Raw genomic sequence first — 72,089 nt, forward strand, 5'->3', positions numbered from 1 at the left:
AAAATTGGAGTAGTAACAATAAATTATTCATTCAACTCCAAACCCAAAATATTGACAGTTAACACGTTCACAGAATGAATTATTAAGTATAGACTCAGAAAAATTGATCTAGTATTATTAGAGTAAGTTATGAAAAATTTAATTTTTTAGAAATTTGAATTCCAGAGATTTAATATCTCTAGACAGCAGAGTGGCGCAGTTGTGTGCCTGCACTTTTTAAAAGATAATAGATAAGATAATTTGAATAAAATTTAGAATTTAGAAATAGGCCGACACATCTAGAAAATACCTGAGTCTATACCTAATCATGCAGGTGAACGGGCTAGAGTCAAGAAAACTTCAATTAATCTTGCCATGCCTGATTTAATAGGTTTATACTATAGAAAACACTACAATTTGAAATAATAGAAAAATACAAACAGCTTCAATAAACATTGGCAACTAAAATCGAACAACAGAAACAACAATTTCATGTTACTTTGTTGACCTTCTTCATCTGATTCGGGGGCGCATTACTATCCCAATTAGATAGCAATACGTCACAAAACAAACAATATCAGTCATCAAACAAGTTAATTTCAACATGGAATTACTCAAGAAAGAAAAGCCCGTTGAACCCAAGTTTCGTCGATAGTAACCCATATAACCCATTTCATAATATTTTGAATCCCCACTTTTGATTGACATTCTCGAATGAACCTTTGTTTCACTACACTGCACTTTCGTTGGTCTGTACGTTGCTTTATCGTCGGGGTTACAGTACCTTGTTTTTGGCGGTGAGCTTTTACCGGTTGAATTGGCTTGACGGCGACGTCCTCTTACGTCCCTAGACCTGTCGTCTGAACGGGTGTCTTGAAGCGGTGTTACATAAAGTTGCGGAACCAAAGGGGTGGTAGTACAAGAAGTTGTTTGGGAACACACATGAACCGCTTAGCGGTTATTTGAAGAAACAATTATTCGTACATGATGAAGAAACACAATTAAACCTTTCAGGACATGGCACTACTAGTAAATTTAAACATTAATAAAAAATAAAACTAGCTCCTACATTAACTACTGAAATAAACTTATAAACCTGCCCAAAAGGTGAAACATAGTGACTACATCTTTACTCTCGTAGTGCTCCTAGCAAAGTGTCCTCCGAAACGTAATCTGGTCTTTCGACTGAGGAATCCCCACTACTGTATTTAGAAACAGGTCTCCTATTGGGCGAATGTAATCAATTTGACCAATCGTCGCGTGGCTTCTACAGCCTTTGGCCCAAATAGTAACTGCAAAATCGGTAGTTTGTTATAATTTCAATTCTCCAATCACATTCCAAGACTGCTTCATTTTTCATTAATATCGAGGGTGCATGGAATGGGCATTTTCATTCAAAGATGAAAAACCTGTTCAAGCGTGAATGTGTACAGAACGTTTTCTCAGTCTTCTTGATTAGATTTTATTGATTCTATTTTCAATCAATGACTTTCAATACTGGCTGGACGTGACATCGAAGTTCACTCACAGAATTACTCCACAGAGCTGACAGGAAGTAATTATTCCTCTCATTCCTATCAAACCCAAGTCTATTCAATTCATAAAATGAATCGATTTCATGAATTGAAGCCAGTTTCATCCATAGAGTTCAATAATAATTCAATCCATTTTGATTTAAAAATTTTAAATTATAAAAACGAAATAATTTATAACCTCGCTGACGTGAATTATTTCATCACAGATATCCTCATGTAACCATAAAAAATATCAATATTATTGGAAGTATTAAATGAAAGAGAAATTCACTTATCAGGTTGGAAGATGATGTTACCAACACTGTTGAAATAGAATAATATAATCCAATCTTGGAGTGGAATAGTGTAAATATTCCAGTGTATTCCAATATGTCAGAGTAATCACTCCCTGTGACTCATAGGATCGTATTTCAGTCTTAAATCTCTACCATCGCATGTAATAATTCATGTGGAATTCATCCGGGGCACGCACAGGGGGGAGAGGCAAACTGACCCCTCATTGGGGTTTAAAAAAAAATTATTGGATGAGGGAAAAATTTTGGAAGTTTTAAGATAAACACTGCGTTATTTCGGTTACCCCATTGGTCTTGGGGTGGTGAGCAACCCTAAATTCATGTACAATTCATTTGCTCATGATGTGATGAAAAATAGAATTTTTAAAATTGAAAGAAAATTGATCGATCAAATATGAAATCGGTAATATTATTGATCAACTAGTTGCTTACTACCGGCTATGAATAGAACAGAGCGTCAGCGAGCATGACGGCTCTGCACTGCATATAGCCATGCAATCAGTGTAATTGGCTGATTCAAATTTCAATGTCCCTATCGGCCATCAACAAAGCGCGTGACTTGAAATTTCATTATCAAATGACAGCAGACAATTACGAATTGAGCTGGGTTGGATGGACTAGTTTCACAGACATCCATCTCGTGCGCCGCAATAATTCCAACACTGATTGCGGATGGCAAACCTGACACAGAACAGAGCACCACAGATTCCTGACATTGATCATGGATACAATAAGTCATCACTTAGATTTCATTTATTCAACTTGGTGCATTGGAGGAGTATTAAAAGTCAGTAGTATATTCTATGTGACCTATAGTTTCAGTTTCTAAATCTGTAAGAAAAGTTTTTCAACTCTTAGCTCTTAGTAATTGCATTTTCTATATTAACTATCTGTTAAGATGATCCATGATCACCAATTGCAGAATCATCGATAACTTGGGATCATTATATTATTCATAGAAATTTATTTTTATTGTAAGCGGTTCTACTGTGTCCACATCCATCACAGTTCACAAGACTCAAAAGCATGATATAGCCTACACTATACTGTACTCTCCAATCATCGCGAGTATAACTTTAGAAATACCCGAGATTGAATTATTTGATTATGAATAAATAATGTGATAAATCGTGTGATAAATCAACTGGTAGATATTATCCTATACTATTAAACAAGCAACTCCTGTTTATAAGTTTAGATGTTTAGATGATTATATGTTTGTATTCACCGGATCTCGAAAACGGCTCTAACGATTCTCACGAAATTCAGAACATAGTAGGTTTATAATATAAAGATTCGATTGCACTAGGTCTCATCCCTGGGAAAACTCGATAAAGGACATTTAAAGGATAATTATTATTAGAAAAACAGCTGATAATAATCATTTCGTCGTCTGTTGGTGATGGAAGTGAGTGAGCAAGTTCATGTGTGGTGGACTGACAAAATTATGACTCAGCTGTTGAACTATTGTAATCATTCAATCAGGTACTTAGTGCCGGTTGCAAAAAGGCCGGGTTATTTTCAATCCTGATTAATTCCAGTAGATCCATCTTTTTGAAATGGTCTTCTCTGATTTGGTTTACGTGAAATTAATCAGGATTAAAATCTAACTGGCTTTTGTGCAACCGGGCCTTTGTGAGGGAAATTTTTGCATTCCTCTGGGAATTAATCTCAATTTACTGGTGCAATGAGGCTTCTAATTTGTAATGTATCTCGTAACTGTAGTTTTTGAATCCACATTAATTACTACTGGAATCATAACTCACACGAAACATGCCTGGGTTGAAGCACTATATCCCAACCTCTATATCTAGAAATCGTATTAGATCGTGTATAGTGATACATGAATAGTGGATGAGGTCCGTATTCTGTGCACTTGACAATCTTCTTTTTCTTCTTCTTACAAACGAGGCCTCCTCCGACTCACATCTAGCTACTTGAATGAACCTGTAATGTAGTGCAATTTCCCATTATTGTCAACGTTTGCGTGGTCTGCCAACATCTCTTTTGCCTACTGGATGATAATTATACATTTTTATTGAATTCTCTTAGCTGACATTCTTTGGACATGCTCTCTGCATTAATTCCGATTCTCCGCAACTCTTTGATCCATGATGTAGATTGACCATTACAGAGAAATAGGAACAATAATATGCTTTTATAGTTCAAAAAATAGGAACAATATGCTTTAATAGTTGATATAATACTTTTATAGTTGAAAAGTGGGAAAGGCCAAGAAAAACGTTTGAAATTATAATGGAGATGATTATTTTATTTTTCAAAAATATACAACAAATACTTAATAATTATCATAAATAACTTTAATACACTCATGCTTCTGTGATAACATGACGTAATATTATAAGATCAACATAGTTCTTCACATTTTATGTGATATTATCCAAGATTCATTCCTCGATTCTTGGAAGTTATTGTTTATAGACGAAGTTTATGGGCCAATTCTGGATAACATGGTACAGTATTTACAATAATTATTCATACAAAATAATGGACATATCATTATAGGTGGTTTTGATAGTTGAGTGAAAGATATTCTTGACATTGATAAGAATATTCATTTTATTTGAATTGTTATTAAAAACCTATCCCTTTTAAAATTCAAACAACTTGTACTGGTTAGAAGAAAAATGTTTCGAGTTAGTTAATGAAGTATGGCCCACAATCTTGCCTTAGAAAAATATTTATCGAAGTTACGATTGAGGGTTATCAATATTATCATTACCGATAATTTTCAATTATTATCATCATCATCGATAGAGTAGATAATCTAATAGTGTATGATACATAATCAGTGATTCTTGTTCAGTACAATGCTAGACAAAGTTAGAAATATAGGAAATTGATGTATTATTCATTCAAGAGTCAACTTGTTATCACATGAACTCGACTAGTAATATAATGTTTCAAAACGACGAAATGAGATCTCAGAAAATTGCGGGTATTTTGTCTCGTTCATATTCATTCTGTCATTCATCTATTAAAACATCAGTGTGGTAAAAACAAAATATCGACAAAGTTTGAAACGTATCTTTATATTGACGTTGATCCATTCTACTCCTTTCAAGAAACCACTTTTAACTCTAATTTTAATGATAATTTCTTGCGTTTTCAGAAATTCGGATGGCATCATGAGACTCCTACAATAATAATTGAGGAGTATTGAGAGAATTGAAAATTAATATGAAGGTTCAATATTGAATTATTTATATCAAATCAAATATAGTACTGATTTTCATTTGTGAACTGAAACTGGATTTGAGCAAACTTCGTAACTTGAATATTCATATTGTAGATCAAATTGTAGGCAATATTTGAGGCAATGCTTATTCATTTTTGATCATTTATTTTAGATCATTTGAAAGGTTGAAACAGAGAATCATTCTTTCCAATAAAGAATACGAAGATTTCATGTTTTGGAAAATAAAATTTCGAGTATTGATTTGACTGAATTATCACGTAATCATCTCAATACTACTATCCCAACTTGAGTATAAAAAATCGTTTGGTGTGATATTAGTGAACTCCTCAGAAAGGTCTATACTATTTAAAATAGGAAAATCGAACTTGAACATCGAATTCTTTAGATATTTACTGTATTTGTAATATTGATGTTTGATATCGATGTTGATTGATTATTATTATATACAACTAGCGAATATTTCAATTCCCTGATCACCACTTCCAACCATGAGTCTTTAAAACTATATTATCCAAGCTATCACATTCGTAGACCATTGCAGGGTATTAGAGTGAGCGATCATGAACATTCTGTTGATGATGAAGATGGCTATGACGCAGTCTCAAAAGCCACATCGGAGAAAAAGTGCTTATTATTAGACACCATACGGCGAAACTCTGGCTTGCTATTGTCATGGACGAATCTGCAAAAAAATGGTAGACATTAGCAATTATATTAGTGAACTATAGAGGGAGCTTGATAGATATGCTGACTTCGAAACAATACACGGGGAGAATTTGAAACTTTCGAATAACATAATGTTAATTTATTTTTTAATTATGACACCATTGATTTTTACTGGAATCATCCAATCCATATCAATTGGATCGTTTAAATGCCATTTTCACACACATGTTGATGAATTTCGAAGTCAATCTGACTATTTTCAACTCGCATTCTTGCGGTTATAAAATGGTTAGGATAATCACCGACAGACATCATAGCGTGCTGCCCACACAAAATCGTCTGTTTATTCCATTGCAAGTACAACATTAATTTAATTTCCCATTTTTGTCGGACAATAGATTCTCTCTTCAATTTTAATCCAAATTCAATTCGCTATTGCCAAAATTAAACAAGGTTAATAAATCAAACACTTATCACAAGAGAATAAAATAAAATTAACTACCCAGAACTAAAAATTATCGTTTCAGGCACCACCAGCAAAGGAAAATTCTTTGACCTTCAGCTCTAAAGACAATCTGCATGAAATACTTTGTACAGTAACATGATTATTGATGGAGTAGGCTAATAATACAACTCATTTCATAATCCATTAACGATATGAATAGAGAAAAATTTTCAATTTCTTATAGTTTATTCTATTCACATGACTCAAGTACACATTGACTTCTCGATCATTCTGTATTTTTTGGTTTCTGATAATAAATAAATATGTTTTATTGTAGTAGCAAGAAGTGAGAACATCAAAATGCATTACAACGTCAAATGGTAACAACCACAGAATACAAGTTTTCTCTGGTAACAACAAAAGTAAACACATAACAGATAAATATTACTATTAGGTACTATAAGTCACAATTGTACATAGATAAATCATTATAACTAAATCTACAGAATTGTTCTCTGATCTCAATGTAATAATCATCTAATAAGGCTATCTATCACACTTCAAGATTGATTTGGAAAAATTCATTGATTGTATAGATACAATCCTTTGACAAAATTATCTTAAATTTATTTTTAAATTTTGTAATATCCTGGTTTCTGATAGGAAATTTTATCGTTATAGAGATAAGAGTTTTTTGAGTCCTGGTGTAATTGAACCTCATCAGACCTGAAGTACTCCTATTTCTTGTTCTATATGAGTGATGTGAACCCAACTCATCATATAAATAAATATTTTCTTTTATGTACAGTAGGCCCTGGAAAATGAATAGTGCAGGTAATGATAATGGAAACCTGAAGCTTCGTTTACACTAAAGTTGTCAATAATAAAATGTCAAGAAAAAAATGTCTTGTCTTGTTAAATGTTATAGTAGGCTTTTCATGATTTACAATTTGAAATATTTTATCGTTCATCATATTGCTAAAATTCGTTCTAAGTGGAAGCTGACTACACTACAAAGTACAAGAACTACAGTTGAATAAGACTAGAATCATCAGATTGTTCAACCCGATTCGCAATAACTGTTATGTTATCTCTCCGTAGAATGAAAGGTAAGGATGGTGCAGAACTGGGAATAATATTATCTAGTGTACCAAAGTTGATGTATATACGCTCTTGAACAAACACAATTTTCTGAATCCAGTTGGGCTCCGAATGAGGCTACAATTGCATTAGGGAATTGAGCATTCGAACTACGCGCCAGCTCGACTATCTGCATATTTTATCTGCGAATATTACAAGCGAATTTCGGAAGAGGCCAGAATAAGTCGTCTTTCCAAGTTCCATAGGAAACTCATCCACGATATGAGCCAACATCCGCATGCAAATCACAAACACACACATACATAAAATCGCATACATAGTCGAGTCGTCGACTATTCCGATTTACACACCACAGACTGATAATTTACATCACTAACATTTCTATTGTCAGTCGCAAATCTCTCCAAAAATTGGATGATACATCCTTTATTCCAACGCTAGTTTGCTTCTCTCACATCAAATGAGTCTTATGAGAATTTCGTATAAAGTAGCGCTATTGACCATGATTAGACACTATCACTGATTTAGATGCAGCCAATTTATTTTCAATTTCAATTCTTTATCGCCAAAATTCAACAATGTAACAAATCAAAGGTTAATGAATCAAATAACAAAAGAAAATAAAATGAAATGAACTACCCAGAACTAATAAACTAGAAATTGTTTCAGGCATCACCAGCAAAAGAAAAGTTTTTGACCGCTGGTGGGAGTCGCAAAAAAGTCCGATCCAAAATAAATACTGAAAATAACACGATACAAAATCAAGTTGATGATAAGAAAAACCTATTTCATATCACTACAAAACAACAACACAAAAGAGTAATAACACATTTTGAGAGAGAAAAAACAAATAAGATTTTCTAATAGGAAAAACTAAAACAAAACAGAGATCAAATGAAAAATATGATTACCATTCAGGTCTCAGAAATTTCAAAAAATAAAATAGAGATTGCTTTAAAAAAATATAAATATAGGCTATGTATTATCACCATTATAGTATTATAGCCTAATGATTCACAATGAAGCTAATGTGTAGAGTTGTTATTGATGGGTTAGTGATACTGAATAATTGAGAGAAATGTATGCTATGCAGCACTTCAAAAGACTAGGATACTCTTTCTTCATGTTGATCTGTGAATGCTTACAGTTTACAGTCTACTTATCAAGTTTAATTTGAAGAAACTGGAAAGTTTCAAAGTCTTATTTCATTGATTGTTTTTTTTTTCAATTCTTTGTATCGTTGGTTGGATTTTTGGGTTATAGTCTGTATCCACTTGTAACAAGCTCTGGAGTTGATTTTTTAGAAATTCTAGCCTGAAAGTAGTGATTAGCCCGACAGTATTCTCTTCTGATGCCTATCCGTTAACGAATGTTGGCAAGTTGGCAATGATGTTCTTGTACAGAGATGCTTTGAAGAGCTCGGGGGTGGATACTCCAACCCACGTTTTCAAATTCTTATTAGAGAATTATTTGAGTCAACGGTATTGGCAAACATGAAGGATTCTCACCGTTATTGCTGAAACGCTGCGAGGAGCTTTCGACAGAAGAGGAGCGCAGCGTCTGCCGCCGTCGCCTGACCGTATTGTCGATGTTGGTGGCGTCGAGTTCGCCCACCTGCACCACGCATCGCAGTGCGACTGTCGCGTCGCGCGTCTCGAAGTCGCTCTCCGACAGCTCCACGCGAAGACCCAGCACCTTGCTGTACAACTGCTCGCCCTCCTCCTGCAGAGGATATGGCAGCAGCTGGCTGCCGTAAGCCTGTTCAACAGACAAATAAATTCAACAATATTAATATAGGCTTTTTTCAAAGGAAAATCATGAGAAAGATTTATGGTCCAATTGAAGAAGGAGAGGAGTGGAGGATAAGAACCTATTCAGAGCTCGAGGCATTGATGAAAGGCTTGAATATTGTGAAATTAGCTCTTTAGTATCTTGTTCCGTTAAATAGACCCAGATTAAATATGTTTTTTGCTTTGGATAGAATATACACCGTACATCGTGCAAATTGCTTCTTACAAAATACGATTATAGATATATTTGCTGATAGTTTGCGCAATTCTAGTGAGAAATGTTATCAAGCTCTTAAATTATAAATGCTTAATCAATTATTATGCAGACCGTGAATATTCAATTTGTTTAATTATTTTTAAAATAGGCTTGCTACCTAATCTCTTTGTTTTCCTTCTTTTTTTTCTTCAGTCTATTTTCTATTGTGTCTTGTTCGTTTTCTATTCATGATGTTTGTTTCCAAACTTTATTATTGCTATTTTTCATTCATTCATTCATATTTTCTTTCTTATTGATTTAGTTTCTGTTTGTGTAGACAATTGATTTTCAATGAGGCTTCTTTTGGCATGAAGCTGTAAGCCCCTATATGTTGTAATTTTTTCTATTGATGTAAATAAATAAATGAATAGAAGGAATTCGTGAATGTGCAGCGGTTTAGACATTTCTGTAGAATAAATGAGAACAGAATATCTGAAATAAAATTCAAGGAGAGGCTACATTCAAGAAGGAAGAGAGGAAGACCGAAAATAAGGTGGGATAAAGTGAGAGACGATCTCCAAAATACACAGAGGGATACAGAGGGTGGAGACGATTAACAGAAGCCGACAGTTCACGTAGTCCTTTCCCATGCAGCTGTGTGACGCTGGTAGTCTCTCAAATAGTGTCGTTCATACACTCTCACCCCAACAAAACAGTAAAAATTGACAATAACCGACAGTAATCGGCTTGAGATAACAGTAAAAGTTGCGACATAAATTCCCTATATCATGGGATATCTACTTACGCTATTGTTTCTCTATGATGATACTAAATATGAGTGAAAGAAGAATTGGACATCTCCCCCATGACTTGCTGTTAATTGGTAATGCTTTCTTTAGTCGTCTTGATTAACATCTAATAATCAAGATGAAAGTGAAATAAGGAAATATTATTAATTACGAGTGATTGGGATCGAGAAATACCAATCTAAAAAATGTGGGATTATTCTTACAAACAAATGATCATTTCCAGAAATTCAGGAATTACTTACAGTTCACAGTACAATCAATATTATAGAAACCTCATCCTGAAGCACCAGAGTATATTTATCACCTGATGGTAGTAATCAAACATTACGCTGGTCGCTGGCTATGTTTCTTTTGAACCGCTACAAATGTGAACGAAATTGATCACGGAATTTTTTCTCAGGTGTTATACGCCATAGTGTTACGTATAATGTGAAGCTCAAAATGTGTTAGCGATGACTGTAACATCTTCTTGTGACCTTTTAGTTGAACTGATTTGTTCTTTTAGAGATTACAAGATGACAAAAGTAGCCGCATTGCATAATTATGATGTTGGCATACGTAATTACATGCATTGCTCAAAAATGTAAATTGATCATGTGAAGTGAAAGACAAGGAATAATTATAATTATATAATGTGAAGCGTTTGTACTTCTACACCATATTACCTCTACAGAAAATGATTATATCATTATCCCATAATTTACTTTCATTTTAATTTATCTTCACTAGATAAAGTACCTTCGTCGTCATCTCTATAATCAGTAACGACCACTGGTAGATCAGATTCAGTAATCTCATTTCTGATGTCCCCTGTTCAAGATGAGTCTCCCAACAAAGCAATATGACAGAAGGCATACATAGATGATGGAGTTGTTCAATAGCCAGAAAACCCCTAGTTTGTCTCTGATTGCAGGTGGTGGAAAAAGAAGGCTACTGCAGAGTGTCGTACAAATTCAGGGAGCTCCATGCGAGTAACCTTGGCTTGATTCATCAAATAAACCGCAAAATACCTCCATCATGATTTTCCCTTGTAAATAATGAATAAACGGAAGGTCAGGTCTGCGAAATTGCATTGACGGTGGTTATTCAGCCGCAGCCATTTATATTGGAACATGAGGCTGCAGAGTATAAAAAGTCGTTTCCACGGAAATGGAAAGAGATAAAAAAGAAGGCAGCGAAAAGTGCAACTTTGTGCCGGCGTAATTCAGTTTATAACCATAAAGCACACACAGAATGACAGAACGGCTTTCAACAAGACCCTCGAAACTGCTATCCAAACTTTTCCAATGTCGACCTTCTCCTACGTCTCAACTTTGAGTATCTTTCGTCTCACTCTATCCGACGACGTCATAGTGCCTTGCTACACCCCCTACCACCGACCAACAACATAACCTGGATGGCTTCACTTCTCCCGACCACTGTGCCAACATAAAGAGCTCTCCGCGGGCGGACGACAGGAAGCACCACAGAGAGCTTGCTACGATAAACCTTCGCACACCTGAGCTAATATTTTCGAATGGTGCAAACTCTTGCGCGTGCGTATGTGCCCTTGTATGTGAGTGTGTCCGTGTTCACAACTTCCCAAATAGAGATAATAAAGGGCCGACTATAAGAGCCGTCTTTGGAAAAGGCTTCGCTTCAATCGATCTGCCAAACTCCATCCATTAGATTACTCAACTCCATTAGAGTTCCAGTCATGATCAGCACTCTGGGGGTTTGTTTGATGGAGATGGAACCGATATATTGTCTTATTCCACAACACCCACTGGGCCTTACTTTTTCTGTGCCTGATTCATCTATCAGTCTATATTCTTCCATCAACTAATCTATTCATGAATCCATTATCCAGGGCCCGGCATAAAAACCTGACTATTTTTGGGGGATAATAACTAAAGTGTGTTTTGTACAATTGAATCATTATAATATATCAAATTAAAGATAAAATTTTGCAATTTATAGTGAATTACATAGATTACTCACAAAATTTTTTATTTGTAGATTATGTCATCCAAATGATTTCCTTCACTTTTCACACACTCACTTAACCTGATTCTAAAATTTGCCATTGCTCGCTCAATCATCACTTGTGGGATTGCTCCAATTTCTCGTTGAATGACTTTCTTTAATTCTGTGGATCATTGGCTGCTCAATCACAGCAATTTTGTTTATTCACAAATCCCAAAAAATGAAAAAGTTCCTCCTCACTTGAAAGAATAACATTCTAAATACCTTGGTGGAAATTTTCGAGAATGATCTCGCAGGCTTTGCAATGTGCCCAATAATTTGCATTAAGTTGTTGCACTAACATTTAGAGGGGTGTCTCGGCAAAGTCAGCAATCTCCACTAAAGTATTTTGCTAGGAAATCACAAAAAACTGTACTGTTTTGTTCAATCTTTAGGCTTCTAAAACTATTTTTTTCTTCAAAGTAGCAAATAATTACAAACAATTACTTCCATTCACTATTCATTTCTTGAGCTAAATTTATTGGATTTACGTAATTTTTCGCAATGGGAACATGCAAGAAAATGATATACAGTATATGCAACATATAGACTCATTCCCGCTTTACAAAATATTGTTAAAATCATATTTATATGGCTCATTCTATTTATTTACAATGCAAATGACACTAATGTAATAACATTGATAGATAAAATAATAAGGTAGTCTTTGTGCTTTTTTCTTCTAAATTTATAGGTGACAAAGTCCAAAATAAGGTTAGAATTTCACGTGTACAATTTTTATAAAATTTTAGTCCAAGATAAACATGAAAACAATAAATTTTGATTTTAGATGGCTTGAATTATAAATTGAATTAGCATTTCGTTATAAGAATGGGAAATGTCAGTTAGCCTAAAGTTACTATCAGTCGGATCAATTTCTCAAACATGAATAAATTGAAAAATTCAATTTCGAAAACCGCTTCCCTATTCTCTCTTTCAGGTCCACGAAATCTGACTAATGTTTTCACACATTTTTTGGGAAGTGAATTTTATTTCTTTATCTCATAACATTTCCATCCTTGTCTCTCACCAAGTATAAATATGCAAAAGGAACGGCATCATCATCCCCTTCAACAATGTCCAAAAACTTATGATCAGCACAAAAGGTTATTGAAGTGCTTCTTCTGCATTGAAATCTTGAATATTTTATACAACAATATCTTTTCCATCCCCATCATTGTCACTTTCCACAGAAATTTAGTCCTCATCTGATGACTCTTCTTGAGACATTTCTTTGATGAGTAGATTACAAATATTATTCGTTTTGCCAAAGCCAAACACGAGTAGGCGCGCGGGGTACACTTGTACCTCAGAGCAATTCAATCTATAATAACTCAGCTATCAATTCCTGTTTACATTTCTGGTCGTTTGTATCTTGTTACTGAAGATTTGGTTTGAAGGTACTGTAATGCCCACCTTCCCCTGGTGACAGGATGAGGAAGTTACTGAGTAAACAAGACTGTCTGGGGTACACCTGTACCCCGCGCGTCTACTGGAGGGTTAAATATACATGCTCAAGGTCCTAGATTGATCACAAAATCTGTAATAAACAAAAATATGTGGGAGATTGCTGAGTTTGACATGTATTTATGGAGTTTGCTGTCTTTGGAACAAATATGTTAGTTTCACATAAAAAATGAACTGACAGAAAAGCCTTTCTGAGTCTATAATTAACTCAAAATAATAAATTATTATATTCATGCATGATTTAAAATAGTTTATACAAAATGCAAAGACCACGTTCCAGTTCAATATATATTTATTTTTCCATTAAAATATGTACATTTCAAGTTCAAAATTAGCTGATAAGAAAAAGTCAATGAAAGAAATAGTAAAAAAAATCTGGTGTGGTACACTCACACAACTTTCCTTGCTTATATTTGAAACTACGATCAAACTTCTGTATCTGTATATAATTTTTTTCAGAGTACTTTTTCCTTCGTGTAAATTGTGAAATTCGATGATTTTCTAGTCGTCATTTTTTTAAAGTCGTCAAAACATCTGTTCTACAGATGAAATATCCCGACTATGTGTTCTTTTTATGGACTGCGCTACCTACATACCTCATGCACGAGAAGGAGGTTACTAAGTCCAATTCTCAAGGATAGGGTGGACCCCCCATTAGTTTCCCAGAGAGGAGACTCATGCCAGTTTATAGAGCTGATAAATCACTATACAGGGTATGAATTTGAAAAAAATTGGTCCAACTATTTTTGAGAAAATCGTGAAAAACATGGTTTTTTAGTAATTATCCGCCATTTTTCTCAAGAATATTACGGAGCTCCTGCAATTTTCCCAGAAATGTGACTCATGTCAGTTGATAGGGCTTATAAATAGCTATCCATGGTATAAATTTGAAAAAAATCGTTCGAGCCGTTTTCGAGAAAACCGTGAATAACATGGTTTTTTAGTGATTATCCGACATTTTTCTCAAGAATATTACGGAGGTCCTGCAATTTTCCCAGAAAATGAGACTCATGTCAGTCCCTATTTTTCTTCTCTCACAGTATTGCAATATTCATTTATAATTATTGGGTTGAAATTTTTTTTGTTGACGATCCACAATTAATTGAAAACAATATTCACCCAAAAATTTTTAACTTTCTCTTTGATCCATGGTATAAATTTGAAGAAAATCGTTAGAGCCGTTTTCGAGAAAATCGTGGTTTTTTAGTAATTATCCCCCATTTTGAATTCAGTTCTATTGAATTTCTTATTGTCGGATCCTTAATTAAGGACCTTAATTTAAAAATTTCAAGTCAATCGGTTGATTAGGAATGGAGTTATCGTGTTCACAGACATACACACATACACACACACACACACATACACACACACATACACATACACACACACACACAGACCAACATCCAAAAATCATGTTTTTGGACTCAGGAGACCTTGAAACGTATAGAAAACTTGAAATTAGGGTAACTTAATTTTTTTTGGAAAGCAATACTTTCCTAACCTATGGTAATAGGGCAAGGAAAGTAATAATAGGGGCATCATAATAGTTGATAGAAATTAAACTAAATACTCTGGAATATCTACAGCTTCTTCGCACTCAACATCAGAGTCTTGTTCTTCCCTAACAATATTATTATTACGACCAAAGAAATTTGAAAAATAAACTAGTTCTCTTACTTCTTCCCAATTTTCACCAAAATGTTTCATCAACAAGTTCTTCACATCCCTATTTTTCTTCTCTCACAGTATTGCAATATTCATTTATAATTATTGGGTTGAAATTTTTTTTGTTGACGATCCACAATTAATTGAAAACAATATTCACCCAAAAATTGTTAACTTTCTCTTTAAATAGTTTTTTACGACGTTTACTCTACAACTGCAATTACGGTACTTGGAGTCTTTAGAGATCACAGTAGAGCAGCTACATAACCTAAAAAAATGGTCATGTGACTGAATACTCAACTGCCATTGGTCGCTGTGGAGATTGCTGTTTCTGAAGCAAACGGTACAGTGGATATTGCTGACTTTGAAATGAATAAGAGTTTTTCAACTCGGTTTTCACAGGAAATTGCTGTCTTAGACAAGAACTGATTTTATCATTGAAAAGAGCGCCATTAATAGTACAATATAGCATCAAAAAATCATAAAGTGAAAAAATTGGAGATTGCTGACTTTGCCGCGACGCCCCTCTTAAATCTTATACGGATGGAATTTTAGGTCGGAATGAAGAATTCGTCGTACACTTCGATCAGTAATGGCTAGCGCAACAGCATGTTTCTATATTTTCTCTATATTATTCATTATACAATATCTTTGCCGGCCAAGATAGCCGAAACGACTAAGGCGTTGCACCCTTCTGCTAGTGCTACCTGGTGTCGGGTTCGAATCCCGCCGAATGCCATCAAATAGGCATGGAATCACCCTCGCACTTCCCATTACACACGCACAAGCAGAAAACTCATGATCTGACATCATCGGCAATTAATAAACTACTTCTGAACATAGAAGAAATCAGACCAAAGAATTATTCATAATTATTGACCAGTTGATAGTACAAGGTCCCAAATATACCGACGAATTGACGCGCTGAATTTCGGCGTCTTCACAAAATGCATAGCTTCCTATAAGGAACGTTCAGCCCATAAAAGGCAATGCATCCGGCAAACGATCCAAGAAAATTCAGCTATAGTTGAGTGAAAAATTCAGCATATAGTGCGAACTAATGACCCCCTTGATTAAAGAACTTGTTCATGAACTATTCCATTGATCTCTGAAATCCGCTAATGGTAATTATACAGGGTAAGTGATTATTATGGGAAGATCTAAATTTTACAAATATATTATGACAGTTGGTTCCATAATGGGGATCCTATTGAAAAAAGAACTACTTTATGTCGTTTCAAAACGTTTGTCCGTCATATTGAATCCTTCATGTGTGAATCTAACTTCATTTGGAATTCAGCTTTATCTTGAATCCAACTTAATTTTTTTCAAATGGGAACGTCGTCATGTGATACATGATTTCGATACCGAATTTCAAAAAAAAAATCAATGGCGAAGCCCGCACCTTATCTCAAACCGTTTCAATTATTTCAACATTTGAAGATAATAATAAATTATACAAAAATCAAATAAATGAGTACATACCTGAATTAAATAATCAAGTGTTAATGAAAAGGCTGTGTTAATCATTGTAGTTAATCACTGTGGATAATCATTTGTAGAAAAGGCCGTGGTTAATAACTGCGTGAGGTCTACTGTTCACAGAAGTACTAGTATTACAGCATTTCATTATGAAATTCCAAGCTCTATCGAAATAGTTTATCCATCATTTTCTACTATGAAATATATCTGAATTATTAATATTTAGAATGATACATCATTTGATCAAAATCGTTGAGATAAGTTACACTTTGCAGCAATTTTACGAATTCGCATTCCAATGAATCACGTATGAGATAATCGTTGATCGATATCGATATCTTTTATCCAAGCATAGCAGGTGCAATTAATAACTTACAATGGAAAATGGAATAATGCTATCGATGGATGAATGAAGTGCAATGAAGTACCAGGCATATCATATGAGCGCGGTCGTTTTAAGCTAATATGACATTCGAACACATCATTTCAGCTTGCTCGATTAATTATGTACATGTTAATCAGCCCCATACCGACGCGAGTTCAACAGTGCGCTTCGCAACTTTTCACCCATAAATATGCACAAATGCTACACTGAAAGCGTGTACTAAAACTTCCAATTTCAAAATGAATCCATTGTTGTTCAGTGTGATGAATACTGAATATTTGAAATGTGGTCTTAAACCACCCTTCCCTGACTCTGCCTAGCGAAATATAACATTTGTTTGATTATTTGAAAATAGCCATATAAGTTACCGTAACCATACTGGTTCAATTGAGGACTCTGTGGAAATTTTTTGGCACAGTACAGTACAATTGAATATGGAAATTGATACTATAGTGAGGTCCACGTTATAATGGCAGTGTTTGATTAGCAATGGTATTGCTATCCTTGTCTATCATTCAACAAAGCGGATAGCGCTATCTCATTCTCCTTTTGCTCTGTTGCCAGATCGTCTTTTAACAATGTAGAATAACTAATCAATTAACAAAATATTTCATCCCAATTATGAAACTCAATTACCGTATGAAATTATTGTAAATTATTATTTCCTGCTTGATAGAATATTATTGATTATTTTAAACGAGAATGAACAATAAATATTACATCAATAGACCTTTATCAGCTAACGTCTACAGAAGGCATTGACAGAACAGAGGATCGGCAACGTTGTTCTCCTATCTTTCTCCAATGTCATAATAACGTGGACCACCATGTATGTTCTCGTGGAATTGATCAGGATTAAAATGTAACCGGCTTTTGTGCAACTGGGCCTAATATTCTCATATTTCAAATTCAGGTATTGTAAGGTCCATGTTAGGGTGCGTACAGATTTACGCGCCGTGAACATGAGCAATTCACTTTTAATCAGCTGATGCCAAGCTTCTTATATTCATATCTTATACCGTTTCTGTAAAAATACAGATATAGTCGGCTGATTAAAAGTGAATTGCTCATGTTCGCGGCGCGTATATCTGTACGCACCTTTATGATGGCAGTGTTCGATTAGTAATGGTATTGCTATCCTCGTCTATCATTCAACAAAGCGGATAGCGCTATATCTTTCTAGCTCTGCTCTGTTGCCATATCGTCTTTTAACAATGTAGAATTGATAATTAATTAACAAAATATATTTCATTTCTATGAAAATTCATTATGAAGTGATTGAAAAAAATAATTTCTTGCTTAATATGTAGAATTGATAATTAATTAACAAAATATTTAATCTTAATTATAAAAATTCATTATGAAGCTATTGAAATGAATAATTTCTTGCTCAATAAAATGAATTGATTATTTTAAACGAGAATGAACAGTTAATATTACATCAATAAACCTTTATCAGCTACCGTCTATAGAAGGCATTGACAAGACAGAGGATCGGCAACGTTCTTCTCCTATCTTTCTCCACTGCAATTATAACGTGACCTCACTATAGCCAGGCAGAAACATTCAATGGTTTTGACTAAATGGATCCATATATTTTTTTGAGATTTCGTAAAATGACGTGGATGGGTAATATCCTTTGGAGAGTGGTTCCCAAAGTTTCAGTTTCACAGATATATGGGAATGATGAATAGGTGTTTAAGACGAAAATAATATCATATAAAGATATATCCTGACACAAACCTATTTGATTTTAAGTACAATAGCAGATTTATCTTATAGTAGATATATGTTCTCCTAGTAAATTCAATATGCGAATACAAAGTGTTGCTGTGAGAGCCTTTTCCGAACCAAAAGGCTCATACAAACAAAGAGCTAACTATTCAATTTTATACAGTTGATTATCGATTATTGGATATGACATCAATAAGTATCCCCAGCAAAGAACGTGTGTTCTTACATTATGAAATATAAAAGATGAGTTGTTACCGAGAATCTGGTAGTGGATAAAAAGAATTATTATTATTATTAATTTTTCATTTCAATCAGAACCAATCATAAAATTGTGTCTATAATATAGCTCCCACAATAATATCTACCTAAATTATTTTAGAATATTAGAAATTAGTCATTCAGTTCTCCCAGTACGTTCCAATATGAGCGTTTTATTTATTGACTGAACGAAGGCGTTGTTTTTCATTGACGAAGCTAGATTATAATGTTGAAACGCAGCATGCTCCTGAGGCAACACAATCATGCAAGACCGAGTGACTGGGAGGAACGAACATTCTGTTACATGATACCGGCTACAGCAACGCAGAAACGCATGTCCGGCTCGTTTATGTTCATGAAGGATAAGCACAAGTAACTCAATAAACATACGTGTTTTACCGAGAGAGTATAGCCTATGTAACATTCTATACTGTATGGTTTTACCAGATAAAGAGTACGATGTTTGAATGCAGTCTCTCCCTCTCCAAAAAAGGTGCATGATCAGCTCAATGTAATGGTAAGAACGCACATCCGGTATGATTGAATCTTGAGATTTGTCTCTTTGAAGAAATAGATTTTTCTCAAACCAATTCTTCCCAATGCTAGTTGAAGATTTAAATCTTTCTGCAATCATTGAATGCTCGAGTAACCATTCCATGATTTATCCATCATTGGACAATCTTCTAAACTCACTTGAAAAAGCCAGGGAACATTTCAGTTGTGTCTTTAAGCATTCATTATCGGCAAACTCAAAATATCGTCAATCAACATACTATATGAGTAGGATTAAAGTTCATAAGTCGTCAAAGTTCTCCCAGACAATTATTATTGTCTCCAAGGGAACATCAAAATTAATTCCCAGCAAAACATGGAAAGTCGTTTATCACTGTGTCAAGAGCTTGAATGTTTCAGTCTACATTAAGAATGTTCAACTCCTCCATCAACAGGTGCCTTAATGAGGTAAGTTCTTGTGCTGATGAGAAATTCCCTACGCAATGTCTTGTTAATTTCGTATGTATAATATGTGAAACCAGATGAAGCTCCCAGTGATCATCCAGGAATGAGGGTACCCATTGTGCCTGCACTTTTTTAAAGATGATAAAGAAGACAATTTTGAATAAAATTTAGAATTTAGAAATAGGCAGACACATCTAGAAAATACCTGAGTCTATACCTAATTCATGCAGGTGAACGGGCTAGAGTCAAGAAAACTTCAATTAATCTTGCCATGCCTGATTTAATAGGTTTATACTATATAAAATCACTACAATTTGAAATAATTGAAAAATACAAACAGTTTCAATAAACATTGGCAACTAAAATCGAACAACAGAAACAACAATTTCATGTTACTTTGTTGACATTCTTCATCTGATTCGGGGGCGCATTACTATCCCCGTTTAGATCGCAATACGTCACAAAACCAAACAATATCAGTCATCAAATAACAAATAATTAACTTCAACATAAAATTACTCCAGAAAGAAAAGCCCGTTGAACCCAAGTTTCGTCGATAGTAACCCATATAAACCATTTCATAATAATTTTGAATCCCCACTTTTGATTGACATTCTCGAATGAACCTTTGTTTCACTACACTGCACTTTCGTTGGTTTGTACGTTGCTTTATCGTCGGGGTTACAGTACCTTGTTTTTGGCGGTGAGCTTTTACCGGTTGAATTTGGCTTGACGGCGACGTCCTCTTACGTCCCTAGACCTGTCGTCTGAACGGGTGTCTTGAAGCGGTTTTACATAAAGTTGCGGAACCAAAGGGGTGGTAGTACAAGAAGTTGGTTTGGGGACACACATGAACCGCTGTAAATAAATGTATTACAGCATTAATTTCTAACTCTTCCTACAATTCATCAAAAGCTAAAACAGGAGTTTATTCAATTATTTAATTTAGATTTTATCTTGACGTTCTGATTTCATTCTCAAAATTTAACAGATTTAAAACAAATTTACTTGCCAGAGTGTCATTAATATACCTTTAATTAAATAAAATTAGTAGACACATAGAAAATAATTCAAATTGTATTAAAATTTGAACATTCATTAATATTAATTTCCTGGAAAAGAAAAACTTTCTTCTTCGTCTATTAAGATTTCTATCATAAAAAAAATTTACTAAATCATTCGAAAGCCTTAATGACATAAGAAAACAGAGTCTGAAAAATATAAATTATAAAATGTCATAAACTCAATATGAACATAATCTTAAAAATTTCATTCCAATTTAAATGCTATCTTCCTGACTTTCAGCAATACTCTACGATAATATATCTCCAGAAACAATAACTCAAATGTAACGTAACTGAAAACTTTCTATACTTCTGTAGAAAAAAAATTTATAATTATCTTCCATCACTAATAAAATCAAAAGGAATATTCTCAATCAATATTATTAACTTGAAAAATAACAGGCTTAATTAATTCAATACTCTTATGGAAGTTTCAATCAATTTATAACACTTAAATTATTCCCTAAATTATATTTTAACCTTATTTTACGTACCTTAGCGGTTATTTGAAGAAACAATTATTCGTACATGATGAAGAAACACAATTAAACCTTTCAGGACATGGCACTACTAGTAAAATTTAGACATTAATAAACAATAAAACTAGCTCCTACATTAACTACTGAAATAAACTTATAAACCTGCCCAAAAAGGGGGAAACATAGTGACTACATCTTTACTCTCGTAGTGCTCCTAGCAAAGTGTCCTCCGGAACGTAATCTGGTCTCTCGACTCGGGAATCCCCACTACTGTATTTAGAAACAGGTCTCCTATTGGGCGAATGGAATCAATTTGACCAATCGTCGCGTGGCTTCTACAGCCTTTGGACCAAATAGTAACTGCAAAATCGGTAGTTTGTTATAATTTCAATGCTTGCTGTTTTCCAACTTATCGCATTTTATGTCGCGACAAGAAGGCTAAGTTTTAGAGATAATTCCATAATCTACATTCCTCGACGACTCGGAGCCACAATTTTTAAATATCTATCATGGGAAACTCGAAGTCATGGCCGTTCATAATAGAGAGAGAAAATAATTTATTTCGCTAACTCACTTACAATAATGGCTCTAGTCTATTGCGTATTAAAGTTACTATTATAACGTGGGAAAAGGCCTGAATTAAAGAGAGTGCCCGGCACACCATTTGAATGGATCTATGAGAGATTTTCAATTATTGGTTAATTTATTAGTCTACTAATCAGTTCGTTAACAGATGAATCTTGTTTCTCGAAAGCAAATCAGCTCTAGTAGTAACTGCAGTCTTTTATTATTGAGTAGATATTGATTGAAACTCACCTTGATACCATTGACGAACCACGTGATTTGCGCTGGAGGATGAGAAGGCCCTGCTGAGCAGTTGGCCAGTACAATGTCACCGGGCAGATACAATGAGTTCAACCCGGTCACACTAGGGCTTCTCGTAGGATATGCTGCAACAATACAAATAATGACAATTCATCAAAACAAGTTCAAAAAAGGTGATCATCAACTATCAACTGTCAACATCAACTATTCAGAAATATGAAAAGTCTTCAATAGTGTGAAAATTATTATTCTTGATAAAAATACTATAAGAGCTAATTGCAGAATTATGAATATTGATTTGATTATTGTAACAGTATGCTATATTGAATCATGTTTGACTAGTTTCAAGTTATTATTCGATGTAGATCCACTAATTAATTCTCACTTCAAGAAGTGATTGTACGTCCGAATGCCTTTCAACGAATGATATCTATCAATTTTATCAGTTGAAATATCAACAGTACAAGTACAAATAATGAAAAATTATGATATAGATAAATTCTGAATTCAATTCAATGTTATCATTCTCATTGTAGGGTGCATATAATTAAAATAAATTCTTTCTAGTTTGGAAATGGATACTTGACTCCTCGACTGATTGAAGCTCAATGAACCAAATTGAAATCTTAATGAAGGTTATTCGAACTCACCATAGACTGTCAAACTCCCATTCATTGTATCAGTCTTGAAGTCAGGAGAATCAGTTGAGACTTCGCACTTATATATACCACTACTGTTGTAAGTCAAGTCTTTGAGAGCGACGCTGTTCTTTCCTGATCTATATTGCTGAAAAGAACACAAACATACCACAATGATTCTCTGTAATGAATACTTTTTTCGAGAATTGAAAAGACTTGAGATATTGTCCAAAAATCCACTTTATTTTAATAAAAATTCTTATTTAACAGGAGCATTATATTGTTTGTGCTCATAATACATTATCAGCTTAACTAGAAAAAAAATGAATCTATAATATTTGGCGCTGTGGAACTGTATCATAAATCAGAGCAGAGGAATTGATAGATAAGGATCCGATGGAGAGAGTTAAAAAAACTCTGACATCAAACCACTTACACGGCACTTTCACATTTTTTCATAGGAAAATACTATGAGAGCCTTGACTGACTGAATATGAATATTGATTCAAATTTGACAGAGCTCATTTCAACTTTCTACAACTTTTAATAGTGGAGAAGGTTCTCGTATACGGCCTATGAGAAACATCCTCAGTTCGTGGTCAGTGTAATATGCTGCTCGATTTTTCTTCCAAAATCAATATGGCGCTATCAGTTCGCAGATATTGTGAGTGTGCCCAGCATGTACAAAGTAGAAGCAGTAAATTATCTATTGTCTTTGAAATATGGTCGGATGCTGCCTCACAGCAAAAATTTAATATAATTCTCTCGGGTTCCACTCTCTACTGCTATTCCTGAAAGCTCAGCAATTTCATTACACTGCTATTATTTGTTTTCAAGCTCACGTTTTCCATCCTACACTCCTTCCAACCATTTTGAATGACTGGATGCTGTAGTCTCTATTGCATTTTTGAGAATTTTACAAAAATAATGATGTAGGAATTAACAACCCCAAAACCACACTCTCATCACTCTCAGCCTTAAAGAAAAAAATATATATTTCTTGAGAGTTGTAATCTGTTTCCAGTTAAAAAAAATTCTGCATGATTGTTGATTGGAAATCTCTGACTCCTGATATTATCATACATTTTTAGAATGAATCTATAGTTAACAAGAAGTCAATTCGTTTGCAGTGCATGTGCTTGGATTCATGTTTATGGAAAGTTATTCATAATTCATAATTGACGATTATCAGGAGGATTCATATTCACAGAAGAATCCAATAACAATCAGAGTAACGATTTTGTCATCATACGATTATTATATGCATCCAAACTGAGCAAAAAAATAATATTATTTCTCTCATCAAGAGTGAACACTACAAATTTACAATGAGAGAAGTCATAACTGGACCATCAGAACTCTAATCATATCCCTCTCTCAGGCAGAAGCATTACTAATAAAGAATGTTGGTACCCACAATATTATTCTCTCCAACCACAAAAATGTGCTGACTTCTTAAAAAATAATTATATCTACAATCAATCAACTCCATAATACAGGGATTCGGGGTCCTGCTACAATAACTTGAGAAAAATACTATTTGCTACATACTACAACAATAAATTTTCTGTAAATCTTTATTTTAAAAAATCAATCTATTTGGAGCAATGCGTCTGTATGAATATGTGTAGGTAAAAACCGAAGTTATATTGAATCACATCATTATCACTGATCTAAACTATTATAATCGGCATTGTCAATCAGCCAATGAACATTTTCGCACTGACACGACAGAACAAAATTTATTTATGGACAGTGTATTGGAGACAGCTGTAGTTTATAACTGCTCGAGGTCTACTGTTCATAACTACTTGTGTGAATTCTTTTCAATAACTAAGATGAAATAAAACGGGAAATTCACTTTCTCTAAACTTTTTTATTTCAAGTACCTTGTCACAAATTGTACAATACACAAAGACCATAACGCCTACATTTATCGAACAAACCGTTTGATTCTCTGATCAACCTGTCTTCGGGTTCAACCAATCGGAAGTTTGCACACGTTAGTGCAGCTAATCATCAGTCTATTAAAATGGGAAGTGGGCGGTGGAGAGATCTAACAGTCATTAAGCGCTCAATTTGACAAGGTATCAGGCCTTTATATAATTCCCGTTCCGATGTTAATTTCAGAGATGTCACTTGTGACCTGTGACAGGTTGTCAGATAGCAGCATAGTTGCAGTCTGTGGTCAACATCAAAGCTCACAGCTGCCACGAGTTCACGAGTTGCATCAACCATGTGACACCCTGCTGAGTCATCTTTCGCACCAAGTTTCCCCCTACCACCACCAACTTTCCCTTTTCCGTCACCCCTACCATGCAGTGCCCTCCACCACTCGACAAAACTCCACTGACTGGCCAGACTGACGATTTCGCAATGCTGATGCTGTGCGATGATGGAGTTGTTGCTTAAAGATCACACTGAATAGGACCAGATGCTTGATGAAAGCTTTGGGTTGCTACCGTCGAACATCAGTGCAAATTGCCCCAAGACAATTGGGTCTCTGAGCTTCCAGGATCGATACTAGGATGTGTCTCTTGTATTTAGAGGGGCTATCTCAACAGTCTATTCTCTCACAATACCAAGTAAAGTAGAATCAACGAAAGTTTTGTTAGATTAGTTCTGTTAGCTCGATTGAACCCAATTTGAATTTTGGGGCATTGAAATATTGTTAACGTAGTTTTCCTCCTCCTTTTATCTCCTTTTTAGAGGGACAATATATTGTAAGAGCATCACAATATCAGAACAAAACGGCTTTGTACATTATTGATCGTCTGTTGTCAACTCAAAACCATTCCACTATTCCAATCTGAAACATATTCAAGGTGAAGGTGAAGGTGATCGTTCTAGAATTTATTAAATCTATTTTTCACAATATAGGATGAATAGCTTGAATTGGCATCCAAGTAACTTTTGGAAATTTCCACAAATAAAGGTCATGATCCATTCCGAGCTGCGATATATTAACACACTTTTTTCTATAAATTATTTGACTGCATGTCGTGTGAAATACATAGAAGAAGTTTAACAATAGTTATTCAATATTGTTATTTCATTTATTCAACGACGATTTCTGTGAATTCATTCTACACCGAATACTTGCGGCACAGAATCAAACAGTTTTGAAAAACGATTATTAATATGTTGAAGCTATCAAACAATTTATCAGATTATCAAGATCAAGTAGAATTCTCAGTATATCAGTCTCTATTGCTTATTCATTATTCTCAAAAGCATTCAAATGATTACCAGCCTACATTATTTTTGTGGTAGCATATGGTTTTGGATTAAAATTATATTACACGATATTTTTGCAGAGGAAAATTTGTTGGGGATCTTCTTATGAAAATGAGGGAATAATCTTGAAGAAGCAACAACATCTCACTAACACGTGATTCATTATTCGGTTTGGTGCACAGCACTGTTTCAAAGCACCAGAACACTCCCGTTTGAGGGTAACTTTGTTGTTTAAGTGAATAAGCTCAGCAAAAAATGTACTACTCCCCCAAAAAACAATTGAATACATAAATCAAATTGTTATTGCCTCGGCTTTGCTTCTTGCACAACATAAAGAGGTAGAAAGAGAGAAAGATCCTTTTGGATTTCGAATCAGTCTAAGTCACAAAGCCGGTCGGAATGAGTCTCAAATTTCAGTGAGGCAAGTCGCAAGTGCTAATAATTCGTTTCCCCGAAGATTCTTATTCTCGGTGCAAAACACGATATTAGCATCCCTCCAAGCGCCAGAGTAAATAACCTGGTAAGCGAATCCCATTCTACTCCAGCTCCCCACCCTTTTTTATTATCCCCACATTTTGTCGCATCTCCTGCTTTTTCTTCCCGTTCATTTCTTTTCTCATTTCCACCGCTCCTCCCTCAGCCCACATTCTCACCTATTACATCGGCCACAGTGTCTGAATACTGATACACACAGTCACACCAACGCCAACACCACTCTTAAGACGTAAGAGATTGCACTCGGTTTCACATTATAAAAGCTATTTCTCTCTTCATGCCAGAGGCTAGATAAGAGATAGGGAAATAGCATTCACGTGCAGAATGAAATAATTTATACACCATCCAGCTGCAATGCTCTTCTCTTGTATGCTGAGGAATACACAAGCTAGTGAGCTCGTCCCCGTCCGCTCCCCAACGTGCTGTATAAAACAGAATAACCGACACAGAAATACTGTCCCGGGAACAAAGAGCAAGATATACAGACTACAAGACTACTCTTAGCCCTATTCCCCTCCCAATGCCTTGGGATTCATAAATGTTTCGTCCGGCCCACTTATTTGTTCCGTAACATTTCTAATGACTTCTGCTCGGCACGTCTCGTTCTGCTTCTGGATAGGCTTCTTCTGCATTATTGTGTGAAATAAGCTGTCAAGATTAAATCGTATCATTTTCAATTGTTAAGAGACAATTGTCACAAAGTTAGTGTGGCTAATATCGAAGCCACATACTAAATCTGGAGATCTAGATGTTTACAAAACAAAAATGATTATCCATTTGAAAATACTACACCCGAAGCAAATAAGTTATTATTAGCCTACAATCGCAAAGCCTTTCTCATAAAATATCTTATTTATCCATATCCATCCTACATATATAATTTTTAAATAATTGTCTTCAAAAATGACTATAGCTTATATTTATTAAGTGGAAATCAGAAATGTCGACTAGGGATATTGATCCTTCAAAAATATATTCATATGCTAATGTGATATCCAAACTTATATATCATGTAGTTCATGCATGTAGTAGGTTTTACAAAAAAATAAAAAACAATACACACATTTCCCAATATGTCACAACAGAATGAATTTGTATGATTATATTCAGCTTGACTTACATCCAGGCTGATTCCTGATTGAGGAAAAAGTAGAATTTCAGGCTGGCCAGGCTGCGTATCAGGAATGAATCGGAAAAACTCTGCTTCATCCTTATACCACTTGACGGAGTTGAGTTTTCCTTGACCCAGCGTGAAGTCGCACTTGAGCACCACAGTCGAGCCCACGTCCGCGTACCGAGGCACCATGAAGTCGGTCACTTTTAGTCCCTTTGCAACTGTTCAACACAAAAACAAACTGCCTCATTCCAGATATCAATGACCAATGACGGAATTAACTATAAGGAAGTGTCACGGCATATTTTCAAATAAGAATACAAACAGTATCTGTCAATAGAATTTTGACAGTAGATGCCAATCTATGCGTCTATTATCTCCTATTGCCAATGACAGACAGCGCTCCTTCCACAGCTGTAGATTGAACAGGCCGAGACATAAAATATTTTCACATTCAATAAGAGTATTCTCTAAATTATTAAAAGATCAAAGTAACTCGAAATAAAATATATAATAAATTCCATTCACCACCCATCCCTGATTTTTCAATTATGTGTGACGTCACAACTTGGAAGTGTGATGAAGAAAATTTTATCAGGAGAGAGGCTGGTGTGTGTCGATACGTGACAGTGTGATGATGTTCTGAGAGCTCAACGTGTCGTGCTTCATATGTGAAGGAGGAAGAGCGCATGCGGAGGTTGTATCGTAAATGCCGGTTCATGTGAGGTCTACAGCGATGAGTTGATCAATAATATTAATCTATATTGCCAAAATTTTCTAACTCTTCCATCAACACCTCATGTCATACATCAGGCCTATCATAAATGCTAATTAGTTGAGCTATTCGGAGCAATTTTGAAGTAGTATGAACCTTTTAAAATTTTCAAATATGGAATATAACCAGACCCATTTCAATCTACTTCTAAGAAAATAGGCTGGAGAGTGGTACTTGGCATTTCCAGACTGCGATCATTATTATAAACACCAACAGTAGACATTATTGGAAACTGAGTGATTATATTTCACATGTTTATGCTAATCGTTGGTTAATCAAGGCAGAATATATTACCTACATATAGCCTATAGATTCTGCTAAATAACATAAACCATCCTCATCATGTTGGAAGGATGGTTGCCCTCATAGGCTATCTTATTACACGGATTAAGACAAACCTTGAACCATCTGCTTCACCATCGGGAGGGTGTCTACTTGGAGCCAATTCTGTTCACAGACAGTCAGGAGCTGCATAAGCTTCTATTAATTTTGATTGTATGGTATGAGATGTTGTGGTATTTTTCCATAATTGAAAGAATAAGACTTTGATATTGCCAATAATCCTAAAAAAGGCAGTTTACCATAATAGCGTATTTATGTAATAAGAATTCTGCACATCATATCACTGGTGAATCTTATTCTCGTATTGGGCATTTATAATAAATTCATTTCAAAATTCAATGACAAATATTTCAATAGCTTCAAACAACGTTGGAGATGGAAATGCATTTCCGAGAAATTTCATATTCCATAGGAGTATTCTTAAATTGCTTTCAATTCATTCCTATTAACAACTGAAGCAATTATTTACAACTGAATAACTCCTCTCCCACGACTTTTTGTTCGAGAAGAATCAGAAACCTATAACTTTTTTCAGTATTTTTTTCTACTAAGGGTGGAAAATTCTACAAAACATTGCAGGCTTTTCTATGATTTTTTAATCAGAACGACTCTATCGAAAATATTGGATTTTGTTGACTGATGTATTCTATTCAACGGTCCACTTGTCTAGTTGTCGGCCACTTTATTAATGTAGCCAATTATGGTGGAGGTTTGCAGTACTCTCTGGGTAAGTGGTGAAACTTGTGTGGCTCTGAATATGAATTGCACTATGAAATTCTGACAGCAAACAGAAGCAACATCGTTCGGGCCCGCATTCACCGTTCGCCTCTTGAGAATTGAATGGCAATTTTATCTTTTCAATTTTGCAACACTCGAACAAAGAGTGAAATCATTTGGCATTACTGTTCCTTTCAAGCTGTTCCTGACCGAGTCCCCAGCGGAGCCCCCTACATACACCCCCTGCAGAATCCCCTTCCCCCGCACCACTTGCTCGGTAGATGCGGTGGCTAGCTGTGCTCTTTTTTAATTTCATCCTATCTACGTGTACAAGAACAGCTCTCCAACCACCAAACACCATTACAATGGCGTTTGAATTCTGCTGTGGTTTTTACATTCGAAAAACACTCAACCGTGGAGTAGTTCTGTTATAACTGGTTCTAGGGAAGCTCGTCCCATAAATTTCACATAGCCTACTGCTCTCAAAGGAGCATTGCATTTTTTGTAGACGCAAATGATGTGAAATTGTTCCACAAAGTCCTCTGAAATTGGATATTGATTAAGTTCGATTTGGAAAAAATACTTTGGAAGTAGATTGATTGGAAATAATAGATTCAAATTTATATTAATGAAGAACAATTGTTAACACATGTGGAGGAACAAATAGAGGAAGGAGGAAGAAGATATGACAATGACATGTAATCCTTAACAGGAGACCAAGCATAATTAATTATTATCAATCCAAAAAGCTAAATATATTTGAGCTACTTTTTTATTTACTGTCATTTTTTCATTTTCAATAGATTGATTAGGAGAGTCCGGGAGAAATAACTTCACATGGCTCTTTCTCAAAGACAGAGAGGCCCTATACTTTTTTCTTCACTAATCACTCCCACTACTCAACAGCATTCTCCTTACTTTTGTGTCAGCATACTTTATTGGTTGGTCGGATATATTAATATTATGTGAAAATAATAGGAAATGTTCATTTTCTTGAAACTAGTGGCTGCAAGTTAGAGAAGAAGTGAGAAATTATTGAGAATGAACTTATCGCAGATCATGATGGATTCGAAAATACTCAGCTTCAGATATATGTTGAAATTATGTTAAATTCATATCTTAGAGTACTGATAGAGCTTGAATGAGAGGCAAGTTTGAGCTCTTGTTCGTTGTTTAGACCACCTCTTGGGACTTATCAAGTTGGTTAATAGTGATGATGAGCTCATAGAGCTGCAATGAAGTCAGTTGATAATGTGAACTGATGCACCTTCCAGATTCTAGGTTGGTAATAACCGTTCATAGCGGCATCATTATTTATTGCAGGGTTGATTACGTAATCAAGGCCAAGCCATGGTCGATGGGTAGTTATAATGTTTAATGAGGGTTTACATTTTTCCTGTGGGTCTTGTTAGATATTTCGCCAGATATACGAAGGGTAGTTGAGGGGCTATAGCAGCAAAACATTCCCCTGAGAGATCAAAATTTAGGTGAGTTGGGAAGCAAAATAGTCTCCTGCGGGTGTAATAATATATGTAGAGGCGCTTGGTTACGAGGGAAGATTGCGGACTAAGCTATGTAGCTGTAGACACGAACTTGTGGGATGAGTGCAGTCAAAGACTGCTGAAGGGGAGCAGACAACAGAAAACTTGGAGAGTGAGTAATGTAGTTTCTGGATGAGAGAATCTCCGGTGGAAAATTATGGAAGAGTTCACCGCCCACTTGATAGAGTACATTATAGGATATCTATCATGATTAGAAAGTGGTCAACGTTATTAAAAAACTTTTCGAAATCATATTATATTCCAAGTAAATTAGCTTTTCCTACCAAATAAATGAGCATCAACTCATATTGTAATCACCTTCAGTGAGCCGTATTATTATTAGAATAATAAATTCTAATGCTAATCAATAGAGAGAAAATAAATTATAGAAGAAGAATCAGTATGTTTCCTGATTGCTCTACGCAGTTTCATTTCATCAAAGACAACAGGAATTTTTTAACTTTTCCAAACTGAATCCATGCATCCAGCACGTTCAATTATTTCTGTTCGAATTTTTTATATGAATTTACGAATTTAAAGTATAGTTCGATGAGTTTCGAGTTTTCATACTCCATATAAGTTATGACTATGAATGGATTAATCTGTTATATGAGATGAGTTCCAAAGCTTCGAGAAACTATTCTGAAGGTCAAAAACATTGTCACTCATTGAAGCCAGGCTTTAATGGATAGCACATTTGATTGGTTTAATGACTGCTATGCACTTGCCACGCTATATGCTGAATCATTATAGTTAAAAAAAGTTCTTTTTGTGAATCATTATATGGTGGTTTTGTAATGAAATGCAGTATCAATTCTTGTTATTCGTGAGAATCAAGATTCCTCCACATTTAATTCATGAAAAATGTATTCATTGATTTTTGTTATTTTGCTACCTGAAGTCATCATCACGTGATCTATAAACCTTTATCATGTGTCATGAAATATAATAATTTACCCAACATTGAAATACTTCAATATTAGTGATAGTAATAGTAGTTCGGTGTCCATGAACATGGATCAAATTAATTCTAGTATTAATCACAAACATTTTGGATTTGGCAAGGAAATGTTCTTCTGGTAATACGATGATACTCCAATTGTTTTTAGACTGCTTTGGATCTTGCAGAAGTTGCTGCTTTGGAAGTTGTTAGAAAGGACACGGAAAATTTATGATACTTGAAGGAGATAACCCCGCCGACAACGGGGATTGTATTGGATTAAATATTAATTTTTATCAAGTTCGTCGACTCAAAAGTTCCACCTGCAAAAATCATTAAAGTTTAATCCCGGAGCGTTCAGTTACAAAGGCAAAAATTAATTTAGAAAGTAAGCTGGAACGCCAACAACGTCCTTTTCTACAAGGACACTCGCTGACTTGCTTCGTGCACGGATTGAGTGAGAAGCAGTGTTGTGAAATAAGATAGCCAACAAATCTTGGTTGATTTCAGCTCAAGATCGCATACAAGATGACAAAATATAAAGTTATCAACGTTCTAGAGTTGTATATTCGACTTCACATTCAACTTCCAAGGAATATAAACACAATCTTAGTCTGCGTTCTTATTATTCCTCCTCCAATACTTTTATTCACTGTTCAAACACATATATTTTTCTCTCAATAATCATTATAGTAATATAAACTCTATGAGTAATTTTCAATATATGTAAAGTTATCAACGTTCTAGAGTTGTATATTCGACTTCACATTCAATTTCCAAGGAATATAAACACAATCTCAGTCTGCGTTCTTATTATTCCTCCTCCAATACTTTTATTCACTGTTCAAACACATATATTTTTCTCTCAATAATCATTATAGTAATATAAACTCTATGAGCGATTTCCAATATATGTGAACAATAACAGTATTACTAGTTGACCGAGCGAAATTAGGTCTAAGATTCAAGTCGACGGTTTTGCATTTCTCTATATATGTTGAATATCGGGGCACCGAGCTTCGCTCGTCATTCTTATTTATTGATAAACAGAACCACAGCCTACTGTAGATAGTATCTAAAGTAAGCCATGACCGAACACTATTCTCTAAAATGATCGTGTTTATATTTCACAGCTGGCTATACGTCATCTTCGGGGATGCAATATTTTGATTTTTCACATACTCACTTTTTTACCATCCACGGCTGTTTCAGCCAAGGATGAATTATCATTAATGTCGTTCAGTGAGTTTTCTCAAGGATGAGACCTAGAGATCTTAATATTATGAACCAATTGTACTATGTTCCAAATCTCGTGAAAATTGTTAGAGCCATTTTCGAGATCCGTTAAACATAAGTAACCAGATATAAAAATCTGGTGTGGCGCACTCACACAACTTTCCTTGCCGTTATGAAAATTAATCATCTGACGCTAGTGTACACGCGCATCTCAAGTCTACTATTCAAAGATTTGAGCCAGCTTGTGACAGGACAATAACGCTGGAGACACACGTGGTCTGCTAACTCTTCATAGTGAATGATCCAATAGAATCAACAGTTGCCAACAGTTTGCAATTGAATAATCACATTTTATTGAATTTCGAGCTTATTTTAAATTTTAGGTGAAAATTTTACTGTACATTAATTGAAGAGATTTCATGCTCAATCTTTTCCACCTGAAATGTTTTGTTCAAATTGTATTTGAAGACTGATAATTGGGAATCTGAAATATAACTTTGCATAGATGAGACGAAGCTCCTGAAATTTTTACAGATATGTGACTTGTGGCAGTTGGTAGAGTTTATCAATGACTTTTCTAGGTATAAATTTGATCAAAATCGTTGTAGCCGTTTACGAAAAAATCGCGAAAAACCCTGTTTTTGACAAAATTTTTGCCATTCTAGCCCCCATCTTGAATTGCATTTGATTGAAATCGTTCGTTCGTGTCGGATCCATATATTGTAAGGATCTTAAGTTCCAAATTTCAAGTCATTCCGTTAATTGTGAGGTGAGATATCGTGTACACAGACGCACATACACACACACCAATACCCAATAACCACTTTTTTGGACTCAGGGGACCTTGAAACGTATAGAAATTTGGGTACCTTGATTTTTTTCGGAAATCAATACTTTCCTTACCTATGGTAATAGGGCAAGGAAAGTAAAAATAGCCAGATATCAAAATAACCAGATATATGAATACAGAAATTTCTTGCTTTATATAATAGGATATGTTTATTTGTTGCGCATTTACAGCGAAACGCAGTAATAGATTTTCTTGATATTTGACACGTATGTTCCTTTTTGAATTTCGCGTCGGCGTATACATACGGTTTTTTTAAATTTTGCATTTTAAGGATAATACAAAAGGAAAATGAGTCTTCTTTGAACGCCAATATTACCGTAAAAATCAGACTTCAGAATTATTCATCATAAATCAGCTGTCAAGTGGACTATTAATAATAAATACTACCCGTTCAAAAACATTGAAAATCTTGAAAATGTATCTTTCCATCAAAGTTATTGTCTACTAACTTTGTCCTTCCATAAGCTGAGGCCATGATTCTAGTTTGGAGTTTGGAGTTATTGGTAGAAAACATTTTTTTCACATATTTTTTTTTTTATTTTTTTAATCTGATGATTAAAATTGCAACAAGTATTATTGAAAGAAATTGATTTCTAAAATCATGAAAAGTGAGAAATGAAGTATGTAGGAAATCAGCATTATGGTAGTTTATTTTATTAATTTCAACACACCGATTTTTCTCCAACACGACAACATAGAATGTTCTCTGATGGGTTGATTGGATTGAGGTATCGACGGCAGCCAGTCCTGATAACAGCGCTCACACTCACATTCCGGGACGACACGTCACGGTAAGATAGGACATAAAGCTTTATGTTTATTCAGGATTTTTTCTAGACGTTTTATATTGGTAAATTATTTAATATTGAGAAAACATAACAACAGGTCAATGTAACTTACTGAGCGCTAGGTCTAATGTTCACAGAACTACTACTTCTGTGAACAGTAGACCTCACGCAGTTTTCTAATCCACTAGTATATGATGTCACCTGTACTAGTTGATTCAGTTGATTCACAATTCAGAGTTGAATCATAATTTACTCTTAAAAACTGTTTTTTGTTTTCTCCAAGATCAAAAACTCACTTATGTTAATGAACTCAGTTCACGTTTGAATTTGTATCCCATATGATGATTTATCCAGTTTCGTGATAATCTTTCCATCTGATAAAAATATTTCTCAACTATTTTTTTTCATCAAGATTATTACATTTTTACTTTCCTTGCCTAGTAGGGAAAGTATTGCTTTCCGAAAAAAATTAAGGTACCCCAATTTCTAAATTTCTATACGTTTCAAGGTCCCCTGAGTCCAAAAAAGTGGTTTTTGGGTATTGGTCTGCATGTGTGTGTGTGTGGTGTGTGTGTGTGTGTGTGTGTGTGTGTGTGTGTGTGTGTGTGTGTGTGTGTGTATATGAGTGTATGTGCGTCTTTGTACACGATATCTCATCTCCCAATTAACGGAATTACTTGAAATTTGGAACTTAAGGTCTTTACAATATAATGATCCGACACGAACAATTTCGATCAAATGCCATTCAAGATGGCGGCTACAATGGAGAAAATGTTGACAAAAACAGGGTTTTTCGCGATTTTCTCGAAAACGACTCCAACGATTTTGATCAAATTCATACCTAAAAAAGTCATTGATAAGCTCCATCAACTGCCACAAGTCCCATATCTGTAAAAATTTCAGGAGCTCCGCCCCATCTATGCAAAGTTTGATTTTAGATTCCCAATTATCAGGCTTCAGATACAATTTAAACAAAAAATTTCGAGTGGAAAATATTGACCATTAAAATCATCATCATCATCATCTTACGTACAAGGATTAGGTTAATGCCTGTTCCGACTTACAAACAGCTTATTAGTATCTATATTTCAATTATTACAAAATTATGCTATAATATATACAAGTAGTGTATTTATTGCCATCTCTTCCGTGGCCTACCAATAGATCTTTTCCCTGCCGGTTTATAATTCAATATCTGTAGTGGAAGCCTTTCTGCCGGCATTAGAATCATTAAAATCTCTACAATTAATGTTCAGTAGCATTTTCACCTAAAATTGAAAATAAGCTCGAAATTCGAGAAAATTTGATTATCCAATTGCAAACTGTTGGCAACTGTTGATTCTATTAAATGATCCACTATGAAGAGATAGCAGACCTCGTATGTCTCCAGTCTTATTGTCCTGTCACCAGCTGGCTCAGATCTTTGTTTATAAGTAGACTTGAGACGCGCATCAGTGTCATTACATAAACACTAGCGACAGGTGATCAATTTTCATAACGGCAAGGAAAGTTGTGTGAGTGTGCCACACCAGATTTTTTATAGTTGAGAAGTTGATATTTTGGTAATTATTCATATTGAATGGAAAAGACTAAGAAATTGTCAAAAAACCATAGATTTATTTATACTTAGAAAGACTGGTTTCGGTTATTACACGATTGTCAAACTCTGATAAACTAAAGCTTAATACAAGAGCAGCAGAATTCTTACTAGTAGGCGAGGACTGCTATTGGTCATAGGCATGAACTCCTGCCATTGGCCCAGCAAGACAGTCTCCTCCCACTCAACGGTGTCACAAAATGGCGACTTAAGCAACAGACTCGCCATGATAACAAAATTTACTTTCAGTACAAAATAAGAACCAAGAAAACAAGTGTCAATAAGATAATAAAACAAAAATATGTAAATGGAAAAACAATTGACTAATGTATGCTTACAATTTTATGATGAAACTAAATTCGTAGTGTTGTATTGGTTGAAATGAATCTGGTCATTCAAACTATACTGAGAGTTTTCCTTAATAAATCTTGTTATTTCCAAAGCATCTAGAATATTCAAAGATCTGCCTTTGTTATTAACATGCAGAAACTCAACATTCTCCTCAACTGTGAACTTGTAATTATTTGTTATCAAATGTTCTGCAAAGTTAGATTCCCCATTCTGTTCATTTCAATCTCTGATGCGTTCTTTAATTCTACTTTTGAAACTTCTACCAGTTTGACCCACATAACAAGCATTACAATCACCACATTTAAGTTTGTACACCCCACTTTTATCCCAAATATCAGTTTCGTCTATACTCCAGCTAAATAAACTATTTCTAACTTATCCATAAATAATTCAGCTAGGAGTGGTGAGAGGGGTGGCCCCATTGCCAACCTCTCTCTTTGTTCAAAAAATCTATTGTTAAATCTGAAATAATTGCCAACCCCTCTCTTTGCTTAAAAAATATATTGTTAAATAGAGAGGGGTTGGAAATGGGGTCACCCCTCTCATCACTCCTAGCTAAATTATTTATGGATAAGTTAGAAAGTAGAATTATTGAAAATAGCTTTCAATGATAAAATTAACAAATAACAAAAACAAATAACAATAACAATAACAAATAACCAAATAACAAATAACAAATAACAAATAACAAATAACAAATAACAAAATAACACATAACAAATAACAATAACAAATAACAAATAACAAATAACAATAACAAATAACAAATAACAAAATAACACATAACAAATAACAATAACAAATAACAAATACAAATAACAAAATAACACATAACAAATAACAAATCACAAATAACAAATAACAAATAACAAATAACAAATAACATAACAAATAACAAATAACAAATAACAAATAAAAATAACAAATAACAAATAACAAATCACAAATAACAAATAACCAATAACAAATAACAAATAACAAATAACAATACAAATACAAATACAAATAACAAATAACAAATAACAAATAACAAATACAAATAACAAATAAAAATAACAATAACAAATAACAAATAACAAATAACAAATAACAAATAACAATAACAAATAACAAATAACAAATAACAAATAACAAATAACAATAACAATAACAAATAACAAATAACAAATAACAAATAACAAATAACAAATAACAATAACCAATAACAAATAACAAATAACAATAACAAATAACAATTAACAAATAACAAAGGCAGATCTTTGTAATATATTCTAGAGGCTTTGGAAATAACAAGAGTTATCAAGGAAAACTCTCAGTTTAGTTTAAATGACCAGATTCATTTCAACCAATACAACACTACGAATTTAGTTTTATCATAAAATTGTAAGCATACATTAGTCAATCGTTTTTCCATTTGCATATTTGTTTAATTATCTTTCACACATGTTTTCTTGGTTCCTATTTTATACTGACAGTAAATTTCGTTATCATAGTGAGTCATTTTGTGACACCGTTGAGTGGGAGGAGACTGTCTAGCTGGGCCAATGGCAGGCTTCCATGCCCTTGACCAAAAGCAGTACTTGCCCTCTAGTATGAATTCTGCTGCTCTTGTATTTAGTTATAGTTTATCAGAGACTGACTATGGTGTAATAACCAAAACCAAAAGTATCAATTAATATGTGGTTTTTGACAATTTCTTAGTCTTTTTCCTTTAATATTATAATTTTTTCAGCATTAACTAATAATGAATGAAAAAGACTAAGAAGTTGTCAAAAAACCACTGATTTATTGATAATATTATAAGAAAGACCGGTTTCGGTTATTACACCGTTGTCAATCTCTGATAAACAAATAACAAATAACATTTATAATAGTTGATCTGATCATCATTCATTTATTTTCAATCATCTATTAAATTTGTTTTTTGAATGCTGATAATATCCTGCTGATAATATCCATGAGTCACCAACTGTAAGTAGAATACACTAATAACTAAGTGAAGCTCACAGACTTTTCACACCGTCTTAGCGATTTTCGGCCATTTCTAGCTACCGGTATTTACCTGAGATCTGTGCTATCAGTAAACAGCTACTGAATCGAACTGTCATCTCTCAACACAAGGACTGAGTAGTGACGACGATTAGAAGATAACGAGAATAACGAGGAAGTTTGATAGTGTTATCTCTATTATAACTGACAAAAGACCGCTACTCTACAGCTGTTCAACTGTTGCTTGTTTACCTGTAACCATGGTAATCTACTGACTTGGATTTCGATCTCAAAATTGCGTTTTATCAGGCGGGCTTTTTGAATTGAAAAGATTGAATGAATCCTTACATATCCTGACTCAGGGGCTTCCTTCTCCGCTTTTGTCTTGATTGCCCTCTTGACGCTCCCTTATCCTTTTCCTTACATATATTTTATTCCCAATAACACTGACTTCATCTTTATAATGTCTTTGAATAGAGTGATGCGTACCAGAGCTAGTCGAAATAATCAGATTCAAGGAATGGATGAAGAGATTGATAGTTTGAGAGAGGGCCTCATTAACCAAGAAGTAATTGACATTGCGATTGATCTACATGCAACTCTAGTTGAAATTTGTAATAAATTCTCCAACGAAGCAGTTATAGATTTTATTCCCATAATCACATCACTTTTAAATAACTATGACGCCTCATTGAAGGTCAATTCCGATCTGCAAAATATACTGAACGACGTGAATTTTGAAAATGAGTCCTTAATGGGAAAGTTGAAAATGGAGAGAGAAACAAGAACTCTGATAGTCGAAGATTCATTGACTAATGAGAAGCAGGCTGAGAGTGAGATTTGTGCTTCGAAGTTGAAAATCAAGGATTTGGAGGAAGCACTTCACACATTACAATTGGAGTTAGCTTCAAAGGATGAAATAATAAAATTATTAGAAAAAGAGTCCGAAAGAATTCATCAATGTTCAATGACGAAGAAATAATTTTCAGCAAAATTCTATTGGAGTTGGAGATTTTATCACGCCTAGAAATACTGTTAAGATTAGAAAAAATCTTACTAGAGAGATTAATGCTATTGAGATTGAAAACAGATTTTCGGTGCTTTCTTCAACGAGTCATCACCTCTGATTCCACACAGAGTACAAGTAGAGGCTCAGGTTCACCGATTCTCTACTCAAACTGATCCCACTGAGACTCATTATTACAAGCGCCGTAAGATGGTTACCTCCAAAAGAAACGGAGAGTTACTATTTTGGCGGATAGCCATGGGAAACTGCTTAGTAATTATATGAACGACCTGAGGGAGGAGTTTGAAGTTTTAGTTTGTTCTAAACCAGGTGCAAAGCTGAAGCACGTTATCCAGGATGGTCTTGGCTTAGTCAAGGATTTCACAGAAAATGATTGTGTTATCATATTGGCGGGGACAAATGACCTACATCGTGATGAACCCTTCCAGTTGACTTTGGATCAAGGATGATATGTCTTACTGAGGTTGATTTGAGGACCAATGTCCTGGTTTGCGGTGTGCCCTACAGACATGATTATCCTGTTCTTAATGATAATATTTGCTATGCCAACTCCTACTTATCAAGAGCGGTGGAAGGATATACAGGGAGTCTCAGCATCCACTACAAGGATATCAACAAGTTCCTGGGTAGATCTCATTTTACAAGGCACGGTCTTCACCTTGGTCGGCGAGGGAAACGAATTCTGGGCAACCACCTGGCAGGATATGTGAGAGACTTTGTTGGAGATGGTCATGCATCCTTAAGTACTGAAGTGACAGTGAAGGAAGCTAATTCCTGCGTGATCAGTTCTCCTATCATACAACCCCATCCTGCTGTGCCCCTTCCATCATCCAAGAGGACGCCGGTTCACATTTCAATCGATGACCAACCTGTACAGAATGAACTTCCAGTTGATTCTATTACTGTGGACAATCCTCTTGTCGCTCTCAATTCTCCGATTACTGATAATTTAAACTATTAGCTTTTGACAAAGATAATTCCTCTGCTGAAAATTTACGACTCAGGGATGAATTTCAAAACTATTCTATTGACAGGGTGCCTGATACTGGTGTGTTGTGGATTGTCAAACATTTGAATCACCGTGTGAAAATGGCTTCAACAATGATTTTAGCAAAGACAAACTTAATTGCTTATTTTGGAATATTCAGGGTATGTGTAAAAAATTTGATTATCTAGCCTTAATTTGCAAAAAATACAATATCAAGGTACTTACAGTTGCTGAGCATTGGATAAAGGATACAGATTTGGAATTCACTTATCTGCCAGGCTTTAAAACTGCCTCGGTTTTTTGCCGAGTAAATCAGTCTAGGGGTGGTGCAGCTATTTTTGTTGCTGATCATTTGGAATTCAGGGAACTTGAACATATCAAAGTCATGTCAATTGAAATGTATGTGAAATTTCAGCAGTAGAAATTATTAGGGACAAAATTATAATCTTGTCTGTCTATAGACCATATAATAGAAATATTAATTATTTTAAAAACTTTTTATCTTGTCTTTATAATGTGTTGAGTTCAGTGTTTAAAAATGGATACAATCTAGTCATATGTGGTGATTTTAATGTGAATTTTATTGGTAACGATTATTTTAAAAAAGATTTATTGAATTTATTTGAATGTTTCGGATTAGATATGACTGTAAAGGGTATTACTAGACCTGGTCTGGATGGCATTTCTGATGGAACTTGTATAGATAATATTTTGACTGATGTCCACAATAGTGTATGGACTTCTGAGATAATTCATATGCTTTTATCTGATCATGACGCTGTATTTTTGGATTTAATTTTATCAACAAGTATGGTAGAAGTACCAATAGTATTGTTAATAGGACTAAGTTTAGGTTAATCAGTGATGATAACGTAAGAGTTTTTCATGGTCATTTGAATTCCATTAACTGGATTGACGTTTACTCTATAATAGATATTAAGGATAGATATAGAAAATTTTTTGAATTATTCATGGGGGCTGTAAATGGTGCGTTCAATTAAGAAATTTACGTTCCCACAAAGTCAAGCCAAATAACGAGTGGTATAATGACAATCTTAAAAAATTAAAAGTCAAACCAGAAATTCTCACCACATATAAAGAGGCTAGAAAATCATACAGGATAGAAACTAAAAAGACAAGAATTGAATATCATAATAAAATCATAAGTAGATCCACCAATAAGAATAAAACAGTGTGGAGAATTGTTAATGGTCTCACCGGCAGTGCTAATAATGCGGCCAGATCCCAGACTCCTGTTGATGTCACTTCTGATGAATTCAATGACTTTTTTGTGGATTCTGTTTCTCTGATAAGCAGAGATATACCTGTCAGTATTAATGATTCAACTTTCTATTTTAGCAAATTGCAACAGCCTAGTGTACATTTTTCATTTAAGCCTGTAACTGTAGAGAAAGTATTTGACACTATTTTAAAATTGAGTAATAGTAAGTGTCTGGATATTTATGGTTTGAATGCTTTAATCTTGAAAATAGCAGCTGTTAATATATGTGAAGTGTTGGCATACTTGTTCAATGAATGTGTTGTTGCTACTGGCACTTATCCAGAGGAGCTAAAAATGTTAAAGTTTTACCTCTTCATAAGAAGGGATCAAGGAAAGAGAAAGGTAATTTCAGACCGATTGCTATTGTTCCTGTATTTTCAAAGGTATTTGAGACTCTAATGTATGAACAAATGTCAATCTATTTTGAGTCCAACAACATTTTCTCTGAAAAACAATTTGGTTTCCGGTCTGGAAGAAGCACTAATGATCCCATACTTAATGTGGTTAGTGGTGTAATTAGCAACTTAGAGAGTGGTGATTCTGTTGGTCTAAGGTCATACGATTTTTCCAAAGCCTTTGATACTGTGCAGCACAAGATTTTAGGTGACAAACTAATTTTTATGGTTTTACTCGAAGTGCAGTTCAACTTGTATTGTCCTATTTAAGTAGCAGGAATCAATTTGTTTACAAAGATGGCGTCCTGTCCAATGGTAGACTAGTTGATTACGGCGTGCCTCAAGGCTCTATCTTAGGACCCATTCTATTTAATATTTATATAATGATTTGCCAATAAATATGGATAGCAATAGTAAAGATGGGTACCTATTTGCAGATGATTTTGGCTTAAAAATAAATTGCCCCTCTAAGCATGATCTTGAAAGTGAGAGGAATCAAAGTTATTTGGTTCTAAAAGATTGGTGTGCAGCAAATAATCTTTCTCTCAATGATAGTAAAACCGCTGACATTAACTTTGCATTCAGAAAGGTTAAGGGTGAGACTCCATTGAAGTTTTTAGGTGTTTTTATTGACCCTTGTCTGTCGTGGGATGCACACATTGACTATTTATCAGGTAGGATGGCTAAAGGATTGTATATGTTACGGAGACTATGTGTACTGTGGATGTGTCTGTACTAGTGAATATTTACTATGCACACATCCAGAGTCTCCTTTCTTACGGAATAATGCTTTGGGCAAACAGTGTAAACGCCAAATCAATTTTTGTTCTTCAAAAGAAAGCAATAAGAATAATATGCAAGCTACCATATAATGCACATTGTAGACCTTATTTCATTCACCTAGGTATCCTGACGTTGCCGTCGTTATATGTCTTAAAAATATTATGTTATGTACGAGGCAATTTGAATAAGTATGATTCTAATAGCTTCCATAGTTTAAATACAAGAAATAGACACAAACTTAGAATTCCATTGTACAGTCACACTAAATCACAAAGAAACTGGCACTTCACATCTATCAATTATATAACTCCACACCTGACCACTTGAAGGAACTCACATGCACACAATTTAAAAAAGTATTGAAAGCAGTGTTAATTGATGAATGTTTGTACACCGTACATGACTATTTTAGAATAGATTGGAATCGTTTTATGTGATTCATGTGTTATTTTATTGTTCTGATACTGACTGATCTTAGTGTTTTTGTGTTTGTTTTGACTTACTTTAGTGTTAAAAAATTGACGAAGTCCATGTATTCATGTGAATATTTTATGACCAATAAAATTCTATTCTATTCTATTCTATTCTAATGTGAGAATATTGAAACTGATGGGCACGCAGCATAAAAAATATTGAAACCCCACCTTATTGACCGAAGGTAGTGAGGTCTATGTTTCAACTCGATTTGCTTTTTTCTGTCGGAATGTAACGCGATTATGGCCAAACGCGTTGATAGAATTCGATGAGATTTGGCATGTATATTCCTTTTTCAACTGCGCGTCGATGTATACACAAGGTTTTTTGAAATTTTTCATTTAAAGGATAATATGAAAGGAAAAGGAATTCCTCCATACTCTGATATCACTATATATATAATCTACTTCGAAGATGGGAACAATCAGACTATAGAATTATTCATAATCAATCAGCTGATAAGTGGAATGAATGCAACACAGAAGTCTGGCCGTGTCTATTTCTACCAGTAGTTCTGTGGACAGTAGACCTCACGTAGTTTTATCATCCACAAGTATGTGATGTCACCTGTTCTAGTTGAATTACAATTCACAGTTGAATCATTAAATCGGATGTAAAAAGCTTTAATAGTGTTATATTACTAGTAGTTCTGTGAACAGTAGACTTCACGCAGTATTCTCATCCACAAGTACCTGATTGAAACTATAGACCTTATGGAAATACAGCAATAGACTGGCTTCTCCACACATCTGTGTAATCACTTGTCGTCTGATTTATGATGAATAGTTCTATATTCCGATTTCTACTCTAATATTGGCGTATGAAGGAGGCTCGTTTTTCCTTTTATATTATCCTTGAAATTCAAAATTTCCAAAAACCTTGTATATACGTCGACGCGCAATTAAAAAAGAGACTTACCTGTCAAATTTCATGAAAATCTATTACCGCGTTTCGTTACATATAAACATTCAAGCATTTAAACATCTAGAGAGATATCAAACCGTCGACTTGAATCTTAGACCTCACTTTTCTCGGTCAATTAACAATAGTTTAACACATTCAGAAATCAGACCACAGTAGCACTACAGAACTGAGACACTGCTGCCGCTCGGCTGTCGCACGGATATGTGTGTTCTCCTACCACCATCACCGTGTCGCGGACGTAGCTCGGCACGGGCTCGGTGCGGTTATATGTGTCCCGAGCTTTATCAGTATTGAGTAACATAGAGAGCAAACTTTGTTATTCATCAAGTCTTATGACTTCTATCGGTAAAATTTAATATTTTGAAAACATGATGCTGAACGACACCAGACTCTGATGATGACCCACACAATGTCGAAACGATCGTCACTACTAATAGTAAGTACAATTTCACTTTATAAGTGTCTCCAGAATTATTCTAGTTTTATTTCGAAAGTGGAAAATTATAAAAATGCAACACATTTCTATCGGTATTTAGAGACGGACTCATAACCAAATAAATAACTACTACTAAATCATACTAACTACTACAAATTACCCTAAAATTAGGCCTAGCATCCAAACTAGTGTGAGTCACTTTTGGTGGCCTTACAGATAGACACGAGAGATTTAGATTCAATATTGCGTAATTATTCAATTATTTTATTTCAAATTTGATAATGAAATTATTTCATCTGGAGCCAGATAAAAGGTAGAATGAGGGGAAAACAAATCTTAACTGTCACTTGTGATAAAGTGATAGCACCCTGATTAGATAACTGGTGAGTTATAGGATGCATCTTCTTCTATATAATAAGAGAGAGTAGGGTTGAGTTTGTTCTTGTGTTCGTTTGTTCGTTTGTTCGTTTGTTCGTTTGTTCGTTTGTTCGTTTGTTCGTTTGTTCGTTTGTTCGTTTGTTCGTTTGTTCGTTTGTTCGTTTGTTCGTTTGTTCGCATCAAAACATGTCAACTTGTGGATTGCATACTGGAAAAACGGGAATGATTTAGATCTCCAAATTTTGCACATAGATTCTAAAAATATCAATCTCGTGCACCTGGAAGCCCAAATTCTAATTTTCCTTCTAGATTTTTCAGAATTAATGTTTAAATCTCATTAATGGTACACTCGATTTCATTAAAAAATCACCAAATCATATGGTCGAAATTAAAAAAGGAACATCTGTTTCTATATTGCTTCCTACATGAAAAACATAGTTTTGAAGCTTCGTTTTCCTGATGCAATGTTTAGGCCTGCACGTGGCATGGATTATCAATGCTGTATCGGCAATATGAAAACGCATGCAGTTAATATATGTCTTCGAATGAAGGTGTTGTTATTTACATGAAGAAATTTCAAAATTGAATAAAATTTCAAAATTATTTGAGCCCTGATAGAATGACTGACAGTCAGTCGAAAATTTTAATATTGGAATGAGGGGTATTTTGGCAAGCTGAGCAAAAAAATAAGGTCATATGCACCTTTTCGTTATATCTTCAAATGAAAAATGAGTTTTGTGGGTTGTCAAAACTCCCTCTGAAAGGGAAACTATCCAACTTATTCTATATTTTAGTAAAATAACAATGTTCATCCATCCATGTATCATCTTCTATACTATAATAAAGGAAAGAACTGGATTATAAACGTAGCCTATAAGTTACAGGTGTAAAGTATAGGGAAATTATGTTTGACGCATTATCACGTCAGAACTACTGGACTGATTAGCTTAAAATTTTGCAGATAGATTCTTGCTTAACCGAGGGTGGTTATAGACCTGTTTTAATTCCTTCAAGATTTGATTACATCAAGTTTTCAGTTTGTCAAGTTTTCAGTTTGTCAAGTTTCCAATTATTTGTCATGCTTCCAGTTTGTATGGAAGCAGAAAAAGATTCCTCTTAAAAGGGAAATTAGAAGATAGGTATGATTGGGAATCCTTTTCGAATGATAAAAACAGGTTTTCCGTCACACCCAAATTTTTTCCGCCATTTTGAATCCAACTTCTTTTTTTAATTGAAAGGTGGTCATACTGATTCACTCGAAATGCAGCATATAAATTCTTAATCAACCGAGGATTCTTATAGGCCTATTTTGAATTCTTCTAGATTTCATTACGTCAAGTTTTAAGAAAGACTCTTGCGAAGCACGGGTTACCTGCTAGTAGTATAATATTTGAATAATATAAATTCTAACCCAGATCACAGTTTACGATCACCTTCAAACATTTTCTCACAGGCAATATTTTCCCAAGACCACTTGACTTATCAAGAATAATAATATTGTGAGTAAGTAGCTCTCACTTGGAATTTTGTGCTCGAAAATACAGACTCCCACTGAAATAAATTCAATGAGGCTAATCCCAGAATTATTCCCGTGCTCTCTGCTTGCCTTTAGAGTTATATTGAACTTCATTTTCTGTCTCCATCTGAGTTAATGACGAACGAACAGAATAATATAATGATGTGCACCTATATCTTTTTCATCATATTTCCAGATTCCATAACAACGGAACTGTATAATTATCAATGATTTTAATCCGTACAACACTGGAGAGATTCAAAAGACTTTATGATTATTTAAAGTTCAAAAGTCAGTCAGAAAAGAGCTGGTTGGATCCAAGCATGAGTTCTACTTCAATAGGGGTTCCAAAGCAGTATTGAATGATACCTTCAATACTCTTATCATTTTTATAAAACTAGAACAACTGGAGGGGAGGAAGTCTATCCCTAGAAACTACATTTTGCGAGAATACTTGCAATATACTAAAAGCTCACATAATTATTCCCTAAATATCTTACATAGTTTTCGAGATGGTGTTCCATGTTTGAAAAAATACTTGTTTGATTTAAATTTTTTGCTCTTTTTGCTAACCTTCAAACCCCTTTGTCAATTGGTCCATTGTTGGAAAACTGAATATTTCACACTCGCTGCTGCAACAGTCTCGGGAAATGCGTGAAATTGTGTTATTATACAGGCTGTTCTGAAAAAAGGTGCCCACAAGCCAGGGGGTGGTTCCTCACTTCAGAAGAAAAAATGCTTAGTATAGGCCCGAAAATGCTTAGTTACCAAGTTATACAGAGTGGAAGATTTCGTCTGAATTTCAGTTCCTACGGGTACCTGCCCTACGGGTATTTTTTGGCTGTTAATTAAGATGTTAAATTTAGCGTACTTCATGTAAAATGAACTGGAAAATTGAATAAAACAGTTTCCAGACCGTTGGCTACAGTAATTTCCAAGTTAAGTTATGTGACGAAATACGCGAATCTTGGTTCCGTAAAGCAAGTTCCTTTAAGGTTTAAAGCAGATTTACTATGTTAAATGTACAATAAACACTAAATATTTTCTCACAGAATTTGTAGAAAATTTAATTTTAAAGAGAGAGATGTAGAATAAGTCCCTTTTTGAAAAGGGAAAACTTTGTGAGAAATTTTTGACCACGCAGTTCTCTTAAGGGTAGTAATCAGGTGAACCTATCAAAAGTCCTCACCACTACTCACTGAAGTAAGTGCTTGAGGGTGGTTCAAAGGTACCATCATTTTTTAGACTTTCGCTTATATCACGAAAATTATGTCTCTTATTGGCATAACTCTTCTGTAAAAAAAATGCTAAAAATTTTCCCACAACATTCATCTCAACAACTTTTCTCATAATAACTCTCATAGCTTTAGAGATATCCGAGCCTCCAACTGTTAAATTTCAGAAAAACACGTTTTTCGGGATCAAACTTTACACATTCTTTTACTTTACACATTCTTTACACATTCTATCACCGGTCACTATTACGAATTTTAATCATTATACTGGCTATTTTTCTGAATCTCCTGATTCTCTCTTTTTGAGGTGTGTGTGTGTGTGTGTGTGTGTGTGTGTGTGTGTGTGTGTGTGTGTGTGTGTGTGTGTGTGTGTGTGTGTGTGTGTGTGTGTGTGTGTGTGTGTGTGTGTGTGTGTGTATGTGTGTGTGTATGTGTGTGTGTGTGTGTGTGTGTGTGTGTGTATGTGTGTGTGTGTTGGCGTTTTCACGCCTTTGTGGGTGATCTGTTTCTTCGTCTGTTTGTTGGGTTTGGATGGGGGGAACGTCACTTATGGGGGGCGGGAAGGGGTTTCTTGGGTTTCTAGGGGGTGGCATAGGGATAGGTGGGAGAAATTTACATTTACATTTAATGTAGTTTCATTCTCAGGGGGGGGGGGTTTAGTGTCACTATTATTGAAATGTCAACAAGCTTAACCGATCTGTCAAGTACTGCGAAATATTTATATTAGGCCTATGCCTATTCCTACCTTAGACTCATTCTCGCACACAGGCAGTAATGCCTCTGCGAGAGTAAATATTTCTTAATATATATTTGTATATCGCTGTCATTTCTGTGGTGCTTACATTGTCTTATTTTTATTGTAAAGTGTATTCTTATTTTATGATGTAGGCTACCACTGTGATTGCTTGTAAGACTTGTGAAATAAATAACTTTTTGAATTGAATTGAATTGAACTTCGCGTATTTCGTCACATATCTTGAAAATTACTGTAGCTAACGGTCTGGAAACAGTTTTATTCAATTTCTCAGTTAATTTCACAAAATGTACGCAGAATTCAATATCTTAATTAACAGCCAACAAATACCCGTTTAGCAGGGGAACTGAAACTCAGACGAAATCGTTCACCCTGTATAACTTGGTAACCAAGCATTTTCGGACCTATTTTGATTAAAACTTTTTTCTTCTTATGAGCACCTTTTTTCAGAACACTCTTTATATCAAATCGGAGAGATTTCAATGCTCTATAAACTAATGATCAGCATGGCTTTTTTCAATCAATAATTGAAAACGAGGCTAAGAAGTTGGAGGAAAACGTGTTTTTCTGAAATTTAACAGTTTAAGGCACAGATATCTCGAAAACTATGAGAGTTATCATTAGAAAAGTTGTTGAGATGAATGTTGTGGGAAATTTTTTATCATTTTTTTTACAGAAGTCATGTCCATAAGAGACATAATTTTCGAGATATATGTGGAAGTCTAAAAAATGGTACCTTTGAACCACCCTAATCACTTACTACAGTGAGTAGGGGTGGGGAATTGTGATAGGTTCACCTGATTACTACCCTTAAGAGAACTGCGTGGTCAAAAATTTCTCCCAAACTTTTCCCTTTTCAACTCTTCATTGACTGGACTGTCAAGTGCATTTCAAAGTGTTACAGAGTTTATCTTTGAAGAACCTGCATGTACATTTTATCATGTGAAGAGTTTTTAATAAGCTGGACTTAAATACGTCAATATTCGCCATTCAATAGTTGCTAAGTTCAATATCAGGCACTGAAAATGAACTCTATTCATGTTTAGTGATATTTAGGGGTCAAATACTCTAGAAACCTGTTATCCGACATGACATATCGAGTGAATCATGAAAATTGAAAATTGGAAAGATGCTACAATTTTCCTTTTCAAGATAGGTTGAGAACTATCAATCATAGGGAACTCTATTATTTGTCAAAAGTCGAAATGTAGGAAATATTACACTCTTCAAGCACGATTTTCGATCCGATTGATAGCTCGCGAGCTATTTTGGAGAACTTGAAAAGTATCAGGGCGTCCCAAAAAAACAATGCTCAACATGCAGCAGTGTTTGGAATAAGTCTTGACGAATTGTTTTCCAAATTTAGGGGGAGTGCGTCAACGGGGAAGGGTGTAGACACTCCTGCTAAATACATCATAACTTTGATTTTTCAACCCCAATGTACATACTGAGAAGATAAGATTAAAGTAATCTCAATCCTATTGATATGTCATCAAATATCGACTATTTTCAACAATTCATATCTACTATGTTTATCATGCAATATCAATCATTCCCCAATCATTGTGAAATTCATAGATGGCGCAAATTATCTAGTGGAATATTGAATATGGGTCATGCACTTTCTATCATAATATTGAATAGTATTTTCATCATAATAAATAATTTTTGACATTTTTATCACAAAACTGGTATTTTAACAGCCAACTTCATATGAGATTGATGCAATTAATTGAATCCACAAACAATTGAACGTCGTGACTTTGACACCAGAACTGTTTGACCCGCATCATGCAATTTGATGGCTATTCATCACCATGATTCTCGGAATGTGAAACTCAACAACGTATCAGGTACCTGAAATAATAATTAGTGGAACCGTGATATCGAATGCTACAGCTCGTTAGCAATAAGCATTTGCATCTGTGATGCATTGATACATACTCAATGGTATTTCTACTGATTGTACAAGATCGACTTTCTATTAGCCTATAGTAGCTGTGCAGGGCGTTCTCCCCACCAATATTCTAGGTCATTGTTCCTGTATATAATAACTGAGTATCAGCCCATATTTAAACATCTGTGACAATATTATCACCACATTTCTTCTGATGAGGTTAGGTGTTATGAATGGAATGGAACTGACATTGATGCTAAGTTTCTGTTGATGTTGAAAACAACATATTCTTTTGGCTTGTTTGTGTGGATCATGGAAGGGATAATTATGGATTGATTCAGTCTTGATTGAATTACGGCTCACCAGGAAGTGATTCTGGAGCTTACTATCCAATCGTTAGTATAGCTGGCCTCAAGCTTTAACCACTTGTCTAATTTGAGATTTCATACCATGAAGGAAGAAAATGGTGTGCTTTAAACCTGATTTGATAATTCAACTTACTCTACTGTGGATTGACAAAAATATCACAATTCTCAGAGCTCCAGCATCAAACGATGAAGACATTTAAATTGTGACTTCTTCTTTTGGAAAAACCAGGAACCAGAGATAGCACTGAAATCATTTCTTCTGATTATCTCCTGAACAGGTGGAGATTTTTTTTTATCAAGGTCTTACTAGGTTTGATTTTTAGTGATTGCAGCTGAAGCTTAACATTCTACAACATAATCAGCTCCAATTTACCTATTCATTATCAATTGATAGATATTTCTATCATCATTATTCGTGTTCCAATTAGATAATGTGGAGATGAAAAGTTAGTAATTTTTTTTCCACTTGAACAACTTTTGAACAGGATAACAGGTTCCATTTCATGAAAGAAGGAAATGGTGGTAATTTGAGAAGAGTGCTATGCCCAGAGGTGGTGGACCATTAAAGAAATTTGTTACAATACGGGAGACAGGAATATTAGAGAATAATAAAAAAGAGAGGTAGAGTCACAAAAAACTGTGCAATATAATGAGCAAGTCTCACGGAATTACTGAAAATCACGGGAGTTAATTAAGTGGGATCAAAGTAAGTTGATATTATATAGGGTTTTTAATTAGGATTTCCTAACGTTGACAGTTGATAGTGGTCGTTTAGTTGAAGCTACACATATTACGGAATATTCAATGAGCTAGATGGAAACAGTTTCAGGGTTGAGAGGATTTATTTAACCGGGGAATCTGAATGTTGGTATGTAATGTGTTCCTGGTTGGGTGATAATGTTGGATTTCAGTGAAAGTGAAGTTACTTTTTTAATGAAGACAAGAAGATTTTTTATAAGCAATAAATTGTTTTGTATTCAAAACTGGGAATTTCTAAAGAGGAGATGTGTTGAATACCTATGATTTTTGACGACTAGCTTTTTTGATAAGGGCTCTCTGAGAGGTCGCGAGAGGTCGCAGGTGTCCGAAAGAGGCACCACCCCACGCCAAGATGCCATATTCGAGCAACGTCTGCACAGATGCACAATATACAGACCAGCGATGGCCAGCACTCAGGACCCGCTCTAGTTGTTTAAAAGCATAGATCATTCTTCGAAGCCTTTGTACGACATACTCCACATGGGGTGCCCAGCTCAACTCATGAGTCAAATAAGTAACTAAATATTTCATTCAAATAATTTTTGTGACAAGTTCCTATTCTACAAATAACCTCACCTTTTTAGAACCTCACCCCATATGGTCACATGAATGCATCAAGCAAGGTAAATCTTATGATTTAAATAAAGTTATACACACAGCTTGTTTCATTCAATTTTGAAGATGGGAAACGCCAAAAGAAAAATCTCATTCTATGAGATATATGAGTTTTAAAATGAGGAATGATCAAATAGGGAGTAACATAATGAAATTCAGAGAATTGAATTTAGAGAGTCTATTTGCAGAAGAAAATTGTTCAGTGAGTTTCGAAGAGACCTTGTCAATTTGGCTGAATTGTAAATATAAATTACATTTGCCTACTTTGGCAGATATTTACATAATATCTATATATGTAATCGATATAATTTATTATAATAATATATCATAGCTCTGTTCTTCTATCAGTTAGTTATGATTCAACAAAGATTTACCTCTTAAATTGTATTCATGTGACCAAATGAGGTGAGGTTATTTGTGAACTGGGAACTTGTTCACAAAAATAAATTGAATCAAATTTTGAGTTACACTTATTGATACAACTGATAATAACTCTACTAAACAGCACTCTTCCTAAGAATATTTCAAAGAAGAACTGATAAAAGAAAGCCAGAAGCCTCCCATCTTTAAGCAGGGCAGGTCTAGGGCAGGGTAACTGATAAGAAAGTCTTGAGATAACGTAAACAAAAATGAAGTAAGTCTTTTCTCAACAAATTTCTGCTATTTTTTACAACAATTATTCATTAAATGATAGTTACTATGGTGGAATAAACAAAAAATACAGGTTTAATAGTCAGGTTGATCTATTTTGCAATTCAACGCCATATTTCCTGTTTATAGGAGTTTCTCTTACATACACAAAACCTTTGCATGAAATCGGTGTCCATTATCGTGGTGAATGAAGCTTTAACACTGTTTGAAAGGAAATTGGTCATTGTTGCTGTTAAATAGGAAATTATATGATATGTAATTGACATAAATTTCCAACACGTCGGTTTATGTTGATAGTCTATTCATAGAGGTTGATTCGTGGATATTTGAGAGGCCTATCAATTATTCTCACCACTCACCCCCCTAAAACTCCAAGAATCACCAGGTTTTTTGTTACAGAGTGTATTCTGAATGATTGTTCCAATATATTTCACTATTTCCGCTAGAGTAAATGGGAAAAGCTGAAAATAGGAGGTCAGCAACTATAGGTACCAAGAAAAGATTCATCCTTTTCATCATACCCCGTCAACATCATATAATAATACCGTATTATGAATTCTATACCTGAGTTCCACCACTGTTTTAAAGGAATTCTGACAATTTCATTGATATTCAGGAAAATGGATCACAGTGTAAACTTCTCCATCTCACACTACTTTCTCTTTCACATAAAAGTATTTCTTGCTTCTTATAACCCTACTGAATCTTTCTTTATTATTACAATAATTTATTCATTAATAATCATTTCACTGACATTCCCATACAAACCTAGCCTTTTAAGAAATACACTTGATACAAACCTAGCCTATTGAGAAGCACATTTATTTTCCTTTTGATAATTGTTCTAAGAAATCTACCATGGAGTGAGTGATTTTTTTCTTATTCGGACTATCATCACATAGAATATAGAAAATCATCACATAGAAACCTTTTTTGTATTGTAAATATCGAATATCGTTATCAGCATATTGATTATTTCAAATCATTGATGAGCCAACATCATTGAACCGTTAATGATGAGGATGACTCACCACATAAGCTGAGCAGCAGCAAGAGGCTGAGCAATGAAGCCGGATCCGCTCTGCACCACATCACACTTCGAGGCTGCAGACGTGGAAAAGTGTCCAGCTCATGAAGCGTGAGAAGAATAGATGTTCCGGCCCAGCACAACTAGCACTACACACGATTGAGAGGAGAGACGGACAGCGGCCAGAACACGCGTCAGGCGATGCGAGCGACGCGACAGGCGATGGAACACTGAGCGGCGTCTAGTGGCGTCCTCTTCTCCCTCCCGCTCCACCCACTGCGACGCGGCCCGGACGCGCACATGTGCAGTGCACTCCGAACCCGTCCCGTGACAGGCGCTTCGAAATTAATGTATCACTATAATAATGAAACCTGTAATAACACCGGTCACCCTTCCCCGCCGCAAAACCGGCATCTAACAATATTAAGGCCGACACACGTTTAATTAAACAACTACCTCCACATTATCTGACACAAGATTAGCACGCTCCCTTTGCTTTTGAAAATTGCCACTGGCTTGTCCGTCCGTCCGTCCGATAATCTGGTCGTCTGCGACTGCGATAACGACGACATGTACTCTGAAATCAGCCGGGATTAAACTGCTGTAGTCCTTGGCATCAGCCTTATGCGTCACATCCATCCAATCCTCCCTTTACTCGCTATTAACCACTGGACATGGAGCCAGCTCACTTCGTCATTCCATCTCATCTCATCAGAACAGATTTCTCTGGAAAATGTGGATGGAGTGTTTATGTATTCATAATATATTATTCCTATGGCAATCAGATCAATATTTCATCAATTCTACTGAAATTATTATAATAGAGAGAATCAATCATAGTACGAGTGACAATATAAATAATTGTTGAGTTTTTGAAGCACTTATGAAGTGAAAAAAATGCACTAGTAGTGACGATCGTTTCGACCTGGTGTAGGTAAATTCTTTACTTCAAAAGTGTTTTCAGAATTCAACAGTTATTATTATTAGACCTACAAGAGGTCGAAACGATCGTCACTGCTAATAGTAAGTGCAAAATTGTTTCACACTAGTAATAATACATTTTTATCGTTGAGGCAGGCGGCAGTGACAATGAAAGAAAATTTAGAACTTCAGCCAGCAAAAATTGGAAAATTCTAATAATGTAAGCATAATATGCTGTCATTTTTCAACTTGGAATTTCTTAAATTTTATGTACGTTTGTAATATTATAAGTTTTATAAATTTATTGTGCTGTTACTATTGAGATACAACATTCATGTTTGTTCCATCGGTTCTCACATAAAATGTTAAGGTTTATTTCCATCATCAGTTACATTATTCCAAAATGTTGATATGAGTTGTGTAAGTACTTATAAGTTTAAAGTGAATTTCTACTGTATTATTGATCCATTATGATATAGTGCCAAATTAACCTTTCAGAAGTGCCTAGTATCTTTAAATTGTTAGTTATTTTGGAATTTGATGAGATGTTTTTTATTTTGTTGTATTGCTGATGTAAACAATAAACTTGAAACTTGAAACTTGAAACATTACGTCCTTCTTAGAGTAGTCACGAATAATTGGAGGAAGTTCGTTAAATAAGTGGTGAAGATAAAAAGGATGGTTGCAAAATTGGAGTTGACGCCGCTAATTTAAATGATTTATTCACAAATGTGGGATCAAGGCAGGCCCAAAAGGTTAGTAATAATCTCACAAGCTTCCATAACAATGATATCACACCTGTTTTGAACTCTTTTTTCCTAAAACCCACACATTTTAATGAGGTTGAATCTACAATCAAGGAACTAAAAATTAATTCAAGCCCAGGAATTGATAATATTAGTAATTCAATCCTTGAAAAAATAGCCCACATAATTTCTGAATCACTAACATATATGTTTAATAAATGTTTTGAGCAAGGCTACTCTCCTAAACATCTCAAAAAAGCTAAAATAAAACCGCTTTTCAAACAAGGTGATCCCTCAGACCCAAGTAACTATAGACAAGCAAAAATTTTTGAAAAAATCATTAAGAAAAGACTTGTGATGTTCTTGAACAAGCATAATATAATAAATAATAATCAATATGGCTTTCAAACATGTAAAAATACCGAAGATGCTTCAATTAAATTCACTAATACCGTCTCTCAGAACCTTAATTCTGATCTAAAAACCATTGCTTTTCTATTGGATTTAAAAAAAGCTTTTGATACCATCCCTCATGATTCTCTTTTTGATAAACTCCAAATATGTGGCTTTAGGGGAGTTTTCCTTGACCTTATCAAGAGCTACTTGTCTGATAGAACCCAATCCCTAACTGTAAATAATGAAACTAATGCCACCGAACTCACCCCCTATGGCCTCCCTCAGGTCACTGTTTCATCCTCATTACTTTTCATAATTTATGGGAATGATCTATTAAGTTTAAAACTTAAAAACACAACCATAATATCCTTTGCTGACGATACAGCAGCTATTTTCTCAGGAAGAACGTGGGCTGAGGTTCATTGAATTGCAGAGCAAAACTGCTTGAGCATAAAAAATTTGCTAGATAAAAATACTTTGAGCTTAAACATACAAAAAACCAAATATATTACCTTTTCTTTAAATGTATTAGGACAGCCAGACAGAGAGTTAAACTTGGAACTCCATTCAAATTGCAACCTTGACCCCAACTCCTGCACTTGTCCTATCATTAGTAAAGTTGAAAATTGTAAATATCTAGGTATCTATATAGATGAGAACCTGAAATAGGATATCCATATTAAATTAATTTGCAGAAGGATGAAATACTTCTCTTACAAATTTTATGCAGCTAGTAAAATTCTGAATCCAACTCATCTTAGAATGCTTTATTTTGCTATAGTACAGTCGATAATGCAATACGCAGTAGCAGTATGGGGGGGAGGGTGTTATAATTCCCATTTGGAATAACTGTTCATAATGCACAAATTAATAATTAAATCTATTTTAAATAAACCCAGATTTTTCCCGTCTGACCTTATATTCCAGAAATTCATGGTTTTGGCATTTAGACAGTATTATATTTATGTTGAAAATGGAATTAAATATTATTTAATAAAGAATAGAACCAATTTTCCATGCACCAACAACTCATCAAATAGACATTACCGCTTGAGACCTACTTCAAATAAGTATTTGATATAATAATTATAATACCAATATTGAAACAATTAGACGGCAACTTATTTATCTAAGTACTATAATAATCAATAAAATTCCCGATCATCATCTCAACAATGCTAAAATTACAAAGAAAATGAAGCAGGAAATCATGAATTGGATGAAAAGCAATTATTTTTTCAATCTTTAAATTATTGTAACAGTTTCCTGGATCGTTAATTTCACATCCTATCTTCCCTTCCCTCAGCCATGCCTATCTACCTAACTTCTTCCACTTCCCTATCACACACCCTTCCCTTTCAGTTATACCTTACATGGGAAACCATAGTTGGCAAGGTATTTTTCTCCTCTTTCTTCCAGCACACATCATTTTATTGTCTTTTAATGTGTTAATATCATTTTACTGTTATTGTTATTGATTTGTTGTATATTGCTTTTACTCATTGTATTTTTGTGTGTTGTGAATAGATTGAAATTGGAGTAGGGAAGTATATCTTTTTACCATAAATCTTGTTTCATTTAATTTTGTAATAGTATTTTCCCATGTTGTCAAATTTGTGTCGCTTTTATTATGTATTTATAAAATGTTGTAATTTTTTTATTTCTGCTTATTTCATGTTGATTCTTTTTCATTCTACAAAAACTATCCACTTATCATTCCACGAGATTAATTCTCCTTATAAATTCTTCTCACCTACATACCCTGAAACCACGATTGAGGGGGAATTGGGATATTACTAATATCAACTGGTTCTCCATTCCAACGGACATTAATGTGTGCTTTCAACTGGCATTTCCGATCGTGTAATCTTAATAATTTAAGAATAGCAGGGACATTTTTAGGGAAAAATCTTCTTAGAATCAATGAATCTTGCTCTTTAAACTTCAGGAATATGAAATTCTTTGGCGATTCAAATTCAACTGACTGATTATTCAAATGAAAGGTCATAAATTTAATCATGGACATTCATTTGTAATTCTATTCATACAAAACGACAAAATTTAATGTACTCGAACACTCAAATGATTTCATTACTAAGAAACTCATTACAATTTGTTAGAGCACATTCATTGTTATAATTTTGTTCGTTTCTGTTCACCAGGAAAATTTAATGAGCTTTTCATGAAAGTAATCAGGATAATTGAGTTTTGTAACTGTCGTTTACAGAGTGGAAGAAAGATCATCTCCGATTTATCAATAAAGGCGATACACATTGCTGATGAATTGCTACTCATTTGAAAATCACATTAATAAATTATTCATATCATAGTTTATAACCTATGATATCGGTTCATAATCATTTTTTAATTCAATTTCGATTTAGATCGCGACATCCACTAACTTTTGAATTCCAGACAAGATTATTGTCATAGAAGATTGGTATTGTTTAACTGAGTAAATCTGCATCAATTCATCTCTTGATCCGTCAATCAATCTATAACTGTTTATCTGCGTCAATTTCTGGTAAGCACGTATCCGCATCAATTTACTTTCTGAAACACGTCTGGCAGACTCACGCTACGTCGAGTCGCGTCTCAGTATGCGGCTTGCCTTACAAGTTGATAAACTGTAGCCATTCATTGTTATCTGATTCGAATCGTAATTTTCACATTGAGTTTTATTCAATTGAGTCTATTGCAACGAAAAATCTACTCCAATAAATGAGATCCTCTGGGTGACAGGAAGTTTGTTTTCTTTCCAAACTTCCATAAAAATGGAGTACCAATTAAATAATAATTGGAAAATAATAATTAAGCTCAACGACTGAAGTTCTTTGCAAATTATCACATTGCTAGAAATGTCTATGCCAACAACGGATCACTCGCAAAGACCGACTGCATCATTTGGCTCCAAGTTTGCCAATAAAATACCACAAGTACTGAACTATTCCGGCATAAATACGACTGCTGGCTCGTTTCCAAGAATCAACCGCCTTTATTGCAGCATTCATTGTAGTAAATTAGACAGGACGCTCTAAAGTAGGTGTGTAGGAATAAGATTTCGGCGACGGATCGAGCACTCCAGTACATTTCTCCTCTATACTATTTACATTGTGATTGATGTGAATTTTCTTCCTGTTCATGGATCAACATGATAATTATCCGTCTTAGAGACGAATTTACATATAAACCGAAAAATCATTCCATGCACAACATCATTATCATTGATATGAAAATTTGCATTCCACTACAAACAGAACTTTGTATTATAATGTGTATTTTTATATGATCGATTATGATGTAAAGTTTGATATTACATAATATGTGATATTTGATTGGTACCTGCCTTTTCAATTCTAAGTTCTCGTCACTATATTTCATGATACTCACAAATTATTCAATTATGAAAAGGATTTGACTCGTTTGAAAAAATGAGCATTGTGTTTGAGTTTGCAATGATCTAAGTAATCCACCAATCCAGATGTGATACACCAAAAAGGAAACATGTGATACATGTGCTATACTTTTGTTCTTCAACATGCTTATAATTACTCTCATCGAAGTAATCAAAGTTTTGATCACCCCGACATATATTATTATTGTGGGGTATCTAAACTAGCCGTAAGTTGAATATTAGCAACTTTTGTATGTATATTATAATAACTATATATATGTTTTGTCAATAAACTCCTCTGGTTGTAATTCATTGGCAATCAGAGAAATTATTATTATTATTATCAAAGATATTGTACGCTTTACAGCATATTACAATGATTAACTCCATATACCATGAGCACTGATTCAACGTTTGAGTCTAGTTTTGAGAGTTGACTCTGTTGAGTTGATTTGCTTGTGATCGACATGAACCTTTAATATCATTGTGAACGCAAGTAAATGGAACTTGTCAAAATTCATTGAGAACATAATTTGATGTGAGGTGTATTTTGATCTCTACTTTGCAATAATCTAGTTTCATTGTTCTATCAATGATCTGAAAGGAGTTCAGTTTGCTGTTTAGTAATGTGGGAGCAGCAGTTTGCAATGTGACAAAAATGTAACTTAGTGTGCAAGTGCTTCTGATCTAGTTTCTCGAACGACTCTTCAAAATAAAATGTGATATACGAGCCCGAGCCATGCACAATGCACATCTGTGTACACGACGTAATAAAGTTTAAACTTGAGTAAGTCGCACAGTCCCTTGAGCATGGTCTAATAACTTCCTTGCAGAGGAAATTACACTCGCTTCCATGATGGCAGAGCGGGTTTTAGTATGAAAACGGTCGGATAATTACGCAAATTCATACTTTTTTGTCACCAGGCAATCAGTATCGTTATTAAAAAAGGATGTGCCCTCTTGTTCAGCTCTTTCAGAAAAACTAGTTGGTGAGTTAAGTGGGGCTTTTGTTCTCTAGAAGCATTATTCAAATTTGGAATGAAGTACTTTCTGTTATGTTCTGGCTAAAACTCAATACAATAATATTTGATGTAATTATCAAAACATGACTATATTGGGTTCTTTTTAATATTCATCTCCCTATTCATGCTGAAGGATAACCATGAAGAAGCTCCATAAGAAATATAGAATATTAGAAATAAATAAGTCTCAAAGATTAATACTCAGCGTGTGTAATCTCTATTAAAACATGTAGGATAGAGTGAATTCCAATCAACAAACTATTAAATATTATAACTGATTTATGTCATCTGTTTTGCATAACATCTGGTTTCTGGTATACTACATCTTCCCCTTTCTTCTTAAGTTCAATCTGCATATCGCAGTTGATCTGCGTGGCATCTTCTCATCGTTTCCTCAACATTCACTAGGTATGAGTATGGTCCATTTACTTTAACGATTTTTCCTTTTTTGTAGCCTTTGCCTGATCTGTCTAGTACCCATACGCCATCGCCCTCTCCGAACACCTTTGCGTTGACTCTCGGCTTGCTGTTCCCTTGTCTAACTAACTCTTCGTCTACTCTGTCGTTAACATCTGGTAGTAATAGATCTATTTTGCAGCGTAACTCGCGACCGAACATCATAAAAGCAGGTGTTTTTCCCGTTGCTCTCTTTGGGATGTTCTATGAGCGAATAAAAATTATTTAGTTTTTCTTGTAAGGTGCCAGTACTTCCTTTTGAAATTCCCATACGTTCTTTGAACGTTCGTACACAACGCTCCGCCAATCCATTGCTTTTTGGGTGATATGGGGTGATACGTGCATGTTTTATGTTCAGTTCTTTGCAGAAATTTTGGAATTCATACGAAGTCAGTTGAGGACCGTTGTCACTTACAATTATTCTTGGGTAGCCAAATTTAGAAAATAGATCTTGTAATATATTGATCGTGGATTTTGTTGTGGTTGTTGACATGGGTATTACTTCGAGCCATTTCGATCTAGCATCTACAACGACTAACCACATTTTCCCTAAAAATGGTCCTGCGAAATCTATGTGGATTCTAGACCACACTTCTGTTGGAAGAGTCCATGAGAAAAGTGGCATCTCAACATCTCTGTTTCTGTTTTCTTGACATGCGGTGCAGTGTTTTACATGTTCCTCTAAATCTTTGTCCAGTCCAGGCCACCATACTTGGAATCGTGTTTTTCCTTTCATTGCTACAATTACTGGATGACCTTCATGAAGAATTTGTAGTACTTTTGTTCTTAATCTTGTGGGTATGACTAAACGACCCGACCAGAGGAGTATGCCATTTTCAAATGATAGTTCTTCTCGTTTATTGTAATATGGTAGTAGTTCTTTGTTTACATTTGTATCTGTTGTCCAACCACTTCGGAGATAGTTTGTAACTTTTGCAAGTGTTGTGTCATGTTTTGTTGTTTCTTGTAAGCTCTTTGTTGATAATGGTATATCTTGAAATCGAAGGTGGAAAAGATGTGCTCTATTGTTTTCCCCTAACTTTTCGTTTTTAGACTTCAATACATTTTCCAAAGGAAACCTTGATAGCATATCCGCCGTTGCATTATCTGCACCTCTGTGATAATTTATTGAGTAGTTGTATGAGCTCAAAATTAAAGCCCATCTAGCAATACGGTTGGAAACAACTTTTGGAATAGAGTCATTTTCACCGAAAACTTTCACTAAAGCTTTATGATCAGTACGAATCTCAAAGTGTCTGCCATAGAGGAACTGTTCAAAACGTGTTACTCCGAAAATTAAACCTAATGCTTCTTTTTCAATCACACTGTACCGTTTTTCAGTTTTGTCAAGTCGTCTTGATGCGAACAAAATTGGCCTTTCAGTACCATCAGTATATCTGTGAAAAAGAGCTGCACCTAATCCGACTTCACTTGCGTCTGTGGCAAGAATTAGAGGAAGTGATTCATCATAATGAGCTAAAGTATCCGATGTTGTTAATAAATGTCTCAATTTTGTAGCGATTTGTTCATGTTTTTTATCCCAGTGCCAATTTGCTCCTTTTTGAAGTAATTTGTGTAACGGAACGCACAGTGATTGTAAATGTGGAAAAAAATTTACTGTAGTAGTTGATTGATCCCAAGAAGGATCTTAGTTCTTTGACATTTTTCGGTGATGGCATATCTTCTACGGCTTTGATGTGTTCAGTTGTGGGGGTATACCTGTTTGATCTATTCTGTGTCCCAAATAGTTTACTGATTCCTCAAACCATTTACATTTTGTGGTTTGTACTCGAAGTCCATTGTTTTCAAAACGTTTTAACACTTCCCTGACTCTGTTAATGTGTTCTTCTCTTGTGGGAGCTGTTATTATTACATCGTCTAAAAGACATGCAACGCCTTCCAAGCCAGCCAAGATTTGATCCATTTTACACTGAAAAGCTGCTGTTGCTATTTTTATCCCAAAAGGAAGGCGTGAATATCTGAAAAATCCTTTATGAGTAGAAATAGTGAGATACTTTTGTACAGAAGTATCAACTTCCATTTGTAGATATGCATCCTTCAAATCAATAATTGTGAATTCTTTCCCTCCTGTAAGTTTTGAAGTGATTTCTTCAAACCTAGGTAGGGGATAGTTGTCTGGACTTATAAACTTGTTTATGGTGGTTTTAAAATCAGCACATATCCGGACTGCTCCTGTAGGTTTCACCACAATAACTATTGGTGAGGACCATGTGATAGGTTCTTCACTTGTGTTTACAGGTGATAGTACATTACTGTCTACTAAACGTTGTAGTTCCATTTCTACTGCTTTTCTTAAGGAAAACGGAACTGGACGTGGTTTGCAACTATTGGTATGGCATTTTTTGACATGTGGAAAAGTACCTTGCAGTTCTTTATTGTTCCCAGATTTGGATTGAAAACATCAGAAAAATCTGTGGTTATTTTATTTACCAAAACTGAGTTCTTTTTTTGTGGAGAGCTTATCGTTTTTTTACTGAGCATATTTCAGCACCGGGAGGTAAGGGTAGATTGAATTTGAGGACCCAATTAAGTCCAAACAAAGGTATGTCATCTTTCTTCCTGGAGTCACCAAAAGCATTGACATTTATATGTGTTTCTCCAAGTGTTTCAATGTCAATCCCTGTTCAGTTCTATTCGAGCAGTCGTCGTGAACGGATGGTTCTATCGCTACCGTTATCAGCTTGATAGCCGTCCAAGTAGACTCCGGCATTAACAGCATTATATCAACGTTTCAACTAACCTTCTAGAATTCTTTAACTCTATCCATTTAATTACAAACCCAGTTGAAAATGAGTAATAAGTGTGATGAATGTGAAATCGAAGTAGATTCGAAAGATTATATCGAGTGCTCCGTTTGTGAGAATATTTATCATCCGACGTGCACGCGTATTAAAACAATGAAAAACTTTCGTAAACTGGATAAGAAAAAACCATGGAAGTGTGATCGTTGTGTTTCGCAAACAAGTGATGCCAATGAGGGGAATCTTGAACAACGCATAGTTACCTCTCTGAAGGAATTTATTGACGCCAAATTTGCGGCCTTTAGTGAGGAACTTGTCTCCTTAACGACGATAGTGAGGAAAAACGATGACTCTATTAAAGCACTGCAAGCTGATAACATAAAATTAAAAAAAGAGTGTGAATTCTTGAGTCGTGAAAACCAATTGCGTCGAAGAGAGATTGAGGAGCTTCAACAGAGATCGCGCATTGATAATCTGGAAATTTCCGGTGTTCCAACCACAGCTAATGAAAATGTGTACGAGATTTTGAAGTGTATTGCGACGGTCATCAATGTTCCATTCAGAGACGATGATATATCAATTGCACATCGAGTCCCGACAGCAAAGGGTAAGATTGAACCAATAATCTGTAAATTCACCACTCGTAAATGTAAATTGAACTGGTTACTTGCTGCTAAAAAAACAAGGAATAACCTGGTGACCACGGACTTGAATGCTAGACTGCCTCGTGGTAATTTCTATATAAATGAACACTTAACAACGGCGAATAAAATGTTGTTAGGGAAAGCGAGATTTCTAAAGAGGGAGGGCAAATTGAAATTCGTGTGGGTGAAGGATGGAAAAATCCTCATACGTCAAACCCAGGACTCACCAGCAAAGAGGGTTGCCAGTGATGAGGACTTAAAAACTTTTGAATAAGGGTAAAAAACCAACAAGCTGAATATGTAACATAAACTGAGCATAGATTTTTTTTTTAATTATTATCCTTTGTAATATTTCATTTTTAGCTAGGTGATTAGTCAGGTTAATTTTGGTTTTGGATTCATTGTATTTTAGTGGAAAAGAAAGATCATCATCATCATCTTTAGTGTGCTTATTGTTGGATATGGATTTATTTCAACAAGAATACTATTATTTTTCAACACTATTATCTATATTTTCTTTACTTATTTTCTTCTTTTAACATTCTGAATTTCTCCATAACGATTATTTTTGAGTCAAAAATGAAAAAATGGTTATTTGAGCAGAATAATATTGAGCTAGGAATATTTCTCTTCTCAAGTTTACTTTTGTTCATTTTGATATAATTTAGGAAATTATTTTATTTATTTGGAGTTTGGCTCAACGCTTTTATTAATTTATTTAACTATCACTGAACTAGTAATACTAGCATAATGCTATCATGTTTATTCATCGTTATTATATCTATCGTTTTCTTCCTATAAAAATATTAGGAGCTCTTTCAGGATTACTTTAGAGTAATTAAATAAATAACGGAGCTGAACACTTTAGAAGCTCTGTATTTTGCTCTAGTAATTATTTACAATACCATTTGATATTCTTAGATTATCCAGAAAATTTATTTTATTTGATAAAATAAAATTTTATTTGATCTGTAGTAAGAGATTATTGTCACATTCAATTGATCAAAGAAAATATACACCTTCTGTGACGATGTTCTGATTATACAATTGAATACCAGTATATAGTATTATTATGTTATCAATAATAACTCATCTCTTTTATTTCAATCTTTTTATTCTCTTATTTGAATTTTCTACAACTATCCTATTGGGATTACGTTTGAGTAAATTAATATCAAATCTTCGGAACTGAACATTTGAACATAGAATATTGTTTTCTTGGAAATATTTTATTTTCTCTAGAAAAGGAATGATATCATTTTTCAATCGCTATTATTATTTTTCTGAGCTGGATTTTGAAGCACTGTATATTATTTAAAAAAAAATCATTTTATTTTTACTCTTTGATAATTCAAACAATTATTTTTTCGTAGTTTGGGTTTATTGATTTCACTGAATAACTCTTGGACTGGTAATTATTATCATGTATGCTATTCTCCTATAATTATCACTGCATTTACATTGTGTAGTTTTGTTTACTATTATCATTATTAGTATTGATATAATTATCATACCACTAGCCGGAGTCTACTGGCTCAATCTCGACTTCCATTTGAACAAGGGCAGTAACTGAATGAATGTGTTAGATGAATTGAGTGATTACAGACACGTTGGATGTGAGGAGTTTGATGAATGTGGTGTGTATGCTGACTATTTGAGAGAGAATGGCATGAATGCTTTAAGTATTATACATTTAAATATTAGGAGTTATCGGAAAAATTTTGATGATTTTATCATTCTTTTGGAATGCCTTAAACACAATTTGATATAGTTATACTGACAGAAACCTGGTTGAGTCTTGATGAGAACATAACACATTTAGAGGAATACTGTAGTTTCCGTACATCAGTTAAATTCAATCAGAATGATGGAGTGTTGATTTATGTAAGATCTGAACTTAATGCGTCCTGTAAAGAGATTAATATTGGAGGAGTAAATTGTTTAGATTTGGAATGCTATAGAGATGGGCAGAAGTTTGGAGTTTTATGTGTCTATCGCTGTCAGGGCCTGGACTTGTCAAATTTTATCGGTGGACTTGAAGATAGGTATGATGATAGGAGAAATAGTTTTAACGACACCATCGAGATTATAGCCGGTGATATCAATTGTAATATTCTCTCAAATCAAATAAACAATATCAGTAACAGATACCTAGATGCGCTTTATGAGGCCGGTTTTGTTTCTTGTGTTAACGTTCCTACAAGGCGGACGGCCTTCGCTTCGACCTGCATTGACCATATTTTTGTCAAGCACGTTGATGCGGAGGCCCTCCGTCCAGCTGTTTTCCGTGCTGACATTACCGACCATTATGCGACATCAATACTAATTAAAAATAAGAACTACTCACCCAACATGAGACCTGCACCTCTCTATGCTTCCATTGACTACTTGAAATTATCAGAGACTGTTTCACGACAAAACTGGGATGATATAACCACAATAGATAGCGTCAATCAATGTACTGAATCCTTTATTAGAAAAATCAAAGAAGTACAAGATAGTTGTACTACTCACAAATCAAAAACCGTTAAATCTAAAAAAATAAAACCCTGGATCACCGATTCGCTTGTTAACTCCATTAAAAAAAGAAATAAATTGAGTAAGCTTGTTATCAGACAACCATTTAATTTGCAATTAAAATTATACTACAATAACTATAGAAAAACCTTGAACAGATCATTAAAAAATACCAAAAATAGCTACTACAGGCAAAAATTACTATCCGCTACTAAACCCATATCATTTTGGAGAACTATTAATGAGATATCGGGTATTAATCCTCAAAATAACTCATTCCCAATTCAAAAATTTCTAAATGGTAATTATGCTAACCGGAACCCCCAGACAGAGAGTTGTTCTACCACCTTTGACATAACTAATAAATTCAATATTTTTTTTTCTAAAGTTGGAGAAGCTCTAGCAAATGTTATAAAAAATGAAAACCAAAATAATAACCCACTTCATATGAACTACCCGCCAATCAACTCGGTTTTTGTCTTGCAACAAGTAAGTGAGTTGGATGTGGAAAATTGCATTACAGAGCTGCGTGGTGGTTCTTCACCCGGCTGCGATGGTATACCAGCAAGTCTTTTGAAAAACAATATTAACTCTATTATAGTTCCCCTCCGACACATTATTAATAGAAGCTTCACTACGGGTACTTTTCCAGACGTTCTCAAGCTAGCAAAAGTCATTCCACTCTATAAATCTGGTGCCAAAGACGATTTGAATAATTTCAGACCAATCAGCCTTCTCAGCTTCATTTCTAAGGTTATTGAAAAATGTTTCAAGAAGCAATTCATCAAATATCTGAAGAATAATAACATACTAATAGATAACCAATTTGGGTTTAGGGATGACCGCAACTCTTCCAACTGTTTCTTCCAGCTCAGTGATTATTTGAGACAGGGCATAAATAATAACAAATATATCCTATTACTATTTATTGACCTGGCAAAGGCATTTGACTCTATTGATCATGATTTGCTGATAAATAAACTAACGGCCATAGGAATTACTGGTGTAGCACATGATTGGGTCAAAAGTTTTCTGTCGAACCGCCGCCAATTGGTATCCATTGGAGAAGTAGAAAGCAACGTACAAGACATTAGATATGGTGTGGTCCAAGGTAGCACCCTTGGTCCGATTCTATTCCTGGTTTACATCAATAATATCATTCAGGAAAATATGTCTGGGAAAATGATGCTTTTTGCTGACGACACCGCAATCTATTTTGAGGGGGACAGCTGGGAGCATGTCTACAGAATCGCTTCAAGTGAGCTGAGGCAATTGAAAAGTTGGTTCAATACAAATATACTCAGTATGAACACTAAAAAGACCAAATGTTTGCCTATTTTTCTACGTGACAGCCGTGCTCCTCCTACCAACATTAAACTGAGGGTTCATACATGCGGTGCTGATTGGTGTGACGATTGCAGCTGTGATGTGATAGAAACCGTGTATGATTACAAATACCTAGGTATATGCATAGATAGTCGACTGACATGGAGCACTCATGTTAGATATCTCAATAGTAGGTTGAGGAAGATGATTTATGTGTTCAGCCAGCTGAGGGGAATCTTAAGTATAAATCACCTGAGAACCGTTTATTTTGCATATGTCCAGTCTGTCTTGTCCTATGGTATTGTTTTATGGGGAGGTGCGCCCAAAACCTTACTAGATGAATTATCAGTCACCCAGAAAACAATTATAAAAGCTGGCCTTGGCCTTTGCAGAAGATTTCCATCTGATCAGTTGTTCCTGACTTTTGATGTTTTCAGAATTAGGCAACTCTTCATCAAGGCAGTTCTTTTGTACATGTTTAAGAATAAAATACACTTCAATTCAGAGTCCAATCACCCTCATTTTACTAGGCATGCGCGATTTCATCACTCGGGTCTCCCGCGTAACTTACGCTCAGTTTGCGACAGGAATATATCATTTCTGTGTCACACCATTATGAATAATATTCCTCATGAAATTAGTCAGCCTGGCATATATAAAATATCCAAATACAAAAAAATCGTCTCAAACTGGCTGAAGACTATGGATGTAGATCAATGTGAGCGGCTGCTACAATCTGCCTACCAACACTAAATTGGCCTACCTAATTTCCTCTTTCTTTCCCCCTTTCTCTCTTTGTCAACAGACTGTCAAGTGTAGACCCTTTTCTCATGGATATATCCCATGCCATTGCGATTGCTCCGTATTCAACGTGTCTGGGTGTGTGTGTGTGTGTGTGTGTGTGTGTGTGTGTGTGTGTGTGTGTGTCTTTATTATTAAATAACATATAATACTATCAGTAGAATAATAAATAATATACAGTTCTGAACTCATTGACCCACGAACAGGCCCATCAGGCCTATGTGGGCAATTATTATTTCACTATTAGGGTTTAGATTTGCTTTGCAGTGCAATTTTCTCAGATCTTAGGATAAACTATAATAGTCTAAAGCTCTCTATTTATAATTCATTGGCAATCAGAGAAATTATTATTATTATTATCAAAGATATTGTACGCTTTACAGCATATTACAATGATTAACTCCATATACCATGAGCACTGATTCAACGTTTGAGTCTAGTTTTGAGAGTTGACTCTGTTGAGTTGATTTGCTTGTGATCGACATGAACCTTTAATATCATTGTGAACGCAAGTAAATGGAACTTGTCAAAATTCATTGAGAACATAATTTGATGTGAGGTGTATTTTGATCTCTACTTTGCAATAATCTAGTTTCATTGTTCTATCAATGATCTGAAAGGAGTTCAGTTTGCTGTTTAGTAATGTGGGAGCAGCAGTTTGCAATGTGACAAAAATGTAACTTAGTGTGCAAGTGCTTCTGATCTAGTTTCTCGAACGACTCTTCAAAATAAAATGTGATATACGAGCCCGAGCCATGCACAATGCACATCTGTGTACACGACGTAATAAAGTTTAAACTTGAGTAAGTCGCACAGTCCCTTGAGCATGGTCTAATAACTTCCTTGCAGAGGAAATTACACTCGCTTCCATGATGGCAGAGCGGGTTTTAGTATGAAAACGGTCGGATAATTACGCAAATTCATACTTTTTTGTCACCAGGCAATCAGTATCGTTATTAAAAAAGGATGTGCCCTCTTGTTCAGCTCTTTCAGAAAAACTAGTTGGTGAGTTAAGTGGGGCTTTTGTTCTCTAGAAGCATTATTCAAATTTGGAATGAAGTCCTTTCTGTTATGTTCAGGCTAAAACTCAATACAATAATATTTGATGTAATTATCAAAACATGACTATATTGGGTTCTTTTTAATATTCATCTCCCTATCCATGCTGAAGGATAACCATAAAGAAGCTCTATAAGAAAAATCTCGTTTGTTAGCAATTTGTTAAGTCGAAGCTTTATTGTGAAACTAACTCACATTTTTCTGCCCAACATAAAATTGATCGCTCATAATGGCGTACATAATGAATTTATTTTGTTACTCTTGAGAAATAAGTAGAGAACTTTCAATTTCAATTCAAAAATTAATTTATTTCGCACAACATAATACCTGAGTACCAAACATTGAAATCAGATGAAATACAAGAATTCACTTGAAAAATTCACTTTGAAATACAACATTATATTTTATATTTAATTTTTCAACATTCATTATTTGTTTTGCTTTAGAGGACAAAAACATATAAGCGAAATAAAAAGGGCACACCTATTGAACTGTATAATGATAATTAATATTTTTTATATAGAGGATATTGATACTGGAATACTGAGATAACACAGTCATTTACAATATTGGTAGCTGTCTGAGTTTGAATTTGTTTCAGTTGAGTTATGAAAATCTATGGAAATCTTACTTGACGTTCTCGAGGCTCCAAGCTATGTAATGAGTATAACCCATAATTCGACTGTGAATGAGCATTCATCTACTTGATAGTGCCATAATGTTGTTTAATAGCTATTACCCACGCTTCCCCATCACTTTTCAGGGCTCATCTGGCAATAAAAGAGGGGATTTTGATATTAAATTGCATCTATCCAATGGCTTCAAATGAAGTTATTATCAGCATCATCCTTATTTGGTGAATGGAGAATGTTGGACAGATTGTGTCGCCTGAGTCACCCCAAACCCCAAACTTATTAAAAAAGCAATCCAATCGGTCTAATGGATCGACAAAAACCGCAGTATTTCCGGGAACCAATCAGTTTATAGCATATCACGCTTCCAAAAAGCTCATCCTATCATTCAGCATGTCACTTAGAGGTCCAGGTGTGAGGTTGAAAAAATATAGAATTCAATTACATTTTTTCCATTAAAGAGGTCGAGAATGTTAATTTTTATCAACACATAGGCTACATTATTTCATATTGAAGCTGTACCTTACTGTTAGCTGTAGCTATCTGTTGTGAATGTGCTCTGTTTAATGCGTATATTTTCTCGGGAGGTATACCTATACAAACTCATTCATTAACATGTGCCAGGCAATTTCGATCTTGATTTTATAACTGTTCAGCAACAACAAAATTACAGGCACATCACAATTTAAGTCAACAATGTTAATCAACCATTATAGGGCAACATGCTGATTCTATAACGTACTAAGAAGAGATAAACATACAGGGAACATAGATTAATTACGTATGGATAAATACGTGGAATAAGTGATATCTTCTCTTCCTATGAAGAAATTTCATGAGGAGCTTCATAGAATAATTAAGGGAATAGTCTATCCTATAGATTGAACTAAAATTATAAGCTGAAACTTCACATAAGAATTCATTCGAATTCATATACATT

The 72,089-nt window shown here is 34.7% G+C and overlaps 1 protein-coding gene across 1 annotated transcript; it reads right to left on the reverse strand.

Moving 5' to 3' along the window:
* Positions 1–4,053: 4,053 nt before the first annotated feature.
* On the reverse strand, positions 4,054–54,714 carry LOC111054108. The gene is made up of 6 exons (XM_022341072.2): positions 54,478–54,714; positions 27,845–28,059; positions 23,005–23,140; positions 22,346–22,479; positions 8,748–8,997; positions 4,054–5,709 (listed from the first exon to the last, which is right to left on the reverse strand). The coding sequence occupies exons 1-6, from the start codon at positions 54,536–54,538 to the stop codon at positions 5,573–5,575; spliced, it is 933 nt and encodes a 310-aa protein (XP_022196764.2). The 5' UTR covers positions 54,539–54,714; the 3' UTR covers positions 4,054–5,572.
* Between the last annotated feature and the right edge of the window lie 17,375 nt (positions 54,715–72,089).

Source organism: Nilaparvata lugens, chromosome 1, assembly GCF_014356525.2.
Source record: "Nilaparvata lugens isolate BPH chromosome 1, ASM1435652v1, whole genome shotgun sequence".
Lineage (NCBI taxonomy): Eukaryota > Metazoa > Arthropoda > Insecta > Hemiptera > Delphacidae > Nilaparvata > Nilaparvata lugens.

Excerpts from the sequence above, each read along its gene's own strand:
- LOC111054108 (XM_022341072.2), bottom strand. The coding sequence starts at position 54,538 with ATGTGGTGCAGAGCGGATCCGGCTTCATTGCTCAGCCTCTTGCTGCTG. Across the intron at positions 28,060-54,477 it reads GCTGCTGCTCAGCTTATGTG|TTGCAAAGGGACTAAAAGTG; the intron begins GTGAGTCATCCT and ends TGTGTTGAACAG. Across the intron at positions 22,480-23,004 it reads TGGGAGTTTGACAGTCTATG|CATATCCTACGAGAAGCCCT; the intron begins GTGAGTTCGAAT and ends GTATTGTTGCAG.